Source organism: Saccostrea echinata, unplaced genomic scaffold, assembly GCF_033153115.1.
Source record: "Saccostrea echinata isolate AGI-Se365-2 ecotype Australia unplaced genomic scaffold, CSIRO_AGI_Sech_v1 ptg000010l, whole genome shotgun sequence".
Taxonomy (NCBI): domain Eukaryota; kingdom Metazoa; phylum Mollusca; class Bivalvia; order Ostreida; family Ostreidae; genus Saccostrea; species Saccostrea echinata.
Genome location: NW_026889759.1, coordinates 3279676 through 3340623, shown reverse-complemented (window position 1 = coordinate 3340623; position 60948 = coordinate 3279676). Strand labels below are relative to the sequence as shown.

General features: G+C 32.3%; 2 protein-coding genes across 2 annotated transcripts; one reads left to right on the top strand and one right to left on the bottom strand.

Annotated features, from left to right (window-relative positions):
- Nucleotides 1–1085: 1085 nt before the first annotated feature.
- On the top strand, nt 1086–27965 carry LOC133184164 (acetylcholinesterase-like). Its single transcript, XM_061319064.1, has 11 exons — nt 1086–1523; nt 4765–4923; nt 13337–13490; nt 13876–14061; nt 17776–17954; nt 18101–18242; nt 22707–22811; nt 25651–25712; nt 26281–26410; nt 26626–26761; nt 27155–27965. The coding sequence occupies exons 1-11, from the start codon at nt 1335–1337 to the stop codon at nt 27438–27440; spliced, it is 1728 nt and encodes a 575-aa protein (XP_061175048.1). The 5' UTR covers nt 1086–1334; the 3' UTR covers nt 27441–27965.
- A 14016-nt stretch (nt 27966–41981) lies between these two features.
- LOC133184167 (uncharacterized) lies at nt 41982–52385 on the bottom strand. Its single transcript, XM_061319070.1, has 3 exons — nt 52149–52385; nt 42933–43007; nt 41982–42035 (listed from the first exon to the last, which is right to left on the bottom strand). The coding sequence occupies exons 1-3, from the start codon at nt 52378–52380 to the stop codon at nt 42022–42024; spliced, it is 321 nt and encodes a 106-aa protein (XP_061175054.1). The 5' UTR covers nt 52381–52385; the 3' UTR covers nt 41982–42021.
- Nucleotides 52386–60948: the final 8563 nt, after the last annotated feature.

The following is a 60948-nucleotide window of genomic DNA, read 5'->3' as shown; positions in this document are numbered from 1 at the left end:
ATTTTTAAAAATTGTGTAAGTGGAACGCAAATGGCTCTAAATGTGGTTAAGTGGTTATTGGGACATATTTGAACTTGATTTCATCTTAATGACTTTGTCTTGGCATATTCCTGTGTTAAGTTCATTATAACTTCCTTTATACCAAGAATGAACTTCTTGTGTTATTTTATTGCAAATTTATGGAACGGCCAATATTTTCTGTGACCTTGATCTTACTATAGACCTTGAGCAGCACAACACCTTATCATAACCTTACATTTTGCCAAATATATGGACTTCTAACTTTTCTCCATGTTAAAGTCAACTTCTCTGCTAACTTTGTGCCAATTATGAATTCCATAAGATTTATGAGCAATGATCATGTTGCAAACAGATAGAGACAGATCAAAAACAATATGCCTCTGATTGATATCGGGATAAAAAAATAGTTTTCACAATTGCAAAACAATTTAATCAAGTAATGTAATCATTACAGAATTTAATCAATATAATCATTGCAAAATTTAATCAAGTAATATAAACATTACAGACGTATAGTGCATTGTTGTTTAAGAAAAAAGACTATGTAAGAAAAAAGTTTATTTCTTTTGTTATCAAAAGATACCCTTCCCCCCCCCCCCCCCCCCAAATCTGATGACAACATATTTCATGACAGTACATGTCCTTCAGTTTAAATGTGGAGAACTTTTGCAAGTTTTTATTTTTTCTCTCCCTCAAAATTTCAATAATCAAGAACTGTGTCAAATCAATTTTTCTTATGCAAATAGTATCTCATTACTTACCAATAATTGCAAACATTTTACGCGAATTCCATTCTTTATTAATGGGTAAAACTTAGCAAGTTCGTTAACTTTTTCCCTTCAAATTCCGACAATTATTTTAATACCAAGTCGAAAACCCTTCTTAAATAAATGCCGTGTCAAAATCCAGGGGATCATATCTGGTTATTTTTGACACGGAATGTCCACACTATTTGGTGGTGTTCTTAAAATATTTTCACATTAAGAAAGAAAAATATTTCATTCATGAAAACTTAAGTAGAACTTCTATGAGAAATGACGAGAAAATAATTAGTATAACTTGTCGACCTGCAGAAGCCGGGTTGATGAGAAGCAAACAAATTGTGAATGACTATAGTTTATGTATTATTAACATTAACTCTTATCAAAGTATGCGCCGTAAAAGCTACAAACAATCTGTAAGCTTTTTTGCTTAGAATTTATCTGATGAGTCGAAGACTGCAAGTTCTATTGCGTCCCACCACGCTGGAGTTTACAGTATAAATATCAATCATGTTGTATTAGCCTCAGTTTCTAAATGATATTTCCTGCAAAATGTTGTCAGTGTGTTCGTGTTTTGTTGTCTTGTGCTTTCATCTGTGCATGTCCAAGGAGGACTTGATTCGGCAGACAACCTACGGTCGAGTACGGGGTTTTGTCACTGAACGCGTCCCAGGTAAACAGATTTATACTTTTCTTGGAATCCCGTATGCTTCGCCACCCGTAAAGGAACTTCGATTTGAGGTATTTTATATGATATTTTCCTTGTAATTTATGTATTTTTTTTTAAAAAGATAATATATTAAAAGGATTTTCTTTTAAACGGAAAAACTTGACTGGGTATTTATTAATGTAAGTAAAGAATAAATTTGCAAGTGATCGATAATTGAACTAATTACATTCTTAAAATGCAGTAGAAAGTTTATTTCAAAACAGGTTTTGCAATGTTGAAAGTTGAGTTCTATTTTCAAATATATATATTTTAGTTATTGGGTACTTCTATAGATGTATACCGAGTTTAAATCTAGTTTTGACTTTCTTTTATCGCATCTATTGGAAAAATTCGGGCATACATGTAATGATGTTAAGGAATCGTAAACATACACCGTAGTAAACGTGGCCTTGATAGATTTCTTGTCAAATATCAGTCACTTCCGGCTCTACCATTACCTTTCATCCGACCACAGACAAACATTTCTAATATCACCCGATTTTGTAGTGTATATTGGACGTTAATGAACTTTTATTGCTAATTTAGTATGCCACATCAACTTAACGCTACTTAAAAAGCAATTTCAGCCATGCAAGCAAAAGTATCCAAATTGGATTAAAGTCCATGTTTATGGACTGAACCTGTGACCAAGAATTCTTCAAAATGTCGCCTCTACAGACTCCGTGTCAAAAGCATCAGTGGTCTATCTTGCGACTTAATTTTGTGAATTTGGTTTGAAAAGATTTATAACCTTATTTATAAGGTCTTGGAAAGAAGTTTACAGATGAACAATTTTAAGCAAAGTTATTAAGTAGACATGATACTAGTAAAATTTAGGGTCTTAATAAGTCGTTTTTTATTCCGTAAAACGGAATCCTGACACTAGTTTTATTCAGAAATTTTGGACCAAAATGAAACCACAAACTGATGCTTTGCTCTTGCACAAGAAAACACATGTGTTGGAATTCTCTGCAGATTTATTTAAAGATGTGGCTTGTATATAAAAAATGCTTAAAAGCTCAGTAACCGATTATTATCTTAAGATTTTCACGATTTAAAAGGTTAAGAAGTGTATTTTGGGCTGATGACAAGTAAGCGCAGCAAGGAAAACAAAAATTCTGGTGGTGTTTAATTATTCTGGTTAATTGAAATCGCTGTTAATACCAAATAAATGATGTATTGGACTCTACAGACAGCTTTGGATATTTAATTTAACAAGGAAAAGGTTTTCATTTGCATGTATATGAAATTGTAACATTTATCCTTAAAGTTTTAACATTTCTTCGTAGATTTCTAAATACATGTAGCTCCCCTTTAAAACGATATAGCATCTGTTGTATTTGTTAAAAAATATATATGAATGGAAATCGGAAAATCAATTAACAATGAAGAAAAGATTTCATCATTATATGTTAAAGATTATTCAAGTATGTAAGGTTAGATTTTAGCTATGAAATTTTCATTTCTCATTTTTAGCTTTAAATATATCAACGCAAAATGTTCATATATATCAGCATATTTGTTACTAAATAATTGAAAGTAAGTGCAGATTTGATTTAGCTACCTTTACGATTTTTATTATTAAGCAATCCTTTAAATTACATTTTACACAAATTTACATCAGAATTTATCAACATTCATGTGGTGAATACAATGGAACATGAATCTTCTATAGGTCTTTCGATTTCCTCGTCTCAAATGAACTTAACCTCTGGAATTGAAATATATTTTTAATCAATGATATTTTAGGGATATAGTAAAACATATTATAAGACTTCAAGTTTACAATTCAATCAAAACATTTATCGTGTAACGCTAGTTTTCGTAAAATTGCTTTAAATGTGATTTTATGTACAATGTATTTTTAATCTCTGACGTATATTTTCCTGTCGAGTTGGTTGCTATTATTTTTAAGCATCCTCTCCTCTTGTTTAACACATCATTTTTTCTCCAGTAATTATTCCTCAGATATACAAAAAGGGAATAATATGAATAGAAAAAAAGTTATTTTAAAAAAGGAAGCGGCAATGAAACGGACAGGTATAGCCCATGTAAAGTTATATCAGTAAATTTTCTGTTCAATGAACGGATAGGAAAAGATTTAGAAAAGAGGAGTATAGATTATATTAGATACTATTAATTATTAAGTTTTCTTGTACAGAACTATGATATAGTTCAGTATAACATGTTTCGATAACTTATAAATACGGGCGGTCTAGATCTGTATTTTTGTTTATAATTTTATAATTGCTGAAATAACTATAATTTTTAGGGGGAATGGTTACTGCTCAGAGGCAGCTTTTGTTTAGTGTGTGTTTTTATCGTAAAATAAACATTTCTGCCACCTCAGCTGATGACCTAGTGTTAGTTTTGGAAGACATAACTCAGTTCCTGACAGCAGCTTTAATTTTGTTTTTACTTCAAAAACTGCGAACCGAGATAAGGACATTGTTGTCGAAACGGAGAAGTTTGATTCCAAGCCCGCTTGACATTCCTACATATTTTTGCCCGCGCATGAATGAATGCAAAGCACGTGCAAATGCAAGATATATAAATAAAATGCACGATCTGCGAACATAGCACCTGTAAATATTAACATTTTGGGAGGTTTCTCGTGTCAAAAGTTACAAGTTTTACGTTTTAAGCATAAAAATCTGCTATCTACGTTCAATGCCTTTGCAAGTGTATCTATTTATAAGATACAAACGTCAAAATACGAGAGAGAATGTTCTCTAAATACGAACTGTTCTATTGCATTACCATTCCAACCACTTTATTTCACGAGGGGAAAACCGTATTATCTAAATCAGTACGCAATCATAGCTGTTCTAAAAAAAAATATGGTGGTTTCTTCGAAATGATCCGCAGAAAGAATTTAAATAAAGATATTTTTCAACAAGTTTCTATATCTTTAAAGAAAGTAAATAGAAAGTTTTGTTATGAACGAAGAGTACGTGATGTTACATAAATTTTGTTTTTTATTATGTTTGGTATTATAACCATTTTGGTGTAATTTCTCCATTCTTTTCTTACTAGTAACAAGTTTTAAATGTCTTGTTATTTGACCTTGATCGTGGAGAGGTTTGAATAGGCTTTTCCTGCTGCCCGATCCTATTCACTCTTAGTTTAAACAATTTCTCACAAATCATGTACCCAACCCGCACTTAAGTCGAGATGTACATTTTTGAATTTTTGGAGCCAAAGCATATGTACCTCAGATGCAAAATCGAGACATTGTTGGAAACTTCATAAGAACATTTTCCTCTTTTCCAGAGACCAGTTTCACCCATTCCTTGGAGGGGTGTGCTAGATGCCTTGACTTTACCCCCTGCTTGTATCCAGTATGACCACATGGATTACATCCAAGATCATTTTGAAGGATTTCACAACTCAAGCGAAGATTGCCTCTACATCAATTTATACATACCTCCGGTATTTACTATAGTATTATTTTGCAAAGCTCTGTCTCTTCTTAGCAAACCACATGTGTATAGAATAGTGTTTTTAAAATCAGTAAGCATATAAAATAACACCATATCAAACGAACAAGCAGCAATTAATTAAAAGGAGCTTTTACAAATATTGATCAATTTTCTGTTATTCTTGTTTTAAACGGAGCAACAGTCAAATGCTGTATTTTTTTTTCAACATCCATCAGATTTAACGAATCTGTTATCTGTTGATATAAAATCCATAACCCAAATCAAGTTTATATCTGCAATTCGCTTTCGCTCCCTCTGATTTTCCGCAGTGAAATGTGTATTTTTAGCCAATACCTGGTTCTATACAGTTTCTCAATCCAAGACAATCTTTAGCTTGTACCGCCTTCGATCTGCTTGTGTATCTCTGGTTAATTTCTGGCTCGATAACACAGTTTGATTTCATTGACATTTCATGCCATTGAAGATAAGTAAATATGCTTTATGCAAGAAATTCCATCTGTGGATTGAAAAAAAATGTAATACCGGTGAAATTTTTCAGCGGCCAGTAACACGAAAAAAAAAAGAATGGAAATAGATTTTCCATAACACAGCTCACGTACAACAACATAGCTTTGAATAACTAGCTAGGCTTAAATCGTTGAACTTTTTGAACTTGTGAAAAGAAAATACAGAAAGTATATAATCATTTTGGACAGAAATTGGCTGGGTATTAAACTAATTATCTCAATTCTTGGACAATGTAATTGGTTTCAGCGTAAAGAAAATGTTATGGGCCCTAAACGACTCTATGGGAAACTGCAATTCGTCTTTGCATTTTTAAATAATTTAGGAGGCATTAAATTCCATCGAATAAAGGGACATTAAATTTAATATCTGTACTAAAATATGGAAAACGAGGTAAAATTTACAGGAAGTAATTTTCACAAGTTTTTCGCCATTCAGGAAATCTCCGATGGCCTGTGGCGCTGTTCTTTCCTCTTATCGATGAAATGGAGAATACGTTTAGAAAATTTTTCTAGGGCATATATATTTTCATCAACGGAGAAATATCGTATATTTGTAACTTTCGTTAGGATTAAATTCTGTTTTAAGAGAACTGCGAGGAAATGTAGATAATATAATTTAAATGCACATTATTCCCCCACTTTTCTGAAACCTTGGAAAATGAAGTTTAGATAATACCTGATTTCCATTCCAAAATTAGGGTTTAATAGGACAACACTCTACTTTTCCCTCCAATTTACCCCTCCCAACACGAACGCTTTCTTAATTACTATGAGAGGAGGAAGAAAATAAATGTAAAGTTACGTTTATATCACTTAATATTTTGATAGAATTTTTATCCAGTGTTTGAATTTCAATTTCTTAACCTTCTCAGCACGGCTGCAAGATTCCTGATCTAAGATATGATTTATTACTAAAATATCGTTCTCTTAAATTATGAAATAATTCCAAGAAATATTTCGTAATTGACAAATATTTTCTGAAATATACCAGCATTTACTAAAGGGCATGTCTAATTTAAATTGTGGGTGATGTGATGAAATTGAGAGGGCGCGTTTCTTTTTCACGTATTTACATACATTAAATTCCTGTAGGTTGTTTCAATTAATCTCTTAATCTCCAGTCATGGCGGTAATGAAGCTAGGATCTATATTCATAAATAAATTCAAAGATGCCATCTATTTATTTAGAATTGAAAAATTCTATTCTCATTTATTTTAATCCATTGTATTTCAAAAGAAGGCACGTTGTCTCCATAGTAGAATTTTAAGACTGGTTTGGGATGATTCATCGAATCGTTTTATAACGAATATTGAATGTAAAGAATATGAAACACATCATAGTACTGTTAAACAAAGAATTCTTATAAATAAAAACGGATCTATTAAAAACAACCTAACTCAAAAATAAAACCAAAAAATAATAATAATGAAAAAAGATATGAAGATACCTGAAAAAAGATTTAAAAAAAAACCAAAACACAATTCATCATAGATTTAAAGATTGCTATACTATAAAGCAGAATGACAGAGTAATTTTATCTTCGTAATTTTTCAAAGATTTGATAAAGATTACTTCTCTACTGCTGGTAAAAGAATAAAATTTGCTATTTGTCAATCCTCAACTAACTAACCGTCCTATCAGGAAAGAATATCGTTTGGTACTATTACCACTCCACGATAAGTATGAGGACAAGCGAAAAAAAGAAACAAACATACAAAAAAAAAATATCATTTGGCTTACATACAACTATATGTGAACGCGAAAAAAAAACATTATTTATATAATAATACTACTACTAATAATAATAAACTTGATTGTTACCTCCATCTTAAATAAGAAAATATTTTCCAACAGTAAGAAATTGAAAGATTTACAGTGTTTCTACAAGTGTGTCTACAACTTGTTACCCTTCCTTGCTAGTGATAAGATCATCCATTTGTAAGTTCTTTTAAAATTACTAGCAAACGGAAGAAAAATTTGCTAATGGTTACTTTTGAATTACTATTTAATAACAGTATATTATTTGCTAATTAATAAGGATATAGCATTTGCCAGTTGTTATCTCACAACAACTAGTTAGTAGATATCTGTTGCTAAATGTTACATCGAGAAAGGAAATCTCATTTTTATTGATACATCAAATCTATAATTAAAAGATACTCAGTAGTTATTGCCTTAGTTAATAATTAACTATTATAAAGTATAAAAAAAATTGCAAAATGCCTCAACTTCTGGTAAGAATATAACATTTACTAAAAGATACCTTTCAACTACGAATAAGGAGATCTCATTTTTATTGCTACCTCTAAACTTGAATTTAAAAAGATAGCAATTGCGTTGGTAAGTTACTAACTATTAGAAGATAGATAAAATTGATAAGATGTCTCAACTTCCAGTAAGAATATAACATATGCCAATTTTTCCCTCCTTACTATATGTACTGGTTAGGAGGTATCATTTGTAATTGTTATCATTTAAGCAAAGTTTGAAATTTAAAGCTTTTGACATTGTTAGTTATTGGTTACTAGTAGGAATATAATATTGGCTAAATGTTACTCACAACCACTACACGTAGTAAGAAAATAACATTTACGTAGTGAAAAAAGATAACATTAGCTAAGTGATACTTGTAACTACATACGTATTAGTGAAAAAATAATTTTTACGCCCCACATATAGTTTTTGATCTGTTTGTTAATCTGTTTGTCTGCTTGTTCACACAAAATCTTTAACCTTGCCCATAACTTAATGGTTGGTGCTAGGGTTTTTATATTTCACATGTGTATTCCTTTTCAAGACCCATTTTGGGTATCAAAATATTTGACCTCTTGACCTTGGAGTTTGACCTACTTTGACATTTACCAAACTTTAACCTAACTATAACTTTTAAATGGTCGGAGCCAAAGCTTTTATATTTTACATGTATATTCCATGTGTCCAGACCTTTCTTTGGATACCAACATTTTTTACCTTTTGACCAGGACCTTTGAGTTTGAACTACTTTTGAAAAACTAACCTTGCCCATTACTTTTGAATGGTGGATTCGAGGACTTTCATTTATCACTTGTGTATTCCTTTTGACAAGACCCCATTTTGGATGCCAACAATTTTGATTTCATGGCTTTGACCTGTTAGTTTGACCTACATTTGAGAAAAAACTTTAACCTTGCCTATAACTTTTGAATGGTTGCTGCTAGGACTTTCATATTTCAATTGTGCATTTATTGTGACAAGACCTTTCCTTTGGTACAATTATTTTTTGTCCTCATGATAATGACGTTGGGGTTTGGACTACTTTTTTAAAACTTTATTTTCTGAATGGTTGGTACTAGGGCTATTATATTTCATTTATAAATTTCTTGTGACAAGCCCTTTCTTTGGGTATCAGCATTTTTAAACTCTTGGCCTTGGAGTTTGAAAAACTTTAACTTTGGCCATGAGCTGTCTTAAGGTGTTTCAGAAACACATTTTGTTCTAAATGTGTCCTTTAATTAATAGTGAGACGATAACATTTGCTATATATGTTACCTTGAATGAGAAGATTTTTACTAAATATAATCTGTAACTACTAGTGTGAAGATAACATTTGGTAATTGTTACCTGTAACTATTAGTGAGAAGATAAAGTAGCTAAATATAATTTGTAATTTATAGTGAGAAGATAACATTGCTAAATGTTACTTGTATTTTTTAGGGAAATGGTAACATTTGCTAATTAAAATGTTACCTGTTGTTGTAAGTGAGAAGATAACATTTGCTAAATGTTACCTGTAGCTATCAATAGATAATGAATTTTCGCTAAATGTTACCTGTAGCTATTAGTGAGAAAATAACATTTGCTAAGTGTAACCTGTAGCTATTAGTGAGAAGATAACTTTTGCTAAATATGTTGCCTGTAATATTAGTGAGGAGAGAACTTTTGCTAATGTTATCCATTGCCATTGATTATTTAACGTCCCTTGCAAGATTATTTCACTCATGATGAAATATAGAGATAACGAACAGTATTCAGGCTCATAAGTCCATTCAAACAATACAAATCAAGAGCAGAGCAAAGACGGACCTCAAAAAAAACATCAGAGGTAGGATCAGGTGCCTTGGAGGAGTAAGCATCCCCCATCGACCGGTCACACCCACCGTGTGCTCCTTGTCACGATTGGGTAAACGGAAAAAATCCGTAGAAGTTTCAGTGTGTAAATAATGGCCTAACAATTAGTATGAAAAACGTCAGTCAGCATTTGACCTAATGATAGACTGTATTTGCTGATAAGGTCATTGTATCGACCATAGAATTTGCGAAATGATGACTTAAAACGAGACTGTTCATATTCTTATTTCATCAACTTGTTGGTCAATAGCTTGCCTCATTTTAGAAATTGATTGTACGTAGAGCATGTTCTTGGGTATCAAATCAACTGGGAGATATAAACCTCATATGCAGGTGACAATGGTATATTGCTACATAAGTAAAGGAAGTTGACGATAGAAAAGTTGAAGTCGTCACGTTTATCATAAGGTTTTGTTGTTAGATTACCATTAACGCCCTTTTCTAGTAAAATTATCTAAATATGAAATAGATGTGCCAGACTCTGTGGTGTCTTTTATTTCAAGTTCACTGGGATATATCGAATCAACATATGAATGCAAATAACTACGCTGTATGTTAATTGATAATACATCGTCGATATATCTAAATGTCGAGTTGAAGACCACAGCAAGTGTTTTCTTCTCCTCATGTAAAAGTTTTTGAATAAATTCTACTTCATATGAGTACAAAAATAGATCTGCAAATAACGGGACACAATTGGTACCCATGGGAATTCCAACAGATTGTTGGAAGATCTAATCTCCAAAAACTACATAGATATTGTCAATCAGAAACTCAAACATCTTTTTAATATCAACTTCAGAGTACTTGTGTGTATAATCTGAATGTTTTTTAACAAAATAATTTTGCAAATGACCAATGACAAGGTAAGTTTATTTACGAGTTCCATTTTTATCGAAAAAGGAGCTGTCAAAAAGCCTGGACTTTAATTTAACGTGGGGAATGGCTGTATAAAGTGTCGAAAAGTCGTACGTTTTGACGTTTTTGATTTTGGTAAAATGTTGTGATTACAATTTTTTTTAAAAGTTCCTTGGTATCCATATTTCATTTATACCACTTCTCGAATATCCTGTTGTACAGTACTCCTGAATTTTCTGCTTCTCTGCTGTAAATATTTTAGTGAGGAGTAAAGAAAGAGGCTTGGTAGAACATTTACTGAAACCCGCTATGTATCTTTGTAAGGATTTTTATGGAGTTTTGGAATCTAGTTCAAATTCATTTTAATTGTTGGGAATATTAAATATATTTAAAACTGACATATGGTTTTGAAGAGTTTCCTCCTTAGAAAGGAAGCTATGGGTGTAAGTTGGATTACCACTTGTAGAATTAAATCCTAGTTCCTCTAAAATACAATTTATATAATGAGCCTTGCAAACAAAGACAATGTAATTACCTGCTTTGTCAGCTGGGATCAGTACATACTGATTCGTGTAATCTATCTAAATCTTGTTTCACTTCTGCATTGTGGAAGACAGAAGGATAGATGGTTCTCATATTGTCCCTCATTCGCTTAATGAGAGATTTCAACATCCATCCTATACTTTTTCACAAAGTGTCAAGGTCTTCTTTTTCATGTTTGACACATTTTCTGGCGTAATCTTTCACAGAATTCTTAATATTTATGAAATTATGATCGGGTTCCCGAAATGTTGGCCTTTTATAATAATTGATTTAAGGTCCTCATTATTAACTATGTTATCGTCAGCAGTATTGACGTGTCCAGCAGGACTATAGTTTTAGGGTGAAGAAGAACATGAACACGTTGCAGGATTATGTTCAAATGTTCGATATCTAGGCACTGTAGATTTTTTTAATAGTTAAAAAGTTTGGAAGCAATTGTCGATGTATATTTGTAAGAAATACAAGGGTGTGGACTTAACTTGAATTATGGTGGATACAAGACTGGACCCCTTTGGGACTAAAAATATTACTTATAACTGCGTCAATTCCTTTGTTGGCATATTGAAGTTTAAGGAACAAACGAGTTGTTTGAGACGTCACCGTATGCCAGTGAAGGGTTTGCAATTTAGACCTTTACTTGGCACTTAGGGCCATTGAGCAGTGAAAGTTCTTTATTGTGCCATTGCCTACCGTGATGCGGGACCCCTGTTTTAAGGGTTCATTCGAAAGACCCGCAACTTTCACTTTAAAGTGCCTAGCGCTCGGCGAGGGAACAGTTGCTACCTTATTTTTTCTCGACGAAGGTTTGCGGCCGGGGCTTGAACTCACGAACTTCTCTCATGGAACAAGCGAGTCTACCGACTTAGCTACAGTGACGGTGGCCTGTAGCTGTTAGAAAGAACATAACATTTGCTAAATGTTACACGTAATATTAGTAAGAAGATAACGTTTGCTAAATGTTACCCGTAATATTAGTATGAAGATAATATGTGCTAAATGTTACCCGTAATATTAGTAAGAAGATAACATTTGCTAAATGTTACCCATAATAATAGTAAGAAGATAACATTTGCTAAATGATACCTGTTCAGTAGTTGAGAAGGTAACTTCTGCTGAACAGTATCAGTAAAATAGTGAAAAGATAACATTTACTAAACGTTATCTGAATTTACTAGTGAGATGATAACATTTGCTAAACATTACCTCTCAACCCGGCTAGTTTGGAAGTACTTGTTACTTCTCAGGTAAGTAAAGAGAAAGCAGTTGCCATTGTAAGTTATAACTAGTAAGTATTTAACACCCTCCCAATATTACATGTAAAAAATGTAAAATGTTACATATATTTGTTTGATATAATTTCTAAATTAAATTTTTATTATCACCATCTGCTACATCTAAACTACTATTTAGAAAATAAAAAATACCATTTTTTACGCTCGACAAGTAAGAAAGTTAACGCAATAAGGACGTATACTTCTTGTGTGCATTTATCATCACTGCACATAAAGTACTGTTTTCCCAACAAAAATACGCATGATGATAACATCGAAAATTGTATCTTCAGATTTCATGCGATCACTTTTTCACTAAAAACAAGTCAATACTTTTTTAGCACACAATGTCATTTTTAACTCCAGTGAAACAGCTGCAATAAAATGTTATATTCAATGTACAAGTAACAATGTGGAAAAGAAGAATTGTGCAAATAACATGATTTAAAAGTCCAAGAGTCTCTCTCTCTCTCCACCCATGACTCTAGTAAAAGCTCTTTAAAACAATATTGTTGGCGATAAATGTGCAAAGATTTGCCGCACCTGTAAGGTACATTTTATTGTCTATTCTGCAAAGGAGTGGGGTTGGAATGGCGCTTGTCTCGGCACACAAGTTATCGCTAATGTCAATGAATGTATGAACCAGTGGACGATATGTGAAGTGAGGGTAGGCACGTATTGCTGCAGCTGACAATATGTACCGTCAAAGACTAACATGCCATTACCTTGCATTTAAGCGGATTTTCACCCCCATTGCATCTTTGAGAACTACATGTACACGACGGTCAACGCTGATCCCGTATTTTCCCGCGACCCCGCGATGGTGTTTTAATCCTTTCCGCGAAACACCGTCACGGTTTTCTCATCGCAGTGATCGCGGGCCCACGAGTTTACCGTGACGGTGTAAGGTACCTTTGTTGAGATTTAATCGAGAAAGATGATACCAGCTTGTTCTGTTTTATTCTCTGTTCATATTTAAAAAAGATAAATAAATAAGAGGCCAGTATAAAAAATACTGTATATTAATAAATGCTATTTTATGCTCAATTAATGGAATCCTAGTATTCATAATAATAAGTTGCATTATGTATGAAACTTTCTTCGCTCTGTTGACAGGTAAAAAGTAACAAAATCAAGAATACATCCGTGCTTGTATACATGCATGGAGGCTCAAATCGTGATGGAATGGGGTCTATGCTGGAGGGAGACATTCTGGCGGGGCACGGGGAGATTATTGTCGTCACATTCAACTACAGACTAGGGATCTACGGTGAGTGGCTGGGTAACCAGGGCAAAAGATTTAGAAGGAAAATGATAAAAGAAGATGTTTAATTTTCGTACTTAATCAGTGTTTCCTTTGGTGTCTGTCATTTTCAATAAGATCTCGAATTCAAAAGAATTTGGAGAGTAACCATTTTGTTCTTGGAAGATACACCCTTAGTTCTGTAGTTATTGGAGACTACGTCATAGTATGATTTGTTACACTGGTAGTGAAGTAAATATATCATATATACTTCGTAAACTTTGGTAGATAAACTATGTGTACACATTATCGACGTTCTGCATTTCGTCATTCTAAATAACTTATAATATATTATATTTCTCTGTCTTGATAATGCCTTGGAGTATAATGTAACCTATTTTTCTTCTTCAAGGGTTTGTTGCTGCAAAAGATGAAGGATTAGAGGGAAATTACGGTTTTCTTGATCAAGTAGAAGTTCTTAAATGGGTGAAAGCAAACATCGAGGAGTTTGGGGGAAATCCAGACATGGTAACCATATATGGTCACAGTGCAGGTGCGGCCGATGTTGGATTTCATGGAACATCGCCGTTATCCAAAGGTTTTTAAAAAATTGTAGTTCTGGATTTATGAAAACAGAAAAACATAAAGCACAGGATTTTAAATATGCCTTACTAATCGTAAAGGAAATAGCATAAAGGAAAGTTACATTGAATCAATGATACATTGTTTAGAGTGCCAAACATGCATACCATTTTTGTTGCATTTAAACAAGTAGTAAAGAACCAATTATAATATTATTGCAATGAAGTGAATGAAATTAAACGCACACCAAAAAAATTGCAAAATATGCATAGATAGTTTTGATACATATCTTAGTTTCAAAAGTAGGAACTACCGGGGGTATTTTACAAAAACGTAAACATAAAGTTCTTTTGGATTTTTTCAAGAAACATTATATTTTATATTTTATTATGTTTCAAACTTTTTTTTCTTTATTTTGAGTGACGGTTTTATTTTTGCTAAAAACTGATATGTCTTACGTCTGCAAAAATATTACTTTAGTGATTCTCGAGAAATTAATAAAATATATTGCATTATTAATGTATATTAAGTAGTAGCATATTATAAATGAAAACAAAAGTAGTAGCATATTTTAAATGAAAACAAAAGATTTAGTCTGTATTGGTTTGTTTTGTTTTTTGTTTCTTTGTTTGTTTTTTTCCTGGTGTGATGTGTTAACATTTGGTATTCATATACTCAACTGTATTTAAAAAATATTTCTTTAGAAAAAAAAGTATTCGACCAATTTTGAAATGTTTGGATTTAAAAGAATTTGTATTTGTACCTTGTAGTGATTTTTTAATTGACTTGGTGTCTTTGTGGCAATTTTCGAAACAGCATTTATCATTTGAAATACTCAATTTATTTCTCAGTTTATTTTTCTCTCAATACCATATAAAATGGTACATAAGGAACATAAAGTTTAAGCATATATATTAAATCGTCAAAGGTACATATGACATATATACATAAATAAATATTTTACAACTGCATGGAGAAAGGACAGACATAATAACAGTGTATATGAAATGCATTGAAGAACACCAGAACAGTTATGGAGAACAGACAGTCTCAAAGATATTGAAATAAATGTTGCAAAGTTTTCTCTCAGATTTAACAGTTGAATTTGACATGAGTTCGTAGAACATTATCTAATATCTAAATATTTTTCCTTATTTCTGAAAAAGCTAAACCTGATACAAGTGTGGAATAGTAGTAATGAAATAGGAATAGGAAATAGGAATTCCGCATTTTTATGATTGAATGTAACACCAATTTTGAACTTTAATTGTTCTCTTTTTAGCTCACCTGAGCCGAAGGCTCAAGTGAGCTTTTCTGATCACATTTTGTCCGTCGTCCGTCCGTCCGTCTGTCCGTCTGTCTGTCCGTCCGTCTGTAAACTTTTCACATTTTTGACTTCTTCTCAAGAACCACTGGGCCAATTTTGACCAAAATTGGTACAAAGCATCCTTGGGTAAAGGGGAATTTAAATTGTTAAAATGAAGGGCCAAGTCCCCTCACAAGGGGAGATAATCAAGAGAAGACAAAAATAGGGTGGGTTCATTAAAAAATCTTCTTCTCAAGAACCACAGGGCCAGTAAAGCTGAAACTTATATGGAAGCATCCTGGGGAAGTGTAGATTCTAAATTGTTCAAATCATGACCCCCGGGGGTAGGGCGGGGCCACAATAGGAAATACAAGTTTTACATTAAAATATATAGGAAAAATCTTTAAAAATCTTCTTCTCAAGAACCACTGGGCCAGAAAAGCTGAAACTTATGTGGAAGCATCCTGGGGTAGTGTAGATTCTAAATTGTTCAAATCATGACCCCCGGGGTAGGGCGGGGCCACAATAGGGAATCCAAGTTTTACATTGAAATATATAGGAAAAATCTTTAAAAATCTTCTTCTCAAGAACCACTGGGCCAGAAAAGCTGAAACTTATGTGGAAGCATCCTGGGGTAATGTAGATTCTAAATTGTTCAAATCATGACCAACGGGGGTAGGGCGGGGCCACAATAGGAAATACAAGTTTTACATTGAAATATATAGGAAAAATCTTTAAAAATCTTCTTCTCAAGAACCACTGGGCCAGAAAAGCTGAAACTTATGTGGAAGCATCCTGGGGTAGTGTAGATTCTAAATTGTTCAAATCATGACCCCCGGGGTAGGGCGGGGCCACAATAGGGAATCCAAGTTTTACATTGAAATATATAGGAAAAATCTTTAAAAATCTTCTTCTCAAGAACCACTGGGCCAGAAAAGCTGAAACTTATGTGGAAGCATCCTGGGGTAGTGTAGATTCTAAATTGTTCAAATCATGACCCCCGGGGGTAGGGCGGGGCCACAATAGGAAATACAAGTTTTACATTGAAATATATAGGAAAAATTTTTTAAAAACTTTTTCTCAAGAACCACTGGGCCAGAAAAGCTGAAACTTATGTGGAAGCATCCTGGGGTAGTGTAGATTCTAAATTGTTCAAATCATGACCAACGGGGGTAGGGCGGGGCCACAATAGGGAATCCAAGTTTTACATTGAAATATATATAGGAAAAATCTTTAAAAATCTTCTTCTCAAGAACCACTGGGCCAGAAAAGCTGAAACTTATGTGGAAGCATCCTGGGGTAGTGTAGATTCTAAATTGTTCAAATCATGACCCCCGGGGGTAGGGCGGGGCCACAATAGGAAATACAAGTTTTACATTGAAATATATAGGAAAAATCTTTAAAAATCTTCTTCTCAAGAACCACTGGGCCAGAAAAGCTGAAACTTATGTGGAAGCATCCTCAAGTAGTGTACACTCTAAATTGTTCAAATCATGACCCAGGGGATAGGGCGGGGCCACAATAGGGGGAATCCCAAGTTTTACATTGAAATATATAGGAAAAATCTTTAAAAATCTTCTCAAGAACCACTGGACCAGAAAAACTGAAACTTATGTGGAAGCATCCTGGGGTAGTGTAGATTCTAAATTGTTCAAATCATGGCCCCTGGGGGGAGGGTGGGGCCACAATAGGTATTACAAGGGGGGAGTCTGGTAATGAACAGCATGGCCAAAGTTACTCAGGTGAGCGATGTGGCCCATGGGCCTCTTGTTGTAGGTCATGTAAAGCTCTACTCTGAATTTACTCTGACAAAGCCCGTCACTTTGTATTTACTTCGATAAAGAAAAATTTTTTGCATACAAGTTTATGTTTTCTCTTATTGTCTGTGTCAGTCTTTGAAACCGTTTTCACAGATTTTATTATTGCTGAAACATATTTTTCACGATGTTTTCTTCTAAAGCAATTCATATTCTTGTATTCTACCAAAAATCTTTCACATCTTTACTGAAATTCAATTCATAAACATTTCATGGAAATGTCCTTATAAATTTTGTGGATATTGGTGTATTTCATGTATTTATGATTCATTAACATTGTGGGATAATCACAAAATAATAGAAATCAAGTGTATTTACAGAAAAAAATACTCACTTCATCTCTGCTGCTTCGAGTATTTTTTTTTTCATTTAGTCTTATGCATAGAAGTGGATGTCTTTAATGAAAAACTTCGTGATAATATATGTTTTAGAAATAAAATGTTTCACAAATTTCTATAGCATTATTTTTGAGTATCCTATGTCCTTAATTGAATAACTATTTTGGAGAGAGGCTTGTTCTAGGCAAACACATCACCTTAATTTTTAATTAATCTAATATTAGTGTTCACAAACCTTTTCTGAATTTTTTTTTTTTATTTTTGTGCAGGTCTTTTCCAGCGGGTCATAGTTCACAGTGGTTCGCCTTTGGCCTTTTGGGCAACGACAGACCCAGGGTGGCCAGAGGGATATAACATTCTTCCTTGCAAAGGGGGCTGCAATGGAAAGACTTTCAAACAACATTTGAAATCTCTAAGTATTAAGGAGCTCAATTCAAAAAAAGGGCTGGTAAATAATTGTTTATTTATCCTGAGAAGATTACAGAACGGATATTTTACAATTGTTTTTCTGTTTGTCTTTGTTTTGTTTGTTTGTTTATTTTTAGTTTTTTTTGTGTGTGTGTGAATATGAATGTGAATATTTTTTCCTTTCAGGGGACACCCCGAGATCTGGTGACATTTCCAGCTAATATTGATGGTGAATTCTTAATTGGAAGACCTAGTGAAACATACCACAATCATCTAAATGCTGATCATTTTTTGCTGGCTTTTGCCAAAGACGAAGGATTCCCATTAGGTAAAGACAAAATCTAATTCTAATTTGTCATTAGGTCAAATAAATTTTTATAATGTGGGTTTTATTTGTTGTTTGACTGAAATGAAAAAAGAAGAAATAAATCCAAATGATTGTTTTAATATCTATCATGAAATTGCTGTCTACGGTCCACTAGTCCGAAGGTTCTCTAGTCCGACGGCCCACTAGTACGAAGGTTCTATAGTCCGAAGGCTCTCTAGTCCGACAGTCCACTAGTCCGAAGGATCTATAGTCCGACGGTCCAATAGTCCGAAGGTTCACTAGTCCGAAGGCCAACTAGTCCGAATGTTCACTTGTCAGAAAACCTAATATAGTTCGTAGCTGAAATTTAAGAGTTAAAAGTATCCAGCTCTGTGCAATTGTTCTATTTTGTACATTAAGATGTCCCTGTCTTTTGGGGTTGAAATTCGGACCACAAAATACTAAGACTGAAAATTATTAATAGAAATTTGAAACCTCCTTCCTATATTCACATTCCCGCATCTCAACCCTTTAGTCTCCACTGCTGACCGGTCAAATTGGCCTTGTGGTAGGGTGCTCGCTTTCTGATCGGGAGGCCCGGGTTCGATTCTCGCGATGCGTCAATTCTAAGTCGTTAAAGTAGAGGAATTCGTTAACATAGATAGTGACTTTTTCCTAAGCAAAGTGGCTGGTATTAGGTGCCTTTCGAATGAGACCTTGAAAACCGAGGTACCGTGTCTCAGAAAAAAAAACCCAATTGATCATATCCAAAACTATTTGCGTATGCCTCTATAATTTATTCTAAATAAGCTGTTCTAACACATGTATATATATTAAAGTTAAACAATCAAAACATTTCTTTAGTTAAAGCTACACCGAGACGCACAAACGGGAAAATTGACAAACGGAGAATTTTTGCTTGACCCGTGCAAATTCTGTTCAATTCCTTGAAAGTACTAGGTTTCAGAAAATTACAGGTTTTAAAACCTTAAAAATCTACTTTTATGGAGAAAATAATAATTTTTGTGTGGCCCAAGACGAAAGTTTTGCTTTACGTCTTCCTTATTGTAGGCATGCGCAGAAAAGTTGAAAAAGTTACAATTGTCTCAGGTACCAAAAAATGATTGTCGGTAGAGCAAGAATTTTGATACAATCTTCAAAAAAGGTTATTATAACATATTTCTCACCTTTGCATCTCCAATTAAATCTTGTTTACAAGTTTATGATAAAAATAAAAGTAGCGTGACCTTGACATACACGATAACGAAGAAACGGTAGATACATGTACAACCTTTGTTTTTCCAGCACTTATATTGTGCATTCTTTTCTTGCTTTACAGTGCTGTTTAGTTGGCATATCATCGCTATACTCATTTTTTCATAAATCTTTTGCTTTATGATACTATGATTATGATTTATGATTTTGACTCATTATGTAACTTAAAGGATGCATATGCCACTTACGAAAATATGATGCATGTAATTATATATGTTTTTGACTAACATTGAATAGAAATGACTTTTCAAACCATACACAGAGACGTAAACGTAGTCATGGGCATCGCAATTACAATAAACCTTTAATACACGATGTCTCTTTTGATTCGTTACTACCTTATGTAAATCAACAGTTAGGTGTTCATCACATTCGCACCAACATTTACCTTGTCCCTTTGAAACTTTTGAATAGTCTACTTGAAAAAGGTCAAGGAAAGTCCATTTTTTGAATCCTCGACACCTGAAAACAGGTTCGGATCTGTGATTATGGATATAGCAAATCATAGCCTTTTTAAACAGACTTTACAGAAGAAAATGTAGCTAAGACAAGCCCTTGTTTTCCTTAAACTCCAATATGCCAACAAAGGAATTGACGCGGTTAATACAAGTAATATTCTTAATCACAAAAGGGTCCAGTCTTGTATTCCACCATATTTCAGGTTGAAGACTGCACCTTGTATTTCCTGAAAATATACATTGACTATTGCTTCCAAACTTTTTAATTACAAGAAAACTTTACAAGACCTGGATATCGAATATCTGAATCCTTATGGGGTGCCGTTTTGGTATTTACTGCCAAAAAGTGATATCACCTATTCGAATAGGTGAGATCACCTATTCAATTGGTGATATCACCTATTCGAATAAGTGATATCACCTATTCAACTTCTGAATAGGTGATATCACCTATTCGAATAAGAGATATCACTTATTCAAATAGGTGATATCACCCTTTTGATATGAATTGGTGATATCACCTATTCAAATTAAATAGGTGATATCACTAATTCAAATAGGTGATATCACTTATTCGAATAGGTGTTATCACCTATTCTTATTATTTATGAAATAACAACTGCTCCCAAGACTATAGTCTTCAGTTTCATTTACTTTCACTTTCGTTTTATAACTTAAGAGTTCTTGGAAACAATGGAATTACAGCTTCGCATTTAGTTTTAAGCACCCCAGTAGAACTTGTAGTTTGTTTGCTCACAAATTATATATATTACACTTATGCATGTATACTATAGGAAAAATTGTGAAAAACGCAAAACTGTTCCATACAGAAAATGCCCCACTTTACATTGTAACGAGAGAAAGGTATGCCACTCTGTTGTACCCCAGCTGGGTATAATTTATAAAATCTATATAACTTGACAGGGATCGATAACATAAGGTATTTAAAATGTGTCGGACTAAAAAACAGGGGAAAACTGGGCAGCCCGAATTTGCTTGGTTCCAATGGAAATCTTAGATAGTCTTGAGAAAGGGAGCATTCATTATTTATTGTTGTAAGAAATACATATAGGTGATATCACTATTCGAATTGGTGATATCACTAATTCAAACTGAATTGGTGATAACACCTATTCGTATAGGTGACATAACTTATTCGAATAAGTGAGATCACCTATTCAGCACGAATATGAATATGAAATGAATAGGTGATATCACCTATTCATTTCCAATAAGTTTAGGAATTCATTGCAGCATTCCTGTTCTCGTGTGCACAAAGTAAAAGTTAGGTTTCTTTCCGACACAATTCTTGTGCCTGTGTTGGTAAAGCGAAAAAGGCATAAGATTATGTAACTCCCGGTCACTTTTATAAAGCTTTAGTCTTTTTTCCGCTGAAGCATACGCTTAAAGTTTAATTAAACGTGTGTGAAAATTATTTACTGTATATTCAATTCGGAGTTAACGACAATTGAAAACCTCAAGAAATAATAGAAAATTTACATATCGATATATAACTGGGCGAACTTCAACTGTATTCATATTCTATATATTGATGATTAACAAACGTATATGTTCCATAAAACGATATAATTCTAAAGCAATATATATTGCTCCTTGCTATGATATGTAAACAAAAAGTTCTTAACCTTTTTTTTTAATCGGACTAGTGAACCTTCGGACTTGTGGGCTTTCGGACTAGTGAACCTTCGGACTAGTGGGCCGTCGGACTAATGAACCTTCGGACTAGTGGGTAGACCCCCTATAGACATACTAGTTAATATGGAACAGTAGTAGTTAGAGGAAGAAAACACATTCCCCTTGAAGTTAGAAAGCTATAAAAGTGTAAATATATTAGTAAAATCGTTCATCAGTTAAGTAATAGTTCATCTTCATAAAATACTCATAACTCAGCGGGCCACCGTGTCAAGTAAAAGAGATGGGTAACTGAATACATTAGGTTCTTGATTTCCACACCGATAATGTCAGGTCAAAGTAATCAAAACCAAATAAAACAAAGGTCGAATTTTATGACGAGAAATTAAGAAAGATAATATAAAAATGAGAGAGAGAGAGAGAGAGAGAGAGAGAGATTTTCATTTAAATAGTTTTGATCCTTTTTAAAAAATATTGTTCAATTTACTAACATGTAGATCTAACGTTGAACACTTTGTGAAAATATATAAAGATGAGTATTATTAACATTGAAATATAATATTGTAAATGAATTCATTGAAAGTCATTATCATTTGTTACAATATTTACTGTTAGAGTGACAGTGGAAAAATAATATACATATATGTTACGTAAAATTTTCTGTTATTGCAGCATCTTAGCATAAACATTCCATGTCTTCTGGCATAAAAAAAAAGGTTTCAAATTTTGAAATTCCCAAAATATTACAGTGAAGAATTAATTGTATTTGATTTTAAGATTTTATTTGATTTTAAGAAACATTCAAAGACTCATATATGTCCATAAATAGAAGTTGATCTTTTAAAACATCACAATAGAATCTGGATTACCCTAAGATATCACAACAAAGACGTGAAGATGTTTTCCTCTTTGAGTTTTTGTCTTACCTATTAAGTCTTGGATAGATCTACAAGACCAAAACTAGGATCTGTCTAAGAAATGAGATGCATTTGTTGTTTGAATTAAATTTTTTGTACAAGGCTTGATGATGACAATTGTAATCTTTAATTTTCAAATCGTAATAAAAACAAATGTATAGATTTCATTGAATTTGTTTTAGATAAGGAGATCAACAGGGATATTTTTGAAACCTTCTCCAAAGGTACGATGATGGAGGTGCTATGGCACTACAACACAGTATATAAAAACATACAAAATTTCACAGGTAAATTCATTTTTATTCACATTATTATATACGGTGGTATGGATGGACTTTACACCAGTTGTTAACCATGTTATGAACTGTTGTGTTAAAATCTATTAACTCTTAAAAATAAGATTTCTTTTAAAATTGTGATGATTCATTAAACATCTAATTTGATACGCCTACACTGTATTTCAAATAAAGCCTAAATGCTTATAGTCTTAAAAAAATTATTATTTAAGTATATCTTAAATAACAATGTATTTGATATAATACTAGTAACCCATATTTATCATATCTTCTACTTATTATTTTTTTTTTGGTTGTTGAATGTTTTAAAGTTGATGTAATGCCATTATATTTTTTTGTTGTTGTTGAATGTTCTGAAGTTGATGTAATGTCATATTTTTTGTTGTTGAATGTTTTGAAGTTGATGTAATGTCATATTAATCACTCCATCTGTGAGAGACTGATCAGATACTTTTGCATATTCTTTGGAAAGTTTAATTGATATGTAACAGTAAGCATACTTCAAAAGTGCTAAATAAAAAAAAAGTTTCAAAGCTCTCAGATTATATCATAGAGGATTTTTGAAAAATATGAAATGGATGTAATTCTTCATTGTCTAGATGGTGAAAAGAACGTTTGATGATCAAAATCATGTATGTTTCCTTTCATATGCATTTCTTGTGTGACACATAGACAATAATTGGCGATTCGCTGACCTCCTCTGAGTGACCTCTGACATAATATGATTTTTCATAAAAGATTTTACACAAGTCTTTAGAAGTGTTCTTTTAAATACTAGTACGATGAAAGATATCACATGCATTTCCCGTCTTTCTTCTGTAATATGGTGCTCGTTACAATTTGTATTATTGTAGTGTTCTTACTTTGATCAAAATATTTTGGTGCAATTAAAATGTTTCGGTACATTTTTCATTAAGTATGCTCAAAACTTGATACATTCAACATGTAACATCAATGATATTAAATATAACAATTATCTTGCCTGATCTTTCATCTCATTTACGGGAAGGCTAATTCTTATTAGATTTGTAAGGAACCGCTGAGATCTCCGTGATAAATTCAAAAGTTCAAATCGATTACGAAAGCTCACAGCGAGAAGATATGGATGTGAGTAATGGTAATTTGTCATCCACATCCGGGTTATTTTGCCAGTAGAAAGTACGTATCGTTTATGAAGATGATTATTTGAAATGCATCTGTTAATGAGAGCTAATTGGGTTTCAGTAATTACTTTAATTAGGCTGTATGTGTCATCAGAATGAAATTAGCTTACTTCACAGTTATTCGTCTCCTCGTAGAATGTTACTCTTTATTGAGCTTTGTAAAATATGAGAATAAGTTTAAGATGAAAATTAAAGGCACCTAATGATCTCAACAAGACATCCCAAGGTCATATATTTGAATTAAATTTTCTAGAAGGCTGAGTAATCTTTAAAAAAAATAGACAAAGACTAAATCCAAGATTATTGCCATTTGGAAAAAGTACAAAACCGCCACACTTTTGATTTATCTGTTAACGAGACCTAATTGTCCTACTTTCTTCCATAATTTTAAATCACGTTGTCCTTTAAATTGAGACTTTATTATTTCTTGATTATGTATAAGATATAGAGTTCTCGACGTTACTCTTTGTTTTTATAATTAACCTTTTATCATTTATAATGTGTAGATATGATTTAAAATTTTTGAAATCAATATGGCAGGTTTTAAACATGTGTTCTTCATATTAAATACCCTAATTTTAGTACATGTAGTAATGTTTCATAGGCATGTTATAATGAAAAAAGTTTAATGTTTTTCGTGGTCATCATCTTTCGAAGTACAACGTGTTTTCAGAATATATTTCAATCATCAAATGAATAACATTTATCTGGCAACTGTTTTCAATATATTCTCAAATTATTTAATTAATGAATTTTTTAGTTTTATTCTAGAGCTAGAATACAAATCAATGAACTATATTTTATTTTCCATACTGGAATAAATTTACGAGTGCCCTTTTTGTTTAATATTATTGACGAAGTCTTTCCACAGACCATTTCAGTAGTTTAAGCAACATTTTTGAATGAATCACACGTGATATACATACGTAATCCAATCAAACAGTATAGGGAGAAAGCACTTATTTCACTCATTTGAAATTGCTGATTCATCATAACTGTGCCGATACGCAGAGAGTTTGAATGAGTAAACGTTTTCCATAATTATTTTTGATTATTGCAATTTAGTGAGTGTACATGTATCTTAATTATAATGTGTAACTGAGGACCTATTTAAATCCAGTATTTTACCTACATCAAGTGAAGATGAACGATTTTCTTTTAATGTGTCTTTGCAGGCCTTTGAAATGATTTTAACTATGCATGCTGCTTCGCGTGCACTTTTATGTTTCTGTTTCTTTAATACGTCCTTATAACCCCGTATCTTCCAAGTTCTGTTAGATATGAAAAAAATCGTTAATTTTCTGACCATATTGTTCATGTTTTTGTGATGAATACCCTTACATTCTAAACAATTGTTATCTATACCAAATATTGTTCTTGACAGCAAGTTTTGAATTTGATTCGTCTCAGGTAGATAGCTTTGACGTATTATAAAAATATGCAAAGTTATGCTTTTAATCCAAACTTAAAATGATTTTTCTTATAGATGAAGAAAGTAAATTACGATATTGTAAAACACCTACCTAAAAAGCTAATTTGAAGGCGCAAAATTTATTCTTCACAAAAATTTGAAAATAACATGTATTTGCTTTTCTATGGAGAGTATTCATGTAAAAAGTACATTCTTGCAAATCCCATTTGTTATGGATTTTTCTTTTAAATTTTAGAGATTGTTTTCAAAGAATACAAAGAATTTGAAGGTGCCCTTCGCTACATTCAACTTCAGCAGGTTTGTATGAGTTTCAGTTTAGTACTATTATGGTTTAATATATCAGATATTGTTTCTGAATGAATATGCTCTTAAAGATGTCAAAAATGTAAGTAATATCTAAATTTCGAGTGGAGTGAAACAACATTTATTTTATGATTTTCACTGCAAATACTTTGGGAGTAACCTTTTTAATTTTAAGTTTTTATGATTTAGAATTCTAAAAATCTTTTGAAAAAATTTGGCTACACAAAGTTTGCAGGTGTAAGAATTTCACCGATGCCAGTTTTCAAAACGGCCCTGTCATTTTGATTACAGTATTAAGTGAAGAACACAGTAGCAGAATTCTTCCTCAATGTCAGGTCATTTTGAAATATGTATGGGTCATAGAATCTGTGTCTAGTGATTGTTACGAAAAAAAAAAGAACTCTGCTTTGCTTTCAAACATTATGTTTCCCTATCTCTCATCAAGGAATCATTCACACGTAAATAGTTGTAATATTTAATAACACTGACGTAACTTTAAACAAGAATTATCAGCTTTCCAACGCCCTATATACTATAAATTATTCTCTTGTCTTCATTTCAGGTGGATGCTGATTTCATATTTTTTGCTCCTATGATTCGCTTAGCTGATCTGTTATGTCGATATATACAAGATCTATATCTCCTGAGTTTTGATCATGTATCTACCTATTCACCTCACCCAAATTGGCAAGGTGACCTTCACTATGTATATCAATAACAATTTCTTATTCCTAATTCTTTCATTGAAACGGGAAATTGCCACGACTACTTAAACATTTTTAATTTAAAGTATGCGTTTGTTTATCTAAATAAAATAAAACTTATTTGAAGTAAACAGCAATATTTTGTGAATTGACATGTCAAACTCCATGTACTTTTTTATATTAATGTAAAACTAATCCATTAGGAGTCCCTCATGGTGTGGATTTGTTATATGTGTTTGGGGTACCACTGGTCGGCCATCATAGATATAAGTATGACGAGCTTGACAAAGAGGCAAGCAGAAGAGTAATGACCATTTGGAGTGATTTTGTGAAGGGAAAGTACGTTTTAAACGCTTTACTCACACATTTTATTGGAATTGTTGTTTCTTAATATAGAAGGAAGATGGTAGTCAAAGCAGACGGTAGAATTTGCTGTATAATTTGGCCATCTATAATTTGGCCCCTATAATCATTTTTTTTTAAATCATATTTTTAAATATGTTTTTAACAAGTGAATCAATTAGTTTATTTCAATCTATTATCGTCGACATTTCTTTTAAATCCAAGAAAAGTATTTTTCATATGTTTTGAACAAGAGATTCAATTAGTTTTATTTCAATCTGTTTTCTTCGACATTTTTTTTTAAATCAAGGAATAGAATCATTTTTTAAATATGGATAATACGAGAAATAAACCATGTTTCATTGTTATAAAAATTGTGCCTTTTTTCAGAGATCATGGTTTGTCCCCATACCAAGAAAGAAATAAACAATATTCTCGTCTAGTTTCAAGAAACGAAAAAATATTGATAGAAACAGCTAATTCCTTTAGACCAAGGAAAATGCACTTTTGGAACAAATTAATACCTCACCTCAACAAAACCAGCACTCGGCGAGCGATCGAAGTGAAACTGAACCACCATCACCTCAGTGGAGTGTATAATTCTTCAACTGTATCCCATGTAAAATGGCTTGTGATTCTGATATGTTGGACATGGTTGTTTGTTTTACCAGTCTGATCATTCATATCATTTGTCCGTGATTATTTTGACATCTTTTGATGAGGAAAAGCCAAATAGATTTCTTTCACAGACGTGTTACAGAGTGATGTTTTATAACGGGACCTTGGCACTGCCTCGAGGTTCTGTTTTCTTCTTTTCAATCCATGTCTTTTTTCTAGAGGGAAAATAATGGTAGAATATTTCTGAAGGTCATATTTTCAGTATTTTCACAATGGCATTGTACAGTTGATATTTTATATAGTATGATCTTAAATATTCCTTTATATTTTTGTATGTGATGTATATATGATTTTAATATATATAGTGTATGTTTTGTATATCGTGAAATGTTTTTGAACATCATTTGACAGGTGTATTTCACTGCCACAATAACGAAATTAATTAATAAAACATTTAAGATGAAAGTGTTTGCATTAAAACCCATTGCAAAAAAAAAAAAAAAAAAAAAAAAAATTACAGTAACGATCTTACTGAAAGATAAAAGTTGTTTGAAACAGTTAGTCTAGATGAGTTTTAAAAATAATTACGATATTCTAAAGAGATAGTTTAAATTTTTAAGATATAAAATATTTGAAATATTTTAAAAGTTGAATTTTTTTACTGAAGTTTAAACTGAGGTTCTTAGATACACAATACTACACGGTGTATTTTTCAACTTTCTGTACTTTCATTATATTAAAATTGATGTACAGTATGATAAATAAATGTATATTTCTTAAAAACGAAGTAACAAATACATTGTACCTGTATTGGCACTGAATTTTGCTGTTTGGTACCATTTCAATTTAAATACTGTCATTTTTGATTTCATAAATATCTTCTATGTGCATGATCTTCTGAATAGAAAAGCATCTCCATTAATTTTCTTAAGTCTTTAAGAAATAAGTTCCGCTTGGTGATTTAACAATCAGTCGGAATTTTTCTACGGAAAATTCGCATATTAAAAATTCAAATATCAATACTTGAATGGTCTTGCATGTCTATAGCAGTTCAAAAATTTATCTACATATATTTCGCTAAAGACGATGGGGGATTAGCGGAGGCATATACCTTTATAACGACAGATAAAATATCTATCTATCTATATATACATGTATATCTATATCTCAGGGTTCTCCATGAGCTGTTTTACTGTGTCGGCTCCGACACAGTAAAACTTTCCCCGACACAGTAACGATTCAAATTTTATGCGTGCGACACAGTAAAAATTTTGCGACACAGTAAGATAATCAGAAAATCAGAACATAAATTCTTTCTAACTGAAACTTTAATCAAACAAATCTACCTTCTTTCAATTTTTAAGGCAGAACACTAATTATCTCCTAATTAGCGGACTTTGTTTTGCTTCACCTTGCATAATTAATGATCTCCTAGACCCTCGCTGGACTTAACGCATAAAGGAACAAAGACAAATAATTTGCTTTCACGCTTCCATGTAACCGTATAATTGGTATAGTTGCATTTTTAAATATTATTTTAAAAAATTAAAGATTTATTATAAATATAAGTCTTTATACTTCAGAACCACGTCTCTAGAATCATGTTGGCACTATGAGTCAAACACCGTACCGTTCTCATTTCATTGATGTTAATGTATTGTTGAAGAATTTAAAGGCACACCCTAAAAGTATTTTACTATTTATAAATTTCCGTTTTTTAAATTCTGTAATTCGATCAACTGACAAAAATCACGGCAAATTTACTGTAGATCCATTGAATCGACCAGAATTTCCTCTGCTCTTTATAGCATGTTTAAAAAAAACATGACGTTATATACACAAAAATATCAACGTTCAATATATATAATATACGTACAACTTGTAGATAGTGATACAAGAATATTTTGGGTTTTTTTTTTTAAATCGTACTTATTTATTTAAGTTGTGTGTGTATGGGAGGGGGGATTTACAGTTGGTTTGTCTTATACATGTATACGTAGTACATTGTATGTGCATTATTATATGGATACATTCTAATTGTTTTAAATATCCATTAATTAATTTTTTTTATTAATATGCACGACCATACCATTTATGTAACGAATAAGTGATTAAACAAAATTGTGTCTATATATGCTTGTGTAATTATAATGAATAGTGGTTAATTTGCGAATTTGATCGCGAAAATGCCGCGAATATAAGTGGTCTGCAACACAGTAAAATTTCAACTGATGGAGAACCCTATCTATCTATCTATCTATCTATCTATCTATCTATCTATCTATCTATCTATCTATCTATATATATATATATATATATATATATATATATATATATATATACTGTATTTCTTAAGGGCCGGCACACACGGTAAGGCTTGCCTTATAAGTCATGGAACTTAAGTTCTAGCCTAACCGTGTGTACACCTTTAATATACGTTTTTTCAAGTCTTGCAAGTCTGACTTACGAATAGAGCACTGCTCTATTTCTTAATACAAGACTTAGCTGACATGTTCCTCTCAACCAATGAAATCCACTCACCCAAATTTCAATCTATTTTTATCAAACACGTGGGTAGATTGAAGGGAACATAAGTATATTCGAATAAGATAATGAAAATATCAGCAAATGCTTTTTTTTCAACCTCCTCTTTTTAAAGAAGTTTGAATGCACTGGTCTGTAAAATTATTTCAAAGTCCTAGCTAGCAATCTATACTTCTATTTTAATGATGTGCACTGTTTACGGCTCAAAAACACGTGGAATTTATGAAAATGTTTATTATCTTGTAGGTCTTGCCTTAGCGTGTGGACGCGAGAGCCGTGCGTCCTGCAAAACGTAAGGTTTTAGACTTGTAAGGCAAGCCTTATCGTGTGTACCGGCCCTAAAAGTTCCACTTTTTGTTGAATTTATGTAATGTTTATTGCCATATGCATGCAAATTTGACAAGACTTGAATACCGTGACGAAATTGGTTACAATTAACACACCCAGATGGTAACACATTCAAATAGCACAAAACTGACATAAATAATGCTATAACCATATTTTTTGAATATAGTGGATCATGACTCCATGTTTTGGTGAACAAATAATGAAAGGCAGTGGAAAGATGATTCTTTTAACGCTTGGAAATATTTGGTATTTGGTACATTACCCACTCTATTCAAAATTTGTGTTATAGCGTCCTATTTATGTGAGTTTCTGTGCTAAATGAACGTGTTGCCATTTTGGTACGTTACTTGTAATCAATTTCGCAGTGATAATATTCAAGATTTGTCAGTTTTGCATGCATATTGTTATAAAAATTACATAAATTCCACAAAAAGTGGAATATTTGAAAAATGTATTTAGTGATTATTTTGACATTATGGCTCTTCTTTGTAGGACTGAGAAACTTCAGATATACACACTTGTAAAGCCCGCCGCAAAACGAGCGTTACCCCCTCCATCTTCTTGTTTTCCACTTTCTTCCCTTTTTATTATTGAAATATTGGTCTGAACATTTAGATTGTGTTAATTTCTGTAAGGAGTGTGAAGGATGAATCTTGCCGGTTTCCTTTGAAATCGACCAAAGCGCGACAACTAGAATTTGATTCTTGTTTTCCAAAAATGTCCACTTACATGCTGAACACAACCTTAATATTATGTCATAATTTTTATAGGAAATCTATATTTTTGTCTATCCTCCATGAGTCCACGTGGAAATGTAAAATCATAAATCCCAAAGACCAAGAGTTCTAGGAACCCAAGAAAATATGAACTTTTATTGAGCGCAAATACTTCACATTTATATTACATAGTATACAAACTGAGAATTGACTTTCCACAGGATCAAAATAAATCAAAATTATCATTTCTATTATTTTAATTTTAAAAATCGAAATGTCATCAATTCTATATACAGTATACAACCTGAAAATATACATGCATCATGTTTGCTTCACATGTTTTAGATAAATGATAAAACTGTGTGAATCATAAATTTACTTATAGATATGATTGCAGAAGACTGCAAGCAGTTGGTTGATTATGATATAATCCTAACATGAATGAATGTTTCATTTCTTTTCAACGCTTAAGTAATAAACAAACCTGATTCATTTTATGCAAGATTAGTTTTTAGTTTATCGAAAAAAGAAGGTATGATACTAGTATTTCAAATTTAGATTAAACTCGTTAAACATAAAAAAGCATAACTATAGTTTGTATTGTAAACTTGCATGCTGCAAGTGAAAAATTATTTATTGGGTAGAATACATAAATATGAAATTACGAATTGATTTAAATGTATTAAACAACTGTTAATGCAAAATTTTAAAAGCGCGGGTAAACCATCTGGAAAGGCGAGTTTATCATATGGGCAGAAGATTCAGTGCTAAGTTACTATATATGCAGGCCTGCATAGATAATTTACTTTCATGCATACCATATATGTTCCGCTAAAGACGAATTCATTTTAGACAAGTCTTTTACAAAGCTAAGGTTAACTCATCAGTTTGCAATTGGCTTCAATTGCTGCATGGACTTTTCATTCGCATGCAAGAATAAAACTTGAAGATTTTAAAACAAATGGAGCTATTATTAATTGATAATGATTTAAAGACACTCGTTTGAATTTTACTTTTTGTTTTAAAAAATGTTGAATCCAAGTTTGTTGAATTAGAAAAAAAACAATATAAATCCTATCATTTAGTTTCAAAATCATCCAAAGCAAAACAAAGAAAATATGATATAACATATTACTTGAAACGATTATAATTAAAACCCAAACTTTACAAGTTGATATATAACATTGATATATGCATTCAAACATTAAGCAGAAATAAAACAAAAAATATTTCACATACAAAATGCCCATAATAAAAATAACAATAAAAGTTATTTTTTTCATTCTGGGCACAAGTTTCAACATTTTTTTCAATCAAAACACTTCATATTTTTGACAAAAAATTAATCTTTTCTCTTTAAGGATTCCAAAGAAAAAAATCTATTGCGAAAATCTGTAACTTAGTGACCCTGACCTTTAAGATATGATTAAAAAAAATTGAGATCATTCAATCATGGACACCAATTTTCTTAAGTTTCAAAGTAGATCCTATCAAGAGCTATAAAGCTGTATCTAGGAGGCGATATGATGCAGATAACTGATATTTAACCGATTCTCATTTCCCCTACCATCCATAACCCATGGCACCTTTTGATTAAATCTGTTGTCCTCATTTTCAAATAAAAAATTTAAACAATATTTCAGTTAAAGTTGAAATCTAATTGATATGAAAAATTAATTGCATAATAGAAGAATCTGTTTGGAATGGAATGCGATTTTTTTTTTAAAAATTCCCATGTTATATAACTTGTCTAAATTATACAATATCATTTCTATTTCCTGTGACATTTCTGTTGATTTTTTGGGATTGTCTATGGCTTGGAAGTTATAAACTTTAGCCAGCTATACATGTAGCATAACAGTGCAATAAATAAACGAAATACATTTTGTCTTAAAATTCAAGAAAGAAGTCTAATATGCAGCTTGGACAAGAAAAAGGGATTTAAAAAACAACCAGTAAAGCATTTTGAATTTATAAAGATTTTAACATAATTCAAAGTAATACTAGTATAAGTCATATGAGTATTAAGCTATCACATTTTCTCCACAGCAAATTATGCTTAAATAATTATCTCATTTGGACAAATCTCCTATTCAAGAGGTGGATGGTACTACGAAATTCTTTTTCTCTGTAAGACTGAAATATATAAAAAAAAATTACAAAATTGAAATAAGTCTGCATTATTTAATCTATGATTAGCGCATGTCAACTATTTTCCCTCTTGGAATTTTAATGGTATTTAGTCAAATTTAAGTATAGTGTGTATAAATATGTAGCAAAAAACGTCTCATTTAAATCAGATCTTTGATTTGCTCCAAAAATTGCAAAGATTTTTGCAGATACAATTTTTTTTGGGCCGCGGCAGATCAGATACCTGATTTCAATTAAACTGAATCATATAAGTTACTTAGAAACAAAAATATTGCATTGCAAAATCTGAAATATATATTTTCCAATAATGAAATAAGACCAAAAAAATACTGAAAATTTGGTTTACGTTATGTTGAAAATTGTAAAGTAAAAATGAAGATAAAGAACAGTGATCAATCCTATAAATAAGTAGACAAAACGAATCGTGAACAGGGCAAAGCATGGACCCCTGGAAACACCAGAGGTGGGATCAGGGGTGCCAGGAGGAGTAAGCATACCCTGTCGACCAGTCACATCGACCGTGAGCCCTATATATTGATCATATAGTCGGGGCTCTCCGTACTCAAATTTTGTTAAAAAGCAATGACCTAACAAATGGTATTTTCAATGCTTAAAATTAAATTACAATTAAATATGTTCTGAAACATGTCAGAGAAAATACGACCCAACTTGAGTCTATATTTAAAAACAAGGTCATTATAAGGACAGTAGAGTTTGCAAAAAACTGACTTTAAACTAATATTTAAAAAAATGTCACCTTTTGTTCAGCTTTCGAACAAAAGTACACACTAAAGAAATTAAGAAATTCAGGATTCCTATCCAAGATGAGTAAAAAAGATTGCTATAATGTTCATTTCCTTAAAAAATAATTTTATGTATACGCATTTGACAAAGGATTATAAGACGAAAGAATTGGTTAAAAAAAATAGATGAAAGCATATTAGTTCTCTTTCATTACAGAATCAAATACTTAGCTAGCTCACAAGACAAGGATCTTTAAAATTTTAAGCATTCAAATTGGTAGAAATATTGAAAATACTTTGCATGTATAAATTACAGTTTGAAACACGTTGTATTTTTTCCTCCCAAGCTTATAGTTTACGTCTGTATTGCAAATGTTTTTTTTTTATAACCGTATCATACTTTTAACAAATATTTATGCTAATGGACTTCAAAACACTATTTCTTTGAAGTTTTAGACATTGTGAAAATTAGTGCTTCTTCATAATCGGGTATGAAGATACAAAACATATGGGGTATCCACACCTCTTTTTCGAACGCATATATTAACAAAATATGTCTCCATCAAATTTAGACATGGAGTAGATTGAACAAAATTATCAAGGAGGCTATAAAAGGCCAAAGCGGCTTCTTGTTAGTTATTCCTTCAGTTTTTACTTCATCATCCTTTTTGTAATACTTAGACTGGGTTTTATTATAAGGCACGATGTTGATATACTTACTGCAGTTCATTTCCATTAGTATTGCTTTCACGAGTACCCTTTAAATCCGTGTTATTTGTTCCTCTTTTCCCTCTTCGAATTATATAAATTACTACTGGTGGTATTGCAAATACTAAGGCTACACATACAACAAAGAAAGCTGGAATTTAAAAAAAAATCTTATTTACACTTTGTTATTCAATTTGAAATATAATACATGTCAAAAAGTAATGAAATTGGTAATATTTTATACACATACAAATATAAATAAAAGTCCTTGTATTGTATTCGAGGATGAACAATTGCAATCACTGCAGAAAAAATACATAAACCGCTTACAAGGATGAAGTAATTTTTCTGCAATGTTCTATTGTATTATTGTCAGGGATGGAATCTTTCTGTACTATTATTTATCATCAAAGAGACTGAAGTCTTGGTATTATACTATTAATATTGACATTTACAGAAGAAAAAATATTATACATATAGTCGCCTCATGGCTGAAAAATACTGATTTCCCTTCCGTGGATGTTGTTCCTGGGTGTTCCAGATCTGAAAAAAAAAACAGCAAAACAAACATTTCAAGAGTAATAAAAGAAAGAAAGCAGCTTGTTGGTGGAAAATCCATAAGTCTAATTTTATTAATTGTGGTTACCATTGAGTAGAAAGAGAGCATCCATTAAGTGGTATTTTTAAAGCTTATGTATTAAGAAAGACAACTATAGCTCATGAATGCAGCTGGTTCGTTTAAACAGAACAAAACACAAACAAGAGGTACTTTGAGCTCACAAAAATGATACCCCTCTCCCATATGACTATAATAGCAAAGTTCATGTTCTGATATGGGAAAGCACAAATGTATCTGTTTAATCAAAATGTAAAATAGGAGGTACACAATTTATTAGCTTCAGATAACTCTTTAAATTTGATTCAGTTGTATATGAGAGCTGCAGAAAAGAGATGGGTACCCAAAGTGTAATGGACGGAAAGACGAAAGGATAGCCGGACGCATTGCACGGATGGACACCCCATCATTATATACTCCGCTTTTCAAGCGGGAGGGGTAATAAAAACAAGATTCTCGTGATGTGATTTCAATAAAGACCATTACTTGAGGCTGATCAGAAAAGCTACCACCTAGAGCTTACCAAGTAAGAAGTACATGCAAGTATATCAAGGTTCTCTAAAATTTGATAAATAGTATTTTGTTTTTTTGTTTGTTTGTTGTTTTTAAAGTCCCTCTCGAGAATTTTTCACTCATATGGAGACGCCACCACTTGCCTATGGAAGGCTGCAAATTTTTTACCTATACTCGGCACTCAGGGCATTATAGTATGTATACATAAAATGAAAAAGGATGATAACATTGATCAATATATAATGCTGTAAACAATATGAATCGTACAGAGGGTAAAAACACGGACCCTGGAAATACCAGAGGTGGGATCAGGTACCTGGGAGCAGTAAAGTTAAACCCGCCGTGAGCCCTCTGTATTGATCAGGTAAAAGATCGAGTAATACGTAGTCAAACAATTCAGCTCAAAAAACTTTTTCAGCCTAATATGCTTTTGTGAACTAATTAAATGCACATTTTAAAAATAGATATATTACTACTAAATGTAAAAGGTAAAGATAACGAACAGTCAGCGATCTAAAAAAAATCATAAACAATACAAATATGTGAAGAGGGCATAAAACACGGACCCCTGGAAATTCTAGATGTGGGATCAGGTGCCTAGGAGGAGTAAGCATCCCCTGTTGACCGATCACACCCTCCGTGAGCCCAATGTATTGATCAGGTAGACGGAACTATCCGTAGTCAACTCAGTAAAATTGAAAGATGATGAATATTTTTATTTTATTTTTATTATAGTTTTTACAATAATGATTCAAAGTTTAGTATTTGGTTGTTCCCCTTTTTGCATGAATAACAGCCCTAATGTCACTAGGTTTACTATGAATTAAGTTTTGGGAAAGGAGATGGGCGAACATAGCGTGCAGAAAGCCTATAGCTTCAGATATATAAAAATCATGTTCAGTTTGTGAATTTAGTATTTAGAGTAAAGTTCTCATTATTGAAATTTATGAAATTCTGATAAACAAAACTTTTCTGAGGAAAATTTTCTCGGCAAAATTTATTCTTTTATTAAAAAAATTAATGTGGTATTCGTGTGGTTCGAACCCTAGTAATAAAAATCCTGAGTATCATTTTCTTTCGAGACTAGCACGCTAACCACTAGACTACACAAGTCCTGATGAAGTGTGGCATTTAAGTCATGTTTGTGATATGACCCTTGACTTCATGGACTTCAAGTATTTCTCGCAAAGCTGCGAATGTTATGTCATAAAAGTATAATTTTGATATAATTGAAATTTAATTTTTCATCTTCATGTTTGTCACACTATAGGCTTATCGCTCGTCATGTTCACCCATCTCCTTACTACGAGTACTATTCCCTCTAACGTGTCTTTATCAGTTGGCATCTTTATATCAAAGTCTTCTTATTCCACCGTAAATGTTTTATATTTAGTTTCAATCAGGATTGTTTTCCCGATAGCGCTAGTGTAGAAAATGATTTGCGTTCGAGAAACTCTCTTCTGCTCACCAGAGGCCTGTTCAACAGAGCGAACGTTCGCGAGCGCTCGCGAACATTTCTGTTGGAAAGATAAGGAATTTTGGCGAGCGCTCGCGAACGTTCGCTCTGTTGAACAGGCCTCTGGTGATACTGAAAGATGTTAGTACCACGTGAGCTTGTTTTGATATTTCCATGAAAACATTTAGCAGCATGCAAAAATTCAAAAAGCACTACAGAATTTTTTTTCCAGACGAAATTTCTGCATTTCTGTTGCCGTGGAAAAGTCCTGATTCAAACCTAAATGAAAACATTTGGGGTCAAATATAGAAGACCGGATCTTACTCAAAACATGCCAACAACTTATAAATCAAGATACGTGGAAGGCATTCTAGCGAGAACGGTGCTCAAATCCAAAAAAATTAGTTCGTAACATGCCTAAACTCATGAAAGCTGTCATAAGTTCAAAAAGGGAGCAATTGAGTACTGTATAAAAAAAAAACTACATTATCAATTAAAAATATCAAAACCTAAATAAACATTGCAAAATTCATCATATTTTTCGTTTGCGTGTTTGTTTAGAAGCAATATATCTATTTCTAAAATGTGCATTTAATTAGTTCACAAAAACATGTTAGGTTATAAAAAGTCTTCTCAATTGTACATATAATTGGTATGAAACATATCAGTAAATATACGAACCAACAATAGGTTGCATTTACAAACAAGATCGTTATAAACTACCATAGAATTAATTTTTGAAAATGCTGAATGTAAACAAGATTGTTGAAAGTACTGTAATATCAATTAATTTTTCAGTAGCCTGTCTCTGTTTTAAATTAAGCATATCAGTTGGAAGACATAGACATCATCTGCAGGTGATCGTGGAATATTACTAAAAAGAGATATCTATTGTGAAATGGGTGTACATCCTCAATCAATCGATCTTGTAGGAACTGGAGGCTAGAATTTGTCTTAAAGATCCATTAAGATAATTTGGAAGATGGAATGGAAAAGCAGAAGTCATCCATTTTTCATAAAGTTTAGTTGTTATAGTTAGCCATTAACGTTTATAGTCAGTAACACATCCAAATACTAGTGTGTCACACACATAGATGTGACAGGCTCTGTGTTGTCTTTTACTTCACTAAGACATATCGAGTCGACATATGAATGAAAATAACAAATATTAATTGATAGAGTTTACGTCGATACATCAAAATGTTGAATTAAAATGATTGTACCTACCATAGCAGAATGCACGACAACTGGGATCCGAGTCTTGTTCTCGGCAGATGTCCTCGTTACATTGTAAACAAGATCCTTGAGTTGTATCACAAAATTCATGTGGAAATCGACACCGTTGCTTGTCCTCCGGTCGTCCACAGGGAAACGTGACCTTATACTGGTCAAGATCAAGACATTCTTCAAAATTGACCAGACTGAAGACAACTATGACTCCTACTATACAAGATTTCATTCTAGTTGGTTGGCTAGGGTGTGTTGAGCTTCTTACTAGTTAAATTAATTATGTATTGTATCTATTTTAGATGTGAAGTCATAACTATTAATATACATGTATTTTATTTAAGTATATTAGCGTTTATCTGATAACTACACCCGTACCTTTATATGTCAACGCTAAATATAATAGAATACACATGAATGTACAGAATACATGTAACAATTGTAGGTAATCCGTGAATGTAATACTGAATATTTCTTTCGAAGAAAAATATATCTCACTGAGCATGTCCAAGAAATGAAACTATCAAACGGTCTCTTAGAAGATGTATACAATTTGATATTTTCTGTTTTTGGAACTAAAATCAGATAACATCAAGTTTTCACCACATGATCACTACTAATGACCACTCTTTAACACCTTGTAGTGATAATATATTCGGGTCATAGGTTTATGATAATTATTAAGTAAAAGATGTTACAATGTGAACCATACGCTATATTTTAACTAGAAGTATGAATAAAAATATATCGGTACAAGCGTTTTGCTAGAATGTATCACTACAACCTAGACACCGGCTGCAATGTTTTGAAAGTTTTTTTTATTGTTAGGAAATTACAGAGACGTATCCAATTCAGTAAGCAGCTTCGACATGTTCATTTAAAGATAAACAACCTATTGCAGTTGTTGCATTTACTTAATTTTGACTTTGAATTTTAATACCCCAGACTCTATCTAAAGACTCAAACTTAATTAATCCACCAATTAACTTGCAATTGCACTAAAATCATGTATTATCTCCATTTTCCTACTTTGAGTCAGTAACAATTGGTCAATGTACAATTAATGCAAGTAGGTCCAGTTTTAGTACAAATTATTTTACTTTCGACACAGACACGGATTTTTCTAATAAGACTAAGAGGGTAAATTGTTGTGCATGTAAAGTATTCAATCATATTTGTAAACAAATATTAATATGTTTTTTTGTAAAGTAATACAATGCATTACAGAACATTTTTCATTCATTTTGCAATCTATTTTAAATAGCTATTCTCTGTAACCACTTAAACTTCTTTGCCACGCATGGTCACCGATTTTGATGAAACTTTGCCCATTATTACAACTTGACACCAGATACATGTTTCAAATAAAATTTCGTTGCTATGTGTCTTGGTTGCCATGGTAACAGCCAGAAAAGTTGGAAAAATTGAGAATTTCAGCTATTTTGAATCTTTATTAAGCCTTAATAAAGACTAAGAAAAACAAACAAACCATTCTCACAAAAACCTGACACCTTGTTGCCACTTATTCTCTAAAGAAACTATTTAGAATTTATCTCTAAGTAAGTGGTAACCATGGGTACATTTGGAATACATTTTAGATGCTGAAAAATGCAGAAAAACGCTCAATATTCACTAATGATAGGTGTTAAATGATCAAACTCAATCAACAACCTAAGAAAAAACAAGAAAAATATTTGACCTTAAGTAATTAGGTATTGGCAATATTATTCTAAAAATAACTTTCATGGTTGCCATGGTAACACAGTGTAACCATACAAAATATGTTGCTAAGATTGGGTTAATGCTACTATCTTCAGGAAAATCGATAAAATTTATGACTGGCACATATACATCCTTAGGACCTACCAATACCGACAACATAAGGAGAATTGGGATAAATTGTTACTTTGCAGTGTAACCATGGAAACAATGTACCAGTTGTTTAAAGTGATATTTTTTTGCTGCCTTAGGAATTTACTTACCTTTTATTCAAGAAACATGTTATTTAACTCACCTTGAATAGTACTTAACTGGTAGAACTAAAGTTGAATATCATATATTGATAACGTTTGTTGAAAAATACAACACTGTTGCTATGGTAACCAAGAACGGAAAATGTTCGATTTTGTTAATTTTATATCAATATTAAACCCTATGTGCCAGCTTTTTGCATCCAGTTGGAGATTGGGTGGCAGTCAAAATTGAAAGTCAGGTTAGTTGTTCATAATTATCAATCATAAAAGTTTTGGGAATCTACATACAAGGGTACGTATCCAAGGAAACATAATATTTTTCAGATTTTTATGCATATTTTTTGGGCTTATTTCCATAGCGACGCTCTACTTAAAGAATTGAATTTGAATTTTTTGAAATGTGAAAATTAGGGTCACATGAACGTTTTTAAAAATTGATCATTAGTTATATAAAAATATGCTTTTTAAAAAGATAAGATTAGATTTAAACACTAAGAGAGTAAATTTACAATCCCTTCTTGGTATTAAAACCATGGCAACCATTGCCAACCTGTAAGAAATATCATATTTCGTCCTTGGTATATGTTACAAGGATCTCTTGTCTATTATTTGCTTGCATTTCAACCTATATTTTTTTTTAATATTCTTAAGTGTATGATTTTATAAAATTAAGTGAGCAAAATTATTACTTTTGAATATTTTGTTTCCATAGTAACGTATGTAATAGTTATTTTACCAAACATGTTTATCATGCATTTAATACATCAGGCCTTCAACTTTCAGAAACAATCATTGCCACTTGTTTGCTTTGCTGCAAACGTTAACTGGGGGACTCTGAACATGTTGAAAAATGCCATTTTTTAAACTTTAGGACATGTTACCATGGTAACCATGACACGTAGCAACCAATTTCTGCCTGATTTGAGTTTACAGTATCAAAGACTTTTATCATAGAGAGTTTGGAGAAATTCTAAGACTATGCGTGCCACAGCTCCTATATAAAAGTTCAAGTCGTTACAGAGAATGGCTCTTAATCTTCATGCAGGATCAATTGTAGATGAGATAATTAAAAGGATAAATGTCCATTTTCTTCTTTTTTTATTTCAATTTTAACGAAGGTACCAGTAAATAAGTAAAATTAAATCTGAATAACAACAACAGCAACAACAAACAAAATAACAACATAACAAATAAACACAACAATAAAGTAACATATTCACGTATTTTAAAGATATACTCCTGTTAAAAAAAACAGTTCAAGACTAAATGAAAGAACAGAAAAGATTAATCAGTTTATATGAAAATTTGTTATTGAAGTAATGAAAACAATTCGAGAGAAAGACAAGTTTGTCATTATGATAATAATCAATACAAAAGTAATACTTTTTATTCATAACATCCAAAACCATTTCTCAATTCTTTCAGGAGAAAGCGAAGCAGATGTCGTCTTCTTGGATATTCTCCTGCGATCTTTTAAAGACCCTTAAGGAAGGTCATTCTTGAAATTGTTTGTATCAAGGATTTATTAGAAGTGCATATCACTGTCACTTGATCCTTAAGTGCAGTATTTCAAGAGTTTTTTTTATAAAGAATATGACAATAGTCACCAGACTCAGGGGTTATTATCGTCTGTTGGTTGTGCAATCATGGAGATAGGCCTATGTAAATACAAAACAGTACAAGATGATCGTACGATAATTAAAACTTAGACCCTAGAACACTCCAGTACTAAGTGATACACCGTGGTAGTTCAAATAAAATCTACATGAGACATGTTTGATTAAACAATAGTGAATGTTCAATCTGTTTGTTATGACACACTGTTATCTGAATTTAACCTTCTTTTATTACCACAACTTGAACAACCTGGTACAGTATTTCAGAAAATTGTATTGTAAAAAATATATGGGCGTTCGAGATACCAAAGTTCAACTGTATTTAGTTTTGGAGCATACGCGAGTAGATTACCATTAAATGCCAGCTGATGTAATTATTCCATTTCTCAAAATAGCTTTCTTTATTAGGTGATGTCAAATTTCAATATTTAGACTTTCATTTTTAAAATAAAGGCCAAATAAAGAAATCCCCTATAATCAGAGATTCCTGTGATCGAAAATTCTGAACTCGATCGGCAAGAAGTATATATTTAATCAACGAAAAGTCTAACCTAGGTGAATGAATTTTGTAATACCAAAAAATTCAGATGTTTGTTATTCTTGATGCTTCGCCTTTTTTATAATATATTTTCAAAAGTATTCACTTGAGATTAAAAATGCTGGATTTATCATAAGCTCCCAAATGATATTCGTTTGGTTATCAGAATACCAACTCACCTTACAGTATTTTCTAAGTTTGTCACGTTACGTTTTTTCTCTGATACTCGTTTGCAGCATATATAGATAAGGCAGAGACTGGTAGTCAGAAGAAAGATCATAGCAACAGTAATGGCCACTGAAAAAAAAAAAAAAACAAGATACCATAATGTTCAGATATGCAAGATCTGTTGTATTTGTTTAATGTGTATAGAAAAAAAAGAGAAAAAAAGCTTAACATACCGTAGAAGGGTGTTTTATATAAAGATATGTGAGATTCTGTTTGCACATGTGGTTCATTGATTTTTGTTTGGAAATCTACAATTAAACAGAAATACATATACCCAGAGTCTATTTGTTTCCAAATTTAGCTTTATGCTAATTATTATGAAAAGTCCTTCAAAAATTACTTAATTATTATAGAGTAGCAGAGCATAATGTTCTACTTCAAAAGTTATCTATTAAAAAGGCAACCATGTTTTAAGAACGTTTTCCTTCTATAGGCTCAAATAATCTGCGCGAAGTGCTTTTTCAAAACGAGACAGACCTGACGTAAAACACAAGTGAGCAAATTCAGACAAAAAACAAACAAACAAATAAAACAAAAAAAAAAAGGCTCATCGGTTTATTGTATGTGACGGTATTTAATGAAGACACAGCAATATCCTTCCATCTTTTCCAAAAGATCTATCTCTTAGAAAAGAGTGGACAATAAAGATACGACGGGACAAAGGCCCCAACTTCCGTGCGCGTTTTTTTTAAGTGTCTGACGCAAAGTTTATCGGTCATAGGGTTACTATAAAATCCCTCAATGAAACTTTTCAAATATCAACGAACTATTAAACACTCATATTAAATACAATTCAAAACAATCTATAACGATGTGCAAAGCATCTTAAATTACCTCTATTCAAAACTTTAAATGCATATTATGCATTTAAAGTTTTGGATAGATGTTCAAAACACGGGGATTTGCCTCCCCAGCTTAAGGTAAAAAGAAGAGCAAGGAAGACCTGAAAAAGCAGATGGAGAAAGAAAAAATAGTGACCTTGGCCTTTCGGCTTGTACCTTAAAGTCAAGAAAGGTCTTTCTTGGGTTAAAGTAAATCATGACCTTTAGTTTCATTGCAAAATCTTACAGAAAACTAAAGTTATCATCTAAAAATTATGTATACATGACATAAGTTTCTGACCTTCTTTGTATTTTTTGCCCTAAAAATCAAAAAGGGGTCTTCTTTAAGACATACTGACTAAAGGTATAACATTTTGTTGTAAACACTCAAAGAGAACTCAAGTTATCGTCAGGAAACCATTATAAGATATGAATTTTTGACCTTGACCCTTGGATCTCAAAATCAATAGGGATCTTCTTTAAGTCACATGGAGCAATACCATGTAATTTGTTTATAAAAAGCTCAAATAAAAACAAGTTATCATTTGGAATCCATTTTTTGCAATGTTTGAATTTCTAATCTTGACCTTTGGACGAAAAAACTTTTAGAGGTCTTCTTAAAGTCACCAAAGAGCATTAAAATAAAATTTCATGTAAAAGGCTCTAAAAGAAGAAAGTCTATCATCTAAAAATCATTTTTGCAATGTATGAATTTCCCACCTTTACCTTTGACATTTTGACTTCAAAATCAATAGGGATCGCCATTAGTTCACAGGAAGATATGATATAAATTATCATTAAAAAAGCTCAAAGAAACTAAAGCTATCATTTGGAACAATTTCTTGCAATATATGAGCTTCTGAACTTTTGATCCCAAAATCAATAGGGTCCTTCTTAAGGCCATAGGGAGTTGGGATATAAAATTACATTGCAAAAGTTCAAAGGCTTTTTAAGCTATTGTAAACGAAAGTGTAATATACACAGACAGTGTGTGACAGAATGACTGACAGATGGACAGACCTAAATTAATATTTCCAACTTTCAGTGAAGTATAATAATATACAATAATATAATAAAACTTTTTATGATTTTGCTGTGAAATTTTTTGTCTCAACTCCCTATCATAATGGACTAAAAAGATCCTTATGGATTTTTCAGGTGAAAAAATCAAAGGTCAAGGCAAACATTCATGCATTTTGTCTGTGTGAAACACTTTCGTTTCTGGGCAATATCTCAGAAGGACTTTGAGCTTTTACGATGAAATTTAATATTACAACTTCCTATGGCCCAAAGAAGTTCCCTTTGGATTTTAAGGGCAAAAGGTCAATGGTCAAGGTCAGAAATTCATACACTGCAGGAAAAAAAGTTTTCCAGATGATAACTTTAGTTTTCTTTGAGATTTTGCTATGCAATTTCATATCTTAGCTCCCTATGGCCTAAAGAAAAACCATATTGCTTTTGAAATCAAAGGTCAAAGGTCAAGGTCAGAAATTTCTGCTTTCTGACTTTGTGTAACACTTTCATTTCCGGACAATATCTTTGAAATAAGTTGAAATTTTGCAACAAAATTTTATACAACTCCCGCAGGTCAAAGAAGAACCCCTGTAGATTTTGAGGTCAAAATGTCAAGGTCAGAAATTAATACATGGCAAAAAAAGTATTCAGATGATTACTTGTCTTTGAGCTTATTCAATGAAATTTTATAAATCCCAATGATTTTAAAAAGATCCCTTTTGATTTAAGTTCAAAAGGTCAAGGTCAAAAATATATATATATCTTGTATCAAATAGTTTCCTGTAGTTCTAGTTCTCTAGTAACTCTAGTTCTCTTTGCGGTTTGTCATTGAAATTTTATACTTTTAGTCAATGTGACTTAAAAATGACTTTTGATTTTTTAGGTCAAAATGTCAAAGACCAAGGAAAGAAATTTATAGATTGCATACATAGTTTTCAGGTGATAACTTTGGTAAGCTTTTTCTGTAAGCTTTTGCACTTTTCAGCTGATAACTTTGGTAAGCTTTTTCTGTAAGCTTTTGCACTGAATCTAAACGTCATGAACGAACCAAACTAAGATAGACTTTAACATTCTTTGTGCCGCGGGCCTATTTTGGGCCTATTTCAAAAACTATGTTAAGTGCCATGGGCCTATTTTGGGCCTACCGTTAACTCATTACGTCACAAGTAAAACTGCATGACTATGACGTTCCGTCATCATTCTAAGTTTCGCGCCATTTTGGCCTCAATCAATCATTTTTAAAACCAATTTAATACTGAAAATTATAAGAAAGAATTTTAATCAGATTTTTTATTTGTCTTGTTCTCCAGAAAATGTAAACAATGCATTCTGATTTGAAATTATTCAAATTCATCAATATTTTCAATCCTTGTCTGCACGATAAAAGCAATACAATGCCGTAAAAGTTCCCGTGGTTTTTTTTTCCAGTAATATTTTTCCTAAAACACGGGAATAACTTTAATTTCTCTGGGTACTGGTGTTTTAATATTTATCGGACACGCGATGTCCGGCATGGTTTCAACTTTTGCCGGACATGTATGAAATCTACCGGCGATCGTCGGTAATCCGGCACATTTCGCCAACTCTGAAGTAGTAATGCAATATCATTGTAATTTCTGTAAATAATTTTTAAATCTAAAATCGGCATGTAATAAAGTTTAACAATTTAACATTTAAGCCTTGTAGAGATTTTTAACCGACTATAAAACCAAATTTTATCCTCAGGAGCATCACAAATTTATGCAGAGAAATGCAGTTTACAACAGATTACATGTCGCATAATAAAAGAAATTCGGCAAATAGACAAAGAACTCTACAGATAAACATTCAATTCTAGAATACATGTAGTCAGTGCATGACATTTTCATTAAGAAAAATCAAGATGTCTTCTTTTGTGGCACATGTACATGTACTCGTGGATGGTGCTACCCTCTTCCCCAAATACACAACACCCAGTTTTGATAGTATTTTATGAATTATATTTACCATTGTAAAAATCTGGAGGGAAAGCCAAAAAAAATCGCGACTGTGTATATTTATGGTATACATGATTAACAAGATGTGTTTGTGAAACAGTATGCCCCCGATGACAACACAATTCTGGTGTGGGACGTAGACTACAGTGCAATAGTTATGGTCAATGTTAAAGTTTTTCAAATGTAGGTCAAAGGTCACAGTTGAGGTCACATGATAAAAAATTTGTGTACCAGTGGATAGGTCTTGCCATAATGAACACTCATGTCAAATATTAAAGCCTTACCCTTGACAGCGCAATAGTTATGGGCTAGGTTAAAGTTGACAACAGACAAACAGACAGACAGGACAAAAACAATATACCCCCGGGATCTTTCGATCCAGGGGCATAAAAAGTCTTAAGAAAAATAATTTGTGGGGGGAAAAACCTAACAAGCCCAGGGGTGTATATCGGCGAAAAAGGCGGGAGGGGCATAATTGTTTGTGTTTTGTTGTTTAAATGTTGAAAACAAGGATATAATTAAGGAAAAGAAACATTTTTTTTTTCAAATTGTTGTCCCTTCGAGAATGTTTCGCTCGAATTAGAAAATCGCCAATTGCAGGAAAAGACTGCTTATGTCCATTGAGCAATTATGGCTCTTATTTATGCAGAAAACGGCTGTGACATGGAACCTCTGCATGTTTATAAGTTCCCATCCAATCCCATCCATTCTGTTTGTGCATGTGACCAATACAGGTTTCTTTTTGGCACGAATCATAGATTTTAACTGCGGGGAGGGGGGGGGGGGTATTATTAGCCGGGATCAGATATTTTGGCATTCTTATCGTGTCAGATTAATATTTTGCTATTAAATTAATGCAAGAATTATGGGAGGTATTAACAATCAGATGGCAGGCTAAATATCTTTTCGGTTGAAAGGCAGTCCACCAGAAAACCAGGCAGTTTTGTATTAATAGGCGGCACATCGAATGTGACGAATATTTGATGTTTTATTGAAAATGATATTAATGTAGTCCATATGGAATAATGTAAGTAAAGATTTGTTTGAAAATAGCTTATTTACTAAAATATCGTTTTGTTTTGTTTTTTGAATTCCCCTATATAAACCATTGAATGTAGGTCGGAAACAAAGAACTGTAAATTCTAATATATTTTCAACAGATCTATAATTCACTCCAAACTAAAACAAGAAATATTTCATCTTTCAATTTAAAAAATAAAATCAGTGGGAAAAATATTTTCAATAGTAGTTTTCTTGCAAAATAGACAGTCATTTTTATGAAATTCTATGATGCAAGAGTTATCTCCCGTAGCATCGGGAAATCATCTAAACATCTTACTATCAGAACCCCTGTGAGAAATTTAGAACTGATACGCTAAAGAATATCATTCAACCAAAAATAATTGGTTTATTTTCAAAAACGGAATTAATTTTCACCTCCAAACATAATATTTAGTCTAAAATTTGCTTTATTATTCAGGTTGAAACCACGTTTCCATTGATGTAAACTATCCCTATCTAATATTGCGTCACAATAGTTGCAAATATTCCGCGGAAGTTGGTAAATTTATGTAAACGTGCAAAGAAAAAGATTTCTAAAAAGTTACGTTAAATAATTTCTCTTTTCTGTCCAATTACTTTTCCGAGTGCATTAAATAATATTGTGATCCAGAATGTATTTTATTCACGGGCGGTGCCTCAGCTATAGATGTTTTAAAACAAGTCAGTATTGATAAGTAGTTTTATACATGTACAAAACGTCTTTACAGTAATCATAATAGGATTAAATTGATAAAATTTGGATATGAAAAGATTAAGGATTATTTCTTATTATTCAGTAATAATGAATATTCCAAATTTATGCAACATTAAATTCAGCAAAGTCGAGATGTGCACTTCATGAAGTGTTGTTAATACTTGAATATGTTAACTTATATGCAGTAATATCAAATATCAGCATTATACGACTGTCGGACCGAATAATTTTTAACAGTTGTAAGAACGGAAGTACTCGTCACATCCCACTTCACTAATATTAGCAATGGTTGTTTACTATTAGTGTCGGTGGTTCAGATTCTGTTTAGACTTCTTTTTTTTTTTTAAAATGTAAAATCTGAAATAGAAAAAGTTATAGAAATCTATAAATTCACTAATTAATGAGGAAAATGTTGCCAATTCTACTGCTGGACGCCCCACTTCAAGCTGACACTAAAACGGCAGATGAGTCAATGGAACATTTTTTTTTATTTTCGTTTTTAAAATATGACAATTGTTCCACATATCCTAATACTTTATATTGAGTTAAAATAAGTCAGTAGGTTGGTAAATTTCCAAAATATCTCATTATCATCAAACCAGTTACAAAACTGATGCCGCCCAGACGAAACCCCTCTCCCCCGGCTTTTTTTTTTTCCGTGCGATCATTTCTGGGCTCTATTATCATGATTATATGTATGTAAGTGTACAGGTTTTTTCTTATTTATTTCAAATTAAATTTCTTAGAGCATGAAAATATTCCTTAATATGATGAATGGATGAAAAAAATTGGATTAAAGCCGAGGCTGTACACATAAAAAATACTTGCTGGATTAAAGTACGTGCACGTATAATTTCGCCACTGCATGACTATTTTTTTTTTTTTTTTTTTTTTTTAGATTTTCTTTTTAGTCCAGATAATTTAGAAAAATATTTTCCTTGGAAATGAGATATTTTATTAAGCTTAAAATTTGCTATTAATTGTTACATGAAACAAATATCTTTTTAAATAGGTGTGTATCAAGAAATCAAACAGATGTTTTACAAGTAATTAAAAAGATCTTCATGGACCTGAAAAACATTTAGTAATTAAGATATATGTAATCTATGGATAAAATCATCTAAAAACATGCAACTCAAAGAAAAGAAATAAAATACAGACATATTCCTACGATAAAATACAACGAAGAGCCGATTTTAGAAAATATTTCTAATTTTTAATACAGAAACCAATAAAACCGATCCCGATCGAAATTAATGCAAAATTATTAAGTAATGAAATTTATGGTAATTGCCACCTAAAAAAATATGTTTAAAAATAAATCAAGTAATTTGTAAACCATATTAAAACAAAACAACCAAGTATCATGATGAAATCATAGTAGCTTTCTTCTTTATATAATTCCGGTCGGGATCGGTTTAATTTGGATAAATTTATAGCGAGCGCAGCGAGCGGCGCGAAGCGCCGCTCGTCACTGCGAGCTCTTAAAGCAACACCTGGGCGAAGAGAAAATTCGGACTTTACACATTGATCCAAATGAATTTTTTTCCGCAGTTACCTGTGGTCCCATAATGCTTAGCGAATTGCATCTCGCCGCAAACAACGTTCTCGCGGTAGCAACAAAAATTCGACAAAAAATAAAATCACCTTGATATAATGGATATAAAGCATATAAATCAAACGTTCTTGATTAAAATTAGCACTGTTCAGACTTCGTTTTGGTAATGCAACATACATACGACGTCATATGACGTCAGAGTCTAGACGTAGCAAATGTCACGTGCTGTTTGACGAGCCCGATCTAAATTAAAACTGAAAGGTATCTGCGCTCGCCCTAACGGTTGCACCGTCAACATATTAAAAAGTAGGTAATTTGACGCCTCTTATTTTTCTCAATATACCTGTTCCCACCGATATTTTAAATTGATTCAACAATTTGTACTTTGTATTCATGATAACATGAGGAGAAAGTTTTGACATTTAAATGTATTGGATTTTAGAACGTAATGAAAATTGGATAGTGAATTCATTAAGTCACTTGCTTAACTCAAGTTTAGACCACATAATTTTTTCTACAGATATATAAATTGGTGTCTTATTCATTGATATTATAAAAGATAAGGGTTTATACTATAAATAATATTTATTGACACATCCAGTTTTTGAGTATCTGTTTCAAATAAAACAAAACAAAAACGTAGTAAATTTTTAACCAACTTGTTGACCTTTTTGCACTTAAAATTAAGCACTTAACAAAAATAGGACTAGAGGAACACTTAAAAAAAATTTGATGTTGCCATGTGTAAACATTTGCTTTAATAAGTCTAAATGCAAAAAATAATTAAAATCCATGACATGCGATGTGCCACCCATTGCCTGGTTTTTTTTGGTGGACTGCCTCTTAAGACCAAAAGCTGAAAGGTCAAGGTCGACCTTTTTTCTCTCTCCATCTGCAACATTTTTTCAAGTTTTCCATTCTCTTCTTTTTTCGTTAAGCGGGGACACATATTCCCTGTATTAGCTTGTTTCATAATCAGCGTGCTACGTTTTTTGTCTTAATACTAGTACTTATTTTTATTTCTTTTCTGAGTACGATGCATGGACACATAACTTTTCAAATCGCTAAGTAAAAAGAAAGTTTCTTTCGGAATTCCATAATTCTGAAAACTAAAGGATGCCAAAATAAATAAAGGTTAATGAATAAACAAAAAAAAATGAAAAAAGAAAATAATAATTATTATTATACAGACGTGGGAATGAAAAAATATCATTTTACATTAGGCAAAATGAATCATTACATTTTCAACAGTGAAATACTGCTATTTATTTTAAAATGAATAAAAGTGATATTCTGTAACATTCTGAAAGGATACCAAAGTGATAATCTGTCGCAGTGTGAAAGGATATCAAGTAAGTAAAAAATAATTTCTGGCCTGTCATAAGATAGAGATAGTAACTTAACCATCATGATAGAGACTAAAACTGCCAATATCTTCCCAAATATGTTGCTAAAATCCATGTTACAATGTTTTCAATCTAACAATTGCTAAGCTATAACGTCTCAACCGCTCAACTATGACGTCACAGGCTGTGATACTGTGTTCAGAAAAGTCATAGGCAAAGGGAAATAAAAGAAAATTTAATAAACAGAAAATTCTCAGTTTTGTAGTTGGATATGGAATTAATTTCACGAGTGGGAGAGGATTTTTTTTTAAATATTTTCACCCGTGCTTCGCGCTCGTGAAAATACATTAGAAAAAATCCTGTCCCACTGGTGAAATTCCATATCCAACTACAAAACATTAAATATCCTCTATTTATTACAGAGAAAACAACAAGCAATCAATTGCTTGTCCACATAGAATTTATGCAAGTTTATTACTTTCTCTTCAAGTTCAGTGAAGTATTTTCAGATTAAAAGTCAGTCTGGTCTTCTTCCTCCTCTCCCAAAGTTTTATTGCTACTGATTAAATGTTTCATACATTTACTGCCTCTTTTGTTAAGATTGATATAAAGAATTCCAAAATACAAATAAAAATTAAAAAAAAAAGAAGAAATTGTTTGTTTTTTGTTTTGTTTAACGTCCCTCTCGAGAATTTTTCACTCATATGCCAGTAGATGGCTGCAAATTTAGCCACGTAGGAGACAAAACAACAATTGTTGTTGAAAAATTGTCTGTCAGAATATCACACCTGCCACAAATGAAAGGGGATGAGAAAAGGTGGGAAATGACTTAGAACAGTAAAGATAAAGTTCATTGAATGCTTTATTCTTACAACAGTGAGGGGAAAACAAATTGTGCTGGGAAAAAATCTCACCAACCAGAACAATATATATTGCAGCTCTGTTGAGATTCTTCTCTGCAGATGTCTTCGTTACAAGATTGACAGGATTCCAGGATGACATCACAGTATTCAAACGGGATTTTACATTTCTGCTCATCACTTAATTTTCCACAAGGAAATGTAGCGTTAAGATGTTCAATTTGCTGCACAGGACTACATGCGACAATTGACATAAAGAAAAACATGCAACATAATTGAAACTGCATCATCTTCAACATTAATTTAAGTTTACAGACGAAATCCCCCGAGTCAGTATATATATGTGTAAAGTAGTAGTTATCGTATACTCTTTATTTATTTATAGATATTATAAACGATCCATAAACAACTTTGACGAATTACATCAATGATTGCTGATAGTACAGTTTGTCTTAAGATAATCTCGTGCCTATCATGTGGTTAATGAAATCATTACTATCATCTTCATATGACTATTACTGTACAACTTGTCTTAAAATAATCATTATCATATACACGTGCAGTTTATTTCATAATATATATCACACATCTAATGGCAGAAAGAAAAATTAAAATGCAAGCTACATGCACATTTCATATATCATTTTAACCAAAAGATATCCAAAATTTACAATCGGAAGTATCAAACATTCTCCATTTTAGTTTCTATAGCAACGATTACTTCAAGTGATATGCTCAAGATGTTATCTTTTTTCTGAATAACTTTAGGGACCCATGTGCGGAAATTTTTGACCACTGCTTTGCATTTTCACTGGATATCTGGCTGATTTCTTGTTTTCTGTCGTTCTTCAGTTCACTTGATCCATCAAGTTTATCAGTATAAACACTGTATTTAAAAATATCCACTAAGCAAAAAAAATCCAACGGATTTAAATCAGTTGAATGTAGTGGCCATGGTTTTTCAGTAATGTGTAAAAGATTACGCCCTCAAAATGTGTCGTTTTGCCACTGCTGTGTGTGGTGTAGCTTCATCTTACTGAGACTAAACACGCTCCAGTTGGTAGTTTTCCTTTTGAGAGCTGGTAAAAATATCCTTTTCAAGATTTAAATATTGTTCCGACTTAACATTCTCCATCAGAAACTTCAAAGAAATAAGGACCAATGATCCCTGTTGACGAAAGTGCAGCCCAAACAGTGATTTTGTCCGCATGCAGGAGGTTTCTCCTCATGAAAATTTGGTTTTTCAGAATCCCAAAAGTTTTTTTTTAATTTACAGATGCATTTAAATAAAGATGTGCTTCATCTGAGAAGCATATGCTGTCGACCAATTCCTGCCTCTGATTTTCAATCCCTTTTTTTGCAAACTCCGACCAACTCTTAACTGTCAGTTGGCTCTTGATGATGCACTACTGAAATCTTGTTTGCAGTCAGACACAAATCAAATCGCAGAATTCTAAATACACTTAAAATACTTACATTGTCACAATCCGTCTCCCTAAGCACAGATCTTACTGACTTCCTTGGTGCTTCCTCAATGATTGACCTCATTTTGTCAATGTTCTCATCACTACCTTTAGTTCAAACTTCTTAACTATCCTGACTTGTTTCCAACCAATTGTTAGACCTTTGCTTTTATACTAAATTTGACTACGGAATGTTCCGTCTATTTGATCAATACATAGGGGTCATGGCGGATGTGACAGGTCAATAGGGGATGCTTACTCCTCCTCGACACTTGATTTACTTCTGGAATTTCCAGAGATTTGTATGGTTTGAAGATTTTATGAGATCGATCACTGTTCGTTATAATCACCCTTTTTCATTCTTATTGTATCTGAAATCTACACAGCATTTCCTAGTCTGAATATTACAAATCCTTAAAAACAAAGATACATAGCGGTTTCCAGTAAATGTTCTACCAAGCCTCTTTCTTTACTTCTCACTAAAATATCAACAGCAGTGAAGGAGAAACTTCAGGAGTACTGTGCAACAATATTTTCGAGAAGTGGTGTAAATCAGATGTGAATACATGTACTTAAAAATTCCAAGGAACTTTTGGAAAATTTCTGATCACAAAATTTTACCAAAATCAACAACATAAAAACTTACGACTTTTCAACTTTACATACAACCATTCCCCAGGATAAATTTAAGTCCAGGCTTTTTGATATCATTGACAGCTGCTTTTTCAATACGAATGGAACTCGTAAATTTACTTACCTTGTCATTGGTCATCTGCAAAATTATTTTGTTGAAAAAACATTCTGATTGTGCACACAAGTACTCTGAAGTTGATAGTAGAGATGTTTCTGAATATGAAACGAATCCGAATCCGAAAATGAATCTGAAACGAATCTGAATCGGAGGGATCTTGATCCCGATTTGAAAATGAACACACGTATGATTATAGATTTTTTTCTTTGGTATATCAATCTGTAATCTTATAAGAGGTATAATGTGTTTGTGAGACCCCCCCCCCCCTCTGAAAAAAACCCACCACTAAATCCTGGGAGTAATAAGTCCATGATGTAAATTGTATATGGATGTTATATTTGTACATTACTTGTAGCAATGTAAAAAAAAATAAGAGTTAATGAAGTAAGCTAGATTAATATTTCTTGGGGCTAGGAAGTATGTCTGAAATGTCAAGGGTGAACCAGGAATTTTGCTCAGGGCGGGGAGGGGGACATACTAATAAATTCCCACAAGGAGATAAATCATCACCATTTCTCCGACTCAAAGGAAATTTTTTGATAAAAAAATAATCCCAATTCTCTCCGGACGTGAAAAAAACAATCTGTGTGTGGGGGCTTTTTTATGCTTGCGTAATTCTCCTTGACCAGCTTCCGAGGGGTCCGTCCGTGTTTCCCAAAGGAGGGGGGTTGGGGTTGGGGGAGGGGGCTGGCAAGTTCATATTTGTTCAACTATATTACATACAATTTACTAACTCTGAAAAATAGGGGGCGAAGCTGGATTATTTGACACCTTCCACCACTTGATCGCCACTGAACGGCCTCTCAGTTCAAGTCGTCCAAAAATAATTGCATAATATCAGGCCCGTAAGAACTGGGGGAGACATGGAGACCAGCCCCCCCCCCCCCCCTTCCTATTAATTTTGCCGCTATATACTGCACAATATAATCAGATCAAATTACTTTTATGTCCCTCATAAATAAAGTTTGTAGACTTGATTTTTGTTCAATTGCGCACCATTCCCGTAATGTTACTGTATCCCATAGATCAGCCATATTACATACTACATGTAGTAATAAGTGTCTTTTTAATACGTACGAAAGCTATCAGTTTTGTATTATTTTATTGTTCAACTCACTAGATATTCGTTCCTCAAAAGAATTGTGTTCTTTGAGATGTAGGAGACAAATTAAACTTTTAACTATTCATTTTAACAAGCTACATTCTTCGTCAATCAAGGAAATGACAGGAAACGTTTAAACTAAAAACTTGTAGACATCAATGTAAATCGCCGAAAACTTTCGACAAAAAATTGGCCTGCGAGAAAGTGGCCAAGGGGTTGCTTAAAGGTTATTTATCCGACATAATTTCATTTGCTGTACTTGTTTCTTTATTTAAGACTTCAGCATGATACTACATATTGTAAAAGAATGTAAAGGAGGAAATAAATATGTTTACAAAACTTTTGAAACATTTAAAGGTGAAAGCCCATCTTATTAAACTTTGCTTTTATTTCTTTAAAACTTCAATTCAACATTATAGAACTGCTTGAAATGTTAAAAGAAATGCAATTAATTTTAGGAATTATCTGAAATGTATTGTTAATTTTGGGAAGGGGTGGTGGTGTTGGTGAAAAACCTAGTGAGGCAGTTGCCTCATTGCCACAATGGAAGCTACGCCCCTGCATTTACACAGAATATTTTTTTTAAAAAAGAGTCCAGAACACGATTCTTGCGAGAAACAAATAATGTAAGTAGGTGAATAATACAACAATGCTACTTTTACGAGCAGGTTTTTCCGTGAATTGAAAATGTACCTGTTTCTGTTTTTCTGTCTATAGAATTTGACTTGTCCCTTTTATAACACCCCCATCCCAATGACAAAATAATAACATCATTCACTATTTTTTTAAATGACATATCAAACAGAGATACATGTACTTGTATTTAAGCATCGTCGGATGCCCACGAGTGATCTCATCTTTTACTCATCAGTGGGTGATGAGTAAAAGACGAGATCACCCGTGGGTATCCGGCGATGGTACTTTGCAATAGTAATTGTGAACTAGTTAAATTCAGAAGGAGGAGAATCAAACACTTTTCAAATTAAAATTCGATATATTCCTAGTCATAGTAAAATTGAAAAATAAATCACAAAAATAAATATATTTATTATTATTCATTGTATAATAAGTGAAGAAATTTTCTTATGATGATATATATCTTTTTCAGTTTTCAAATCGGAATCGAGATCCCTCCGATTCAGATTCGTTTCAGATTCATTTTCAGATTCGGATTCGTTTCAGATTCAGAAACATCTCTATTAAAAAGATGCTTGAGTTTCTGATTGACAATATCTATGTGGTTTTCGGAGACCAGGTCTTCCAACAATCTATTGGAATTCCCATGGGTACTAATTGCGCCCCGTTATTAGTCCTATTTTTGTATTCATATGAAGCAGAATTTGTTCAAAATCTTGTACTTGAAAAGAAGAAAACACTTGCTGTGGCCTTCAACTCGACATTTAGATATATCTACGACGTATTGTCAATTAACAATGGTTATTTCCATTCTTATGTCGATACGATATATCCCGGTGAGCTTGAAATGAAAGATACCACAGAGTCTGACACATCTGTTTCACATTTGGATATTTTACTAGAAAAAGACATTAATAGTAATCTAACAACCAATTAAGCTTTATGATAAAGGTGATGACTTTAACTTTTAAATCGTTAACTTTCCCTATGCAGCAATATACCTTCATCACCTGCATACGGGGTTTATATCTCTCAGTTGATTCGATACGCAAGAGCATGCTCTACATATGAACAATTTCTAAAACGAGGTAAGTTATTGACAAACAAGTTGATGAGACAAGAATATCAGCAGTCTTGTTTAAAGTCGTCATTTCGTAAGTTCTGTGGTCGATATAATGACCTTGTCAGCAAATACAATTTATCATTAATGCTGACTGACGCGTTTTTCATACTAATTGTTAGGCCATTATTTACACTATCAATTGTCGGTGGATTTTTCCGTTATTTCCCGATCATGACAAGGAGCACACGGCGGGTGTGACCGGTCGGCAGGGGATGCTCACTCCTACATGGCATCTGATCCCACCTCTGATGTTTTAGAGGTCCAAAATTTGTATTGTTTAATGGACGTTTGAGCCTGAATACTGTTCGTTATCCCCATACATTTCATTTTTCTTCATCACACTCTGTGTCTATGATCAAGATTTACATCTTCAGAGTTTTGTTGCAAGTTGTACCCCACTTTGAGAACACCTGAAGAATGACATCCATAATGATGTCATCAGTGACTTCAAAGTATGATTTTCCGATATTTTCCAATATTATAATTTTGGTACCATGCTTGATATTCAGGTCACGCCCATTTCAAAGTGAAACTACCTTGTAATGTATAATCATATATTTCAACGTCATCCAGTTTTGGAAAAAAAAGTAATGATAAATAAAAATGCACCGGAAACAAAAGTCCGTTTACAATCAATTGAGTACAAAATCCTCAAAACAGATAAAAAAAGATATCCTAATCTTGTTAGATCGACAGACGTGTCTGATTTCTTGAAAGCTTTTTCAGAGGAGGACAGGGATAATTTATAAAGGTTAATGAATCACGATTCTTTTGTTGAACAGTATATGTTTCTTCTCAAATAAAATATTATATGTATATACACAGCAGTTCATCAGTCTGATCCGCCGATAGCAGCTAGCACTTGGTCTAACAATTCAGTGCACTTGCGCTAGATGGAATTAATAATTGGAGGGAATTTGTAGCTTATCAAAATATATAGGTCATTGAAATGGATGTATATTTCTAAACAGAGAGATCATTATTTGATCATAATAAGAAATATCGTAAACTTTACATGAATAGAATTTAAAATTTTTAACCTTTTAATTTGTATGGTGGCATATTTATGCCATCCTATGGTGGCATAGTTATGCCATCCACATAATTTTTTGTCAACATAGCATATCATGTCAAGTCAAGATAACTATCTCGCCAAGTTATGATAACTTTCTGGTTTGTCGACAAATACCAACTTTATATCTTGTCCAGTCAAGATAAGCTATCACATTTGTTGCGATAGCTATCTTGACATGACGAGACAACTTATCTTGCATCATGAATAAAATAGCTATCGCAAAAATACGATAGCTTATCTTGACTGGACAAGATAAAAAGTAGGTATTTGTCGACAAACCAGAAAGTTATCATGACTTGGCGAGATAGCTATCTTGACTTGACATGATATGCTATGTTGACAAAAAATTATGTGGATGGTATGGTGGCATATTTATGCCATCCACATAATTTTTGTCAACATAAAATATCGTGTCAAGTCAAGATAACTATCTCGTCAAGTCATGATAACTTTCTGGTTTTGTCGAGATACACCAACTTCTATCTCGTCTAGTCAAGTTAAGCTACATGTATCACATTTTTTTTTTTTTTGCAATAGCTATCTCGACATGACGAGATTATTTATCTTGTATTATGACTAAAATTGTTGCGTTGACAAGTACTGCCTCTTCGTATAATTGCTGTCACGATCACTAACTGTATATTCGTATATGTATGTATATATTTATATAGATGACGTGTTACGGGTTTCTCAGTCGTTCTCCAGTGAAACTATGCGGATCTCTTTTATTGAAATTATTCTTCAAATTCATCACTGCTTTTGAACCAATTTAATTTTTGTAATTGTGTATTGGAGGAATATAATTTTTAAGAGATAAAGATTTTTTTAATTTATAAACCGTTCCATAAACTTTCTCCGTTGAATATGAAACAAAACAACCAATTGACTTAATTCATAATTTCCATTGTTGGTCTTTTCTTAGTTACTGGCATGGTATAAGTAAAATAATTAATGCAAAGAGTTAATCAGTTATTCAAAACTACAGATAATATTATAGCCAAGTATTGATCTCTGATAACCAAAACAAAAAACAAAAAAAAAAACCAGTGTATTTAATTGAAAAGCCAGTTTATTGAATTAATAATTGCAAATATTACATGTAATTAAGTAAAAAGCTCATTGGTTTGGTTCACACGTACTTGTATTTTATTTTTTGCTGAAAACAAAGACTGACACGGTTTGAACACACATTGGTTCAAACTGAATTCCTTTGAAATTATGCGTGCAATACTTATTAGAGTAATAACAATTTGATAGAAGATATCAGCCTCTTTCATTGGAAAATGACCGAGGCACCCGTAACACGTTATCTATTTATATACTAGTATATGTACTTGTACATTTACAGTTATCGTGACTGCAATTATGAAGAGGCAGTACTTGTCAACGCAACAATTTTAGTTATAATACAAGATAAATTATCTCGTTATGTCGAGATAGTTATCACAACAAAATGTTATAGATTATCTTGACTAGATGAGATAGAAGTTGGTGTATCTCGAAAAAACCAACAACTTATCATGATTTGACGAGATAGGTATCTTGACTTGACGCGATATATTATGTTGACAAAAAATTATGTGGATGGCATAAATATGCCACCATAGGATGGCATAAATATGCCACCATACCATCCAGATAAATTTTTTCAACATAAGATATCGAGTCAAGTCAAGATAACTATCTCGTCAAGTCAAGATAACTTGCGGGTTTTGTTGAGATACACCAACTTCTATCTCGTTTTAGTCAGGATAAGCTATCACAGTTTGTTGTGATAGTGATCTCGACATGACGAAATAATTTATCTTGTATCATGACTAAATTTGTTGCATTGACAAATACTGCCTCTTCATAATTGCTGTCATGATAACTGTATACTTGTACATGTATGTATCTATTTATAAATGACGTTTAACGGGTATCTCAGTCATTTTCCAGTGAAACTATGCGGATCTCTTTTATTAAAATTATTCTTCTATTTCATCAATGCTATTGAAGCAATTTATTGTTTGAATTTGTCTATTGGATGAACGTTATTTTTAAGAATAAAGAGTTTTAAATAAACCGTTCAATACGCTTTTTCCTTTAACATGAAACAAAATAACCCATTCACCTGATTCAAAATTTCCATTATTGGTTTTTTCTGAGTTAGTGACATGGCATAAGCAAAACAATCATTGCACAGAGTCATTCATTTATCAAAAACTACCCATAACAATAATCTAGCCAAGTATTGATCTCTGATAAAAATAAATGAATAAATAATTGCAAATATTACATTTAATTATGTAAAAACTCATTGGTTTGGTTAACATGTACTTGTATTTTATTTTTACTGAAAATAAAGACACGGTTTGAACACACATTGGTTCCAACTGAATTCCTTTGAAATTATGCGTGCAATACCTAGAGTAATAATTTGATAGAAGAGCCGCATATTTCATTTGAAAATGACCCGTAGAACTTTTTTTTTTATAAATGTACATGTATATACAGTTATCGTGACTGCAATGCTGAAGAAGCAGTACTTGTCAACACAACATTTTTAGTCATGATACAAGATAAATTATCTCGTTATGTCGAGATCGCTATCACCACAAAAAAATGTGATAGCTTATCTTGACTAGAGGAGATAGAAGTTCGTGTATCTCGACAAAACTAGCAAGTTATCATGACTTGACGTAATTGTTATCTTGACTTGACTCGAT

Bases quoted from the DNA above. Each gene is read 5' to 3' on its own strand.
- LOC133184164 (XM_061319064.1), top strand. From the start codon at position 1,335: ATGTTGTCAGTGTGTTCGTGTTTTGTTGTCTTGTGCTTTCATCTGTGC. The intron at 22,812-25,650 runs GTAAATTCATTT...TTTAAATTTTAG, and splicing joins AAACATACAAAATTTCACAG to AGATTGTTTTCAAAGAATAC. The intron at 25,713-26,280 runs GTTTGTATGAGT...TCTTCATTTCAG, and splicing joins GCTACATTCAACTTCAGCAG to GTGGATGCTGATTTCATATT.
- LOC133184167 (XM_061319070.1), bottom strand. From the start codon at position 52,380: ATGATGCAGTTTCAATTATGTTGCATGTTTTTCTTTATGTCAATTGTC. The intron at 43,008-52,148 runs GTTGGTGAGATT...GTTTAATTGTAG, and splicing joins CTGCAATATATATTGTTCTG to ATTTCCAAACAAAAATCAAT.